The sequence below is a fragment of the Primulina tabacum genome, chromosome 8, assembly GCF_025594145.1.
Source record: "Primulina tabacum isolate GXHZ01 chromosome 8, ASM2559414v2, whole genome shotgun sequence".
NCBI classification, from domain to species: Eukaryota; Viridiplantae; Streptophyta; class Magnoliopsida; order Lamiales; family Gesneriaceae; genus Primulina; species Primulina tabacum.
The window spans coordinates 33,921,327-33,993,415 of record NC_134557.1 but is presented as its reverse complement, the minus strand read 5'-3'; the positions used below and the strand labels follow the sequence as shown (position 1 = coordinate 33,993,415).

General features: G+C 37.2%; 4 protein-coding genes and 1 long non-coding RNA gene across 8 annotated transcripts; 3 read left to right on the top strand and 2 right to left on the bottom strand.

Annotated features, from left to right (window-relative positions):
* Positions 1-28,315: 28,315 nt before the first annotated feature.
* On the bottom strand, positions 28,316-29,885 carry LOC142553935 (UDP-glycosyltransferase 91C1-like). The gene has a single exon (XM_075664494.1). It carries the CDS (start codon positions 29,791-29,793, stop codon positions 28,396-28,398), a length of 1,398 nt encoding a protein of 465 aa, XP_075520609.1. The 5' UTR covers positions 29,794-29,885; the 3' UTR covers positions 28,316-28,395.
* An 18,009-nt stretch (positions 29,886-47,894) lies between these two features.
* Positions 47,895-49,022, top strand: LOC142554689 (uncharacterized). Its single transcript, XM_075665358.1, has 2 exons — positions 47,895-48,181; positions 48,359-49,022. Exons 1-2 carry the CDS (start codon positions 47,895-47,897, stop codon positions 49,020-49,022), a joined length of 951 nt encoding a protein of 316 aa, XP_075521473.1.
* Positions 49,023-49,146: 124 nt separating this feature from the next.
* LOC142554688 (uncharacterized) lies at positions 49,147-51,778 on the top strand. The gene is made up of 6 exons (XM_075665357.1): positions 49,147-49,323; positions 49,439-49,450; positions 49,987-50,066; positions 50,148-50,253; positions 50,368-50,627; positions 51,136-51,778. The coding sequence occupies exons 1-6, from the start codon at positions 49,147-49,149 to the stop codon at positions 51,776-51,778; spliced, it is 1,278 nt and encodes a 425-aa protein (XP_075521472.1).
* An 11,210-nt stretch (positions 51,779-62,988) lies between these two features.
* LOC142552500 (uncharacterized) lies at positions 62,989-64,061 on the top strand. The gene is made up of 4 exons (XM_075662199.1): positions 62,989-63,108; positions 63,180-63,346; positions 63,438-63,702; positions 63,777-64,061. The coding sequence occupies exons 3-4, from the start codon at positions 63,475-63,477 to the stop codon at positions 63,903-63,905; spliced, it is 357 nt and encodes a 118-aa protein (XP_075518314.1). The 5' UTR covers positions 62,989-63,108; positions 63,180-63,346; positions 63,438-63,474; the 3' UTR covers positions 63,906-64,061.
* Positions 64,062-64,798: 737 nt separating this feature from the next.
* LOC142553934 (uncharacterized) lies at positions 64,799-69,995 on the bottom strand. 4 transcript variants are annotated; one of them, XR_012822060.1, is made up of 4 exons: positions 69,821-69,995; positions 68,421-69,355; positions 67,729-68,031; positions 64,800-67,659 (listed from the first exon to the last, which is right to left on the bottom strand). It is a non-coding gene; the product is annotated as an uncharacterized LOC142553934 (long non-coding RNA). The 4 variants fall into 4 exon arrangements; XR_012822058.1 differs by having other exon boundaries at positions 64,804-65,059; positions 65,365-67,659; positions 68,421-69,995; XR_012822057.1 differs by having other exon boundaries at positions 64,799-67,659; positions 68,421-69,981.
* Positions 69,996-72,089: the final 2,094 nt, after the last annotated feature.

The following is a 72,089-nucleotide window of genomic DNA, read 5'->3' as shown; positions in this document are numbered from 1 at the left end:
ATCAATGAAAGTGTATAGAGGGGAGTGAATAAACACCTCACATATCTCTTTTCAAATTTGAGTAGTGGTGATCTCAACTGTTGTTAGCAGCTGAAATAGTTTATCAACCTTCAAAGTTCAGTAGGAAATTTAATAACAATGGATAATGAGTCCAGCAGAATTTGCAAACCAGAGTGAAAACCAGTAGACTTAGAGCAGTAAAACGATAAAATAAAATTCAACAAAAAATAAATCACACGAGAGTTGTTTCTGGAAGTTCGAAGGCAGAATCATTTCATGTCTTTCTTTCTTCTGTTTCTAGAAGTTTTCCACTAAAATACTTTTGTTTTACTTTGTAAACACTCACTTGAGTAGGACTTATACACCGTCTAGTGAAATCTTATCAACAACTTCTAAAAGAACTTTACAATATTTTTTTGCAGAAAGACTCTTTCTCTCTGTTACAAAACTCACATCAATATGTAATGTAAACTTGAAATAATTTTGAGTGTATTTTCAGCACAAATGATCTCTGAAAAGATCTTATATATCTCTTAAGCGTGTGCTAGAATATTTTTAGCAAAGCTTTGAATCTCTGAAAGAATAATATATTGTGAATTGATTGAGAGTCTAGAGTTCTTGCATATTCTTGAAATGGACTTTTACATATGATTTCCAATGTTAAGATTTGAACTGTTATAATACAATCATGAAAGGACAATAAAGCAAATAATAATGGATACCACATGTAAGGTCCAAAATGCGATAATGTAATCAAACTGCATACAAATTTAGGAAAAATAAAAAATGACTAATTAAATTATTTTAATTGCATGAATTAAATGTGGTAGGAATGTTTATATGTTTAAAATATGATTTTCTTTTAGAATGCATAAAAACCTGTGTTTTAAGGGGGTATTCGAGACGCGGTCAAGAAACGAAGACCGGTTACTATAAAGGAAAAATATTTTTATTAAATGATTATTTTTAATTGTTTAAAATATGGTATATTTAATGTGGTATTTTTGAAAATGATGCTTTTTGAGGTGTTTTTACGCGTCGGGTCGTATTTTAAACCAATCATCAATTTTTGACAAAAATAAGGACTTTTTGGGAACTCGGCTAATATTTTCGAGAACTTTCCTAAATGAAATATTTTACAAACCTTATAATGGGCCTATTATACTAGGTTTTTGGGCCTAAATTTTTACCATATTATTTTATATTACAAACAAGTTTCCAAGCCCTTTATTCCACCCAAACTCACGCCTCAAGCACTAGAAGACTAGGACTCTTCCCTAGCATCCAAACACACGCGCACACACACACTCACTTTTCAAGAAAATCACGTGAATTTTGAAGGAAGAAATCGCAACGAGCTTCTCCCGTCTCTCCGCAAACATTCTTCGCGTCAAGAATAAAATTTCATGCGTGAAACACGCAAAGGCATGCCTTAATCCTCCTTCACTCATCGTTAATACTATATTATGTGTATGTATACATGTTTGCTTGAAAAATATGATGCATTTTCTTATATTTTCGTTTTTATGGCTTGTACATAATAAAACTTGAGTTTTCATGCATTTAAATTCATGCTTTCTTTGCACAAAGGGGCTGCCATGATAGGGCTATGGTAAGGGACGTTTTTCAGCATGATTAAGGGAACATAGAGGCTTGGCTAAGGACTGGATAAGAAGGGAAATATGCTGAACGAAATTTGGGTTTGTAGGGGAGCTAGGCTTTCGTTTCTTGGTCCTTGAAGGGTGCGGCTGCTGGCTGCTACTGGGTCACGTCTAGGAATCCTAAGAGGGTGGTCTTGTGGTCCTAGGTGAGGAGTTAGGCCTGGTATGGTCCAAGAAGGAGGGCCGATCGATTTTAGGGATCATAGGGCTAGGGCTTGCATTTTTAAAAAAACAAAGGGAGGGGCCGCGAAGGGGGCTGTACAGGCAAGGGGCTTGTTTTGTGAGGGTCCAAGACAGGAGTCAAGATGGCCCATACATGGTCTGATAGGTTGGGAAGCGGTAGGCGCACGGCTAGTGTCCATCCTAGTCATGCGCGTGAGATGTAGGATCGAACCATGCACATCCTCATGCATGGCTTGCTAGGTCTGGTCCAGCAGCATGTTGAGGGTTCATTCTAGACCCTAGGATGGCTGGTTTGGGGTTGGTCACGTTGGTTAAGGGCTAGGGTCAAGGGACATATCGTTTGGTTGAGGCTAGGGTTTAGTGGAATTGTGCAGAATTTTCCATCAAGGTTCTAGGTGTCTTTAAGGGTTCTAAATTGTTTTATTTGGATTGCATAGGGCATGGTTAGGTGTTAATAAGCTATGGTTCAAGTTTGGTTAAGTTTCGAGTTGATTTAGGTTAAAACCGGGACGTATGTTCAAGTTTTAAAACGAATTGCAAAATTAGTCGAGGAGCTTAAGTTTACGCCTGATAAATGTTTATGGGTGTATTTTAAGGTGTCGTGATAAGTTTGGATGGATTTGGGTCTTTGTTTTAAGGTCCAAGGGTAAATTGAGAAAGTTAGGGTTTCAGGGGTAAAACAGTCATTTTACACCTGAAATGTAGTGCCCAAACTCAGTACACGTATAACCCATGCATTTATTTAATTGTTAAATTATTTATTTAAGTTTAAAATGAGTTTTAGCCATGCATGATTTATTTAAATGCATTATTTTTAAATTATTCATGTTTATGTGATGCACGTTAAAATGTTTCTCGAGTTCATGTTTCAGGCGATTATTCGAGGCGGGATCGAGGGAAAGAGACCGGTGACGAGTTTTGGCAATATTTTAAAAGATGGTATTTTATTTTAAGTTGATATTGGGGCGTTTTAAATAATTTATCTAGTTTCAGCATTTTTTTAAAAGCCTAAATTATTTATTTAAGTGACTTCAGAATTTTAAAACTTTTAAAGTCTAGCACATGTGCATTTTTATTTTTAATTAAAGACCTTGTTAAAGTTAAGGGAGAGTTAGTATTTTAAATTAGTTGCTAATTAATAATTAAGCAAATTTTACTCTCCCTAATTTACTAATCACACGCACACACACTTTTACACACACTGAAAATCGCCTAAACACACACACTCACTTCATTATTCAGATTTTATTTTTTTGAGAGCAAAAAAAAAAAAACTAGGGTTCATATTCCCTAGAATAGCAGCCCTTCCCCCTTAGATTTCCCAGCAAATTTCGTTGGTTTTCTTCAAAGAAAATCGAGCCAAGTTCGTCCGGGATCGTCTCTCTCATCATCTCCGCTTCGTTATCGTCGTTACAGTATTTCAAATCATCCAAGGCACGTATATTCTGTTATTGCTGCATCAATCTTGTCATATTATGCGTTGTGTTGTTATTTATGTGTAAAAATACATGTATAGGAGTTTGAGCAATTATGTTTAGAACACTTTTGAAACCATTTTAGATCTAAAAGTTTCGTTTTTGCTGTATTTTTAAATACTGAGATTTTTCGGTCGAGTTTTTGAGAAAACTTTCAACACAATAATTGTAGAACTTTTTGATACCTTCGATTTGACAGTAAATTCGAAATTTTTGGATAAATATTGAGTGAGTTATGACGTTTTCCGTGAGACTGCTCAAACTTCGTTTTTCAGAAAATTATGTATTGATGTGTTCTTGAGATTTTATTGTTGCAGGCTTCGTTGGAGATCGACGGGTGATCATTTCTACGTCTAGGTATGCGTAGTATGATGTTGGGATGTCATTTGATATGTCGTTTAGTGTCGATAGGTACTTGAATGCATAGAAGTCATAGGAAACGAGTTGGTGTCAATTGCCACGTTTTTGAATTGTATGTGTAGTAGGGTGGACGTCGTGGTTTTGGGTGTCCGTACGAGTTTGGTTCAATGTTATGGCATTCTAAGATGGGTCTCGTGGTGTCGGTTCATTCGATTGGGTTTGGAGTATTAAGCAATACGTGTATTAAATTTTCGGGGGTTTCAAACTTGCGCAGGTACACGGACCCGGACACGGACCCTGGCACGGGGCCCGTGCCTTTGTTTCTTCTTGGTGACATTTTTTTCGAGCCTACACGGACCCCCACACGGACCAGGGCACAGGGTCCGTGTCTTCCCCCTTCTGCACGACAAAGTTTCCCGAGTCTACACGGACCCGGAGCCGGACCTGGGCACGGGTTCCGTGTCCCTTCTTCTTCCGAGTGTTCCTTTTTACGAGCCTACACGGACCCCTACCCAGACCCATGCACGGGGTCCGTGTGCACCATATATTTTTAGGAAATGTTATTGTGTCTTGGAGTTCATGCCTTAGGTTAGTACAATGATTTAAACGAGGTCAGGTCCCGAGTGCTATAGAATGTCTTAAGTTATTTATTGAATTCGGTGGTAAGCACGAATACCTACGTCTAAGTTATGCAAGTTAAGTATTTGAATTCAAGTTAGTAGGTGCAGCAACGGCCCCAATCGAAGTCCAACGAATCTCTCAACGCCAAGTAAGTATGTTGACGTGCAAGAAAAATATTTTGAGTTTTTGAGGTATGCTAAATGTCTTGTGACCAAATTATGTTTAGGATTGGAAAGCGTTGTATTATGAACGGGGACCAATCCGCCCGTTAAATTATGAACGGGGATCTCATGTATGTGGCAGTGGATACGTCCCTGTCATCCCAGTACTGTGGTTTAGTCTGATCAGGCGGTTATGTTATGAGTCACTTGCTTTGAAACATGCCTCTACGCAAAATAATGAAGCTATGTATGTTTATGTATGTACAAGTATGCAAGCATGTTTATGAAAGTTTTTACGTTATGGCACGTCTATGTTATGTATGAATGTTCAAGTTTACTTCAAGTTCAAGTTTCAAGTATGTATGTTCTAGTTTTAAGCTGCATGTGGTTTTATTATGTATTATTCGTTATTTCCAGTTTATACGTGTTGAGTCTTTAGACTCACTAGACTTGATCGATGCAGGTGAGGATGTTTATGAGGAGACAGGAGGTGGGGACCAAGGAGCAGGCTTGGACTGAGCGGGAGGCTAAACCCGAGGACCGCCATGTTTTTAAGTCTTTACGAAAATATTCAAATACTTTTGTCAAACTCTATTTTTGAGATTTGTTGAGACGTACAGTTTATCTTATCGGATTTTGAATGCTCACAATGTTTTTTAAGAAAATTTTTAATTCTTCCGCAAATTTTAGTAGTAAAAAGTACGGTACGTTACAGCTGGTATCAGAGCCGTGTTCTTGTAAAAGGTTACGCCTACTGCCAGTCGCAAGAAGCTCACGAAGTCACACCACAAGTCTGTAAGTTTTAAAGTTTTAAATTTATGTTATGTAGTAAGCATGAAGTTAGTATTTCAGTATGCACATGTTTTTAAGTTCAAGTACGTCCATCCTACATTAGTGATATCATGTTAATGTATGTGGGGTTTACGTGTTGGGTAAATTATTGGAACAGTATGCCTCCTAGACGTGTGATCGACCGTGAAGTAAGGGACGAGGATAGAGAGACTCGTGAGGAGAGGAGAGACGCTCCTCCTCATCCACCTCCGGACATGCAGGCACAGATGCTTGTGGGTATGACTCAATTCTTCGCACAGTTTTCGGGGAACCAAGCCGCAGTAGATGCAGGGGCGAGGCCCCGACCGGAGGCTGTGTATGAGAGATTCAGGAGGATGAATCCGAAGGACTTTTCGGGTACCACTGACCCGATGATAGCTGAGGGATGGATTAAGTTCATCGAGGTAATTTTTGATTTCATGGAACTGACTGATGCAGATAGGGTCAGGTGTGCCACGTTCCTTTTGACAGGGGACGCCAGATTATGGTGGGAGAGTGCGTCGGTGGCAGTCAACTTGCAAGTGCTGCCTTGGAATGGCTTCAAGGAGGTGTTCTACTCCAAGTACTTTACTGAGGAAGTACGGTCCAGATTGACGAGGGAGTTTATGACGCTGCGACAGGGAGACAGTAGCGTGGCGGATTTTATCAGGAAGTTTGAAAGGGGGTGTCACTTTGTGCCCTTGATACCTAATGACACCCAGAGCAAGTTGAGGCATTTTATGGATGGGTTGCGGCCAGTCTTGCGCCGTGACGTCCGAGTTGCTGGTCCTACTACCTACACGGTTGCCGTGTCATGAGCTTTGGCGGCAGAGCAAGACCAGAGAGATATCGAGGCTGACAGGCAGGGTAATTGGCCCTATCAGGCACCACCGCAGCACCAGCACCACCAGCATCATCAGCGACCCCAGCCTAAGAGGCCATACCAGGGGCCGCCAGGGAAGAAGCCGTATCAGGGACCGCCAAAGGGCAAGGGTCCAATGCAGCATCAGGTGGCGCCTCAGAAGCCCGTTAATTTTCCAGTGTGCCCTAAATGCAACCGCTAGCATCCGGGACAGTGTTTGTATGGGTCGGGCAAGTGTTTTAAATGTGGAGCAACTGATCACATGCTGAAAGAGTGCCCACAGTGGAAACAGCCAACTCAGGGCAGGGTGTTCGCCATGCATGCACAGGAGGCGAACCCAGACACTACACTGCTGACGGGTAACTTATTTAATTCCGTACAGTATTAAATTTTTGCCTTACATGTTTATTTGAATTGGGATTATTAGGATGTTAGATGGGGTTTTGGTGTCTTTTGTTGCATAAGACCACTATTATAATTTTGGGATATAAGTTTTGGTGTTGTGCTAACGTCTCTCAGGAAATATTTTCATTAAGAGAATAGCTACTCAGGCCTTGATAGATTCAGGAGCCACCCATTCATTTATTTCGGAAACGTTCGCTAACCACTTGGATATCAAGACCATTGGACTCGACGTGAATTATTCAGTGACAGTCCCATCCGGGGAAGAACTATCAGCTACTAGTGTGGTCAGAGACATTGACCTGGAATTACACGGCCACCTAGTGTATGCCGACTTGATCGTCTTGCCAATGCCAGATTTTATATCATACTGGGAATAGACTGGCTGACGAGGAACAGAGTCTTGATCGACTTTCAGAAGAGATCAGTTTTGGTTAGACCCGTGGGCATGGAGCAGTTCCTGTTTGAACCAGCTAGATGGAGGAGTTTTCCTCGCATGATTTCTTGCATGCAGGCGCGGAGACTCATTTCCAAGGGGTGTCAGGCTTTCTTGGCCAGCATCATTTCAAAACCTGACATACTCACTCCGTCACTATCAGATGTGCCAGTAGTCAGAGACTTCCCAGACGTCTTTCATGATGACGTCGCAGGCCTTCCACCAGAGAGAGAGGTGGAGTTTGCGATTGATCTCATGCCAGGCACAGTGCCAATCTCTAAGGCACCTTACCGATTAGCTCTAGCTGAGATGTTAGAACTCAAGCAACAGATTCAGGAGCTCCTCGACAAGGAATTCATCCGCCCCAGTTTCTCGCCGTGGGGCGCACCAGTGCTTTTTGTGAAAAAGAAAGATGGGAGCATGAGACTGTGCATCAATTACCGGGAGTTGAACAAGGTAACGATAAAGAACAAGTACCCACTCCCTAGGATCGAAGACTTGTTTGATAAGTTGCAGGGAGTCACGGTGTTCTCTAAGATAGATCTTCGATCAGGGTATCACCAGCTGAAGGTGAAAGACACATATGTGCATAAGACAGCTTTCAGAACCAGATATGGGCATTACGAGTTCTTAGTAATGCCGTTTGGACTGACGAATGCTCCAGCAATTTTCATGGACTTGATGAACCGAGTATTCCATCCCTACTTAGACCAATTCTTCATAGTGTTCATTGACGATATTCTTATTTACTCGAAGAGCCATGAGGAGCATAGCCAGCACTTGAAGATAGTTTTGTAGACGTTGCAGAGTCGCAAGTTATTTGCGAAGTTCAGTAAGTGTGAATTCTGGTTGGAAAAGGTAGCGTTTTTGGGTCACATAGTGTCTAGCGGTGGAATTGAGGTGGATCCAGCAAAGGTAGCAGCCGTTAAGGAATGGGTTGAACCGAAGAATGCTTCTGAGATCCGCAGTTTTTTGGGTTTAGCCGGTTACTACCGTAAGTTCATTCAGGGGTTTTCTTCGATAGCAGTGCCACTCACTTCACTGACCAAGAAGAATGCTAAGTTTGTGTGGAGTGTCGAGTGTCAGAAAAGCTTCGATACTTTGAAGCAAGCTCTTGTTTCAGCACCAGTGTTAGCCATGCCAACGGGGCAAGGTGATTTTGTGCTTTATACCGATGCATCTAAACTCGGTTTAGGCGCAGTCTTGATGCAGCAGGGTCGGGTGATAGCTTATGCTTCCAGACAGTTAAAGGTGCATGAGAAGAATTACCCAACGCATGATTTAGAATTAGCCGCCGTTGTCTTTGCATTGAAGATTTGGAGACACTACTTGTACGGCGAGAAGTGTCAGATATTCACGGATCACAAGAGTCTCAAGTATTTCTTCACACCTAAAGAACTGAATATGAGGCAGAGACGGTGGTTAGAGTTGGTGAAAGACTACGACTGTGAGATTAGCTACCATCCGGGGAAAGCAAATGTAGTGGCAGATGCCTTGAGCCGGAAAGTCGCAGTCATAGCTCAATTGTCAGCGCAGAGACCTATTCAGTCTGAGATTTAGAGGTTTGGTTTAGAATTTTATCGCAAGGGTAGAGCTCTGAGGCTGTCTAATCTGACAGTCCAATCTTCCTTGCTTGATCGTATTCGTACAGGCCAGCCTTCAGATGAGCAGCTGCAGAAATGGAGGCTGAAGGACGAAGCCAATGGCAGTGTACTCTACACAGTGTCAGATGGTATCGTGAGATACAGAGACAGAATGTGGGTGCCTAGCGTTGATTCGATCAGAGAGGATATTCTGACAGAGGCACATGCATCTTCGTATTCCATTCACCCAGGAGGCACCAAAATGTACAAGGATCTTCAGATTTTATATTGGTGGCCAGGGATGAAACGAAACATCCGCAGATTTGTGTCTGAATGCCTAACCTGTCAGCAGGTGAAGGCAGAGCACCAGAGGCCAGCAGGGATGCTTAAGCCACTCCCCATCCCAGAGTGGAAATGGGAGAATTTTACAATGGACTTTGTGGTTGGTCTGCCGAGGTCAGTCAGAAGATCGAATTCTATTTGGGTGATAGTAGACCGACTCACCAAGTCAGCACATTTCTTGCCAGTGAAGACGACTTTCTCCATGACGCAGTACGCGGAGCTTTATATGAAGGAGATAGTTCGATTGCATGGAATCCCAGTTTCTATTGTGTCCGACAGGGACCCGAGATTTACATCGTCCTTCTGGAAGAGTCTACATGCAGCCAAGGGGACGAAGTTGCTATTCAGTACAGTTTTTCACCCGCAGACAAATGGCAAGTCTGAGCGAGTGATTCAAGTTTTGGAGGATTTATTGCGAGCCTGTATGATCAATTTCAGGGGGACTTGGGAATCGAAGATACCTCTAGTGGAGTTTACATACAACAACAGTTTCCAATCATCGATAGGTATGGCTCCCTACGAGGCGTTGTATGGAAGGAAGTGCAGATCACAATTCATTGGGATGAGGTTGGTGAAAGAGCAGAACTTGGTCCAGAAATAGTTCAGCAGACTGCAGATGTGGTGGTCAAGATCCGAGACAGGATGAAGACTGCCCAGAGTCATCAGAAGAGTTATACTGATAAGAGAAGAAGAGATCTAGAGTTTGCCGTGGGTGATCACGTCTTTGTAAAGATAGCGCCCATGAAGGGTGTTATGAGGCAAGCTCAGTCCAAGGTTTATTGGACCGTTTGAAATTCTGGATATAGTTGGGACACTAGCCTATCGTGTTGCCCTTCCGCCGAATCTGGCCGGGGTACACAATGTGTTCCACGTCTCGATGCTGAAGAAATACCTAGCTAATCCTTCGCATGTGTTGAGCTATGAACCGTTACAGTTGACTCCAGACCTGTCTTATGAGGAGAGACCTGTCCAAATCCTAGACAGACAGGAGCGTAGACTTTGGAACAAGGTGACCAAGCTGGTCAAAGTTCGGTGGCTAAATCAATCAGTGGAGGAGCCACTTGGGAAGCCGAAGCAGATATGAGAATTTGCTACCCGGAGTTGTTCGGTAAGATTTAATTTCGAGGACGAAATTTATATAAGTGGGGGAGGAACTGTAGTGCCCGAACTCAGTACACGTATAACCCATGTATTTTTTTAATTGTTAAATTATTTATTTAAGTTTAAAATGAGTTTTAGCCATGCATGATTTATTTAAATGCATTATTTTTAAATTTCATGTTTATGTGATGCACGTTAAAATGTTTCTCGAGTTCATGTTTCAGGCGATTATTCGAGACGGGATCGAGGAAAAGAGACCGGTGACGATTTTTGGCAATATTTTAAAAGATGGTATTTTATTTTAAGTTGATATTGGGGCGTTTTAAATAATTTATCTAGTTTCAGCATTTTTTTAAAAGCCTAAATTATTTATTTAAGTGACTTCAGAATTTTAAAACTTTTAAAGTCTAGCACAGGTGCATTTTTATTTTTAATTAAAGACCTTGTTAAAGTTAAGGGAGAGTTAGTATTTTAAATTAGTTTCTAATTAATAATTAAGCAAATTTTACTCTCCCTAATTTACTAATCACACGCCCAAACACTTTTACACACACTGAAAATCGCCTAAACACACACACTCACTTCATTATTCAGATTTTATTTTTTTGAGAGCAAAAAAAAACTAAGGTTCATATTCCCTAGAGCAGCCGCCCTTCCCCCTTAGATTTCCCAGCAAATTTCGTTGGTTTTCTTCAAAGAAAATCGAGCCAAGTTCGTCCGAGATCGTCTCTCTCATCATCTCCGCTTCGGTATCGTCGTTACGGTATTTCAAATCATCCAAGGCACGTATATTCTGTTATTGTTGCATCGATCTCGTCATATTATGCGTTATGTTGTTATTTATGTGTAAAAATACATGTGCGATGCGTAGGAGTTTAAGCAATTATGTTTAGAACACTTTTGAAACCATTTTAGATCTAAAATTTTGGTTTTTGCTGTATTTTTAAATACTGCGATTTTTCGGTCGCGTTTTTGAGAACATTTTCAACACGAAATTGTAGAACTTTTTGATACCTTTGATTTGACAGTAAATTCGAAATTTTTAGATGAAAATTGAGTGAGTTATGATGTTTTCCGTGAGACTGCTCAAACTTCGTTTTTCAAAAAATTATGTATTGATGTGTTCTTGAGATTTTATTGTTGCAGGCTTCGTTTGAGATCGACGGGTAATCGTTGCTGCGTCTAGGTATGCGTAGTATGATGTTGGGATGTCATTTGATATGTCGTTTATTGTCGATAGGTACTTGAATGCATTAGAATTCATAGGAAACGAGTTGGTGTCAATTGCCATGTTTTTAAATTGTATGTGTAGTAGGGTGGACGCCGTGGTAATGTTATGGCATGCTAAGATGGGTCTCGGGGTGTCGGTTCATAGTCCGTACGATTGGGTTTGGAGTATTAAGCAATACGTGTATTAAATTTTCGGGGGTTTCAAACTTGCGCAGGTACACGGACCCGGACACGGACCCTGGCACGGGGTCCGTGCCTTTGTTTCTTCTTGGTGACATTTTTTTCGAGCCTACACGGACCCCCACACGAACCAGGGCACGGGGTCCATGTCTTTTTCCTTCTCCACGACAAAGATTACCGAGTCTACATGGACCCGGAGCCGGACCTGGGCACGAGGTCCGTGTTCCTTCTTCTTCCGAGTGTTCCTTTTTACGAGCTTACACGGACCCCTACCCGGACCCATGCACGGGGTCCGTGTGCACCATATATTTTTAGGAAATGTTATTGGGTCTTGGAGTTGATGCCTTGGGTTAGTACAATGATTTAAACGAGGTCAGGTCCCGAGTGCTATAGAATGTCTTAAGTTATTTATTGAATTCGGTGGTAAGCACGAAAACCTACGTCTAAGTTATGCAAGTTAAGTATTTGAATTCAAGTTAGTAGGTGGAGCAACGGCCCCAATCGAAGTCCAACGAATCCCTCAACGCCAAGTAAGTATGTTGACGTGCAAGAAAAATATTTTTGAGTTTTTGAGGTATGCTAAATGTCTTGTGACCAAATTATGTTTAGGATTGGAAAGCGTTAAATTATGAACGGGGACCAATCCGCCCGTTAAATTATGAACGGGTTTAGATCGTGATTGAGAAGCGTTAAATTATGAACGGGGACCAATCAGCCCGTTAAATTATGAACGGGGATCTCATGTATGTGGCAGTGGATACGTCCCTGTCATCCCAGTACTGTGGTTTAGTCTGATCAGACGATTATGTTATGGGTCACTTGCTTTGAAACATGCCTCTACGCAAAATAATGAAGCTATGTATGTTTATGTATGTACAAGTATGCAAGCATGTTTATGAAAGTTTTTACGTTATGGCACGTCTATGTTATGTATGAATGTTCAAGTTTACTTCAAGTTCAAGTTTCAAGTATGTATGTTCTAATTTTAAGCTGCATGTGGTTTTATTATGTATTATTCGTTATTCCCAGTTTATACGTGTTGAGTCTTTAGACTCACTAGACTTGATCGATGCAGGTGAGGATGTTTATGAGGAGACAGGAGGTGGGGACCAAGGAGCAGGCTTGGACTGAGCGGGAGGTAAACCCGAGGACCGCCATGTTTTTAAATCTTTATGAAAATGTTCAAATACTTTTGTCAAACTCTATTTTTGAGATTTGTTGAGACGTACAGTTTAACTTATCGGATTTTGAATGCTCACGATTTTATTTAAGAAAATTTTTAATTCTTTCGCAAATTTTAGTAGTAAAAAGTACGGTACGTTACATGAAAAATGTTAGACGTCCTGGCAGTGCCCTGAATATTGTAATGAATGTTAAAATTTTTATTTTAAAATATTATGGGATTTTATGATGTTAAACGATAATGCTAAAAGACGTTTTGCATGCTTGAATTAAAAGAAAAATGATATTATTGCATGTATTTTATTAAAGTGATGGAAACGAGGAAGAATGTTTAAAAGGAAGTGATTTAATTGTGACGGTAAGAAAATGGGGTTTCGTGAGAGTTGAAGCCCCAGTGGAACCCGTTTATGGGACAAATCCCCGTGGGAACCCAACGACCGAATTTCCATCGAAATGATATGATGATATGTAAGGCCAATGCTCATTTTACGGGTGAGAGTGTCACTGATGTCTCCACCGACTATAGGCCAAGACACATAATGGAAAAATGGTTAATGTTGCCTCGCCGCCTGGTATCATGGTTACAGTTGAGATTGATCAATTGACTGAATGATAAAAGGATGGTCACAATTAATGAACGAAATTCACTTAAAGGACATGTATATGTATATGTTTAAGATGAAAGGAAAATGATATGATGAAAAAAAAGGTTTAAAGTTCATGTATATTCATGAAAAGCTATTTTTATTAAAAGTAATTTCACTGTCGCATGTGAATATATATATATTACTTGCTATAACGGTTAAGGTTTGTTGAGTCATTAGACTTACTAGGTGTGAATGATGCAAGTGAGCATGATTTTGATGATGTTGGAGGACTTGATGGTTGAACTAGCTGGACTGATGGTGCACATAACCTGAAGACCTTTGCTAGTTTTTCGCATGAGTAAGATTTTAAAAATTCTGACTTTTAAGACTTTTATGTTTTCATGTGGTTTTTGAGAGTATTTAAGAGTTTATGTTATTTTGAAAAAAAAAGTCTAGTTTTAGGTTTGGCTTGACGGTTTACGATTTTATGTTTTGCATTGCGTTATTTTGGATTTTCAAATAATAGGTTGGTTGGTTTATTTTAAATGGTAAAATTATATATATGTATATGTATGATTATATTTAGGCCGAAAGGTTTAAAGAATTGAAAAAAATTCTAGTATATTTTAAAGAAAAACGAGTAGTAGACGTTTCAACACATGTCATTCATCATATAACAAAATATTATAAAACAATAAATATTTGCGATGCTGACATTCAATGGTCAGAATGTTTGTGTTTGTATTATCTAAACAAGTGGATTTGCTGATAAAATGTCTTCACATATAAGGAAAAAATCTGATTCTATTTGTTGGCCAATTATGTAATTCAGTATACTGTAGAAATATATGATCACTCAGTTGATATTGTTTTTCTCAGTTCGGTAGACCTAAATCAATTCTTCTGCAAATACGAGACAAGATCTACCGAAAGAACGTGTTTGCAGAATTTTATTACTTCTGAATTTTAGTACAATACAAAACTTATAAATACCCAACATATTCTTTTATTGTTACGATGCTGGATTGCAAGAGTTACAAGGCTTGGTCAATGAGCCAGTTATTGGCCATTCAATTTCGAAAATTGAAAGGTTTGCATGTGCCTGAAAAGGGCTTACCAAAATGTAAAATTTTGGTGCCTTTATATTTCAAAATTATGAGAATTTTCTAGTCTTCACATGACCTGCTGGAGCAAGCTGCATAACAAGTTATATGTTAGCCAACTCCACCTTCAAATAAACGAGTTGGAAAATTACAACACCTAATATTTCTAACATTTCAAACGTCCAGTGGTACATTTTGATCATTCTCCAACATGGTCAATTATTATTCACAAAAAGACAGGAAAGATCATGAGTGTGAAAAAGCGCAACGGAGATGAAAATGATGGTAAGACAATCTCCAACATTTTAGCATAACTTTAACTTCAACATAGTGTAATTTTAGCAACAACTAATTTATTCAACAAAATATTTATTCACACATTAATTAAAATATCGATACATTAATTTTATGTTTAATTAAAATATAAGATTATAAAAGAATAAGTAATTTAATTATTTATTGAATAAATAATTTTTTTATTCAGTTACAAATGTATAAATTAATATAGTGAGTGTTAGATCCCTTAGTTTTGATGGTAATAAAAAATGACTTATTGTACTAGATCAAATTGCATTTGCATGTATTATAGATATTCGACCGTTCCATTGAAGATTCAGAATAATTCGTTCAACCGATCTCAAAGTGCAAAGCTATCCAATATTTTTAGCCTGAGTAGCATATTTATCTATATGACCGCTCGAGCTTACAAGTCTATGACATAAGACCACCCAACTGTTCACTCTATCGGAACACATTTGAAAACGTTTGAGTAAGTTATCCTCTAATTCAATTCTGTGACATAAGACCACCCAACTGTTCACTCTATAGGAACACATTTGAAAACGTAGGAGTATGTTATCTTCTAATTCAAAGGGATTGGACAAATTCATTATGCATGAAATTTGCGAATACAATCAAAGGGATTCGAAAAATTTGCGAATACAATCAAAGGGATTGGACAAATTCATTATGCATGAAATGTCCCTTGAATATACCAAAGTGACTTTTGGTATGTTTGGATAAATTTATTATGAAAGAGATGACCCTTGATATACCAAAGTGACTCTTGGTGTGCTTGGATGAAAGAATGAATACAATTAATGCTTGCTTGGAATGCAAGGGGTTAGCCATGAGGAAGTTCAAAGGGCAAATCTCACCTATAAATACACCATTGTATGTTGAAGAGACCACACCCAAAATCATCACAAAAATTTGTCCCTCTTCTCTCTTCTTCTCTCCATTTCAGCGTCTAAGGCAAGAAGAAAATGGAGAAGGCTTCGTGCAGTCCGAGTGATCAGAAGATACGTCGAAGTGCTGCTAGATTTGCTTCATAAATCTAGGCAAAATACTGCAAGGTTTCGGTCACCGTCTGACCGAGATTCAACGGGAGTTATACGTCCGGACTTGGGAAATTTCGAAAACTACACCTTCGAACTCTGTAAGTGGGTTTTGCTATGTATTTCTTTGTAACTTAAAATTTGTATAAGTATGACATTCTTGTATGTGTGTCAAATCATTTTCGAAAAATGCTATATTATGTATTATAAAAATCTCGATCGATGTACGATATGTTCTTCTGGTCTCGACGTTCTTTGAATCTGCTGAGTCCTCTCATAATTCTGATAAGTACTGTTTGATGAATCTGATTTTGTAATACACTGTTATGATTCGAGTTAGATATGGAACGGCGATTGTAAATTCTGTTATGGCCCCCATCAGGGGGTATAAAACTGTGTTTTGGCCTCACCCCTTAGATGACTAACATATGGAGGACAATTTGACCATGGAGGACAAGAAGAATAACAGTGTTCCATTTGTTCTGATATGATCTGTTCTAAATTGTTCTGTTTCACCCTTCGAGTCTGATTCGGTTAATGTTTGATATGATAAGTTTTGAAAGTCTGTTAAAAGATGTTTTAAAATTATCTTTATATGTATTTGTGGTAATCGATCGGCTCCCACTTGCTGAGTGTTTTCCAAAGCATTTATCCCTTACATCTCTCCCCAGATAAGAATGAAGAACAATTGAACGAGGAAGAACATGAGACGTTCTGGGGCTGGTGATCACACCAAAAGATCTAGACTCAAGACTTTGTATTTATTTCGCTTCCGCAATTTTGATGTAATTTTCATTTTGTTGTCATTGTAAAGACAATATTTATTTATGAAAGAGACTGGTGTTTGGCTATTTGCTACGAGGCTTAATTGTTTTCATGTAAATTGATATACAATGCCGGATGTCCCCGATGCCTCAGTCTCGGGGAGTGACATTTTAGTGGTATCAGAGCCGGCAGGTTCATAATCCGGCTGGGAGTTTGATAGACAAAATTTGGCGAAGTCAAATTTTGGCAAAAAGCCCATGCCTTCCTATCCAAATCATTCTGGTACATCGCACTCACCTCCGTTTATTTAAATCTTCAAGTTCAAGCTATCTCCGTAGTTGGATGGCTTATGTTTTCACATTGAATCTCGAAACTCAATCTCGTCAACTACTTTCAATCTATGCGAAATTACCCTTCTTTCCATTTTTGGAAAATCCCATTCTGTTCGATCCAAATACCTTGCTTATCTGATATTGTAAATTTGATCTCTTTTTCATTCGATATGTATTGGAAATACCCCTTGTACTCGTGCTCAGCCGCCTTTCGCATGCATCAACATACCATTGACAACCAAACACGAGAGATTGCAACCCTAAATGAACAACTCGCTAGGGAAAAAAAAGAGAAACAAGTGAAAGGGGATCGATTATGGTGCCCGAATACGCAATGGAAGTTTCAAAATATTTTTCATACAAGAAAACCGAGCACCCTAAACTATAGTGTGTAGCAAATACATTAAAACACAAAATGACATTCATAAAGTGTTTTAGAAATTACCTATCAATCTCAAAGATTGATTATTGGCTCCAACCAAGTTGTAATCAACTTGGCTCTTGAATGGTTGACCCTCTACAAGTTTTCCTTGCTCTTGGACTCCTTCCTTCAAATTAGGTCCACCACCAACAAGTTAATCCACTCTAATTTTGCACTAGAAAAATTAGAGCATTTTTCTTTGAGAAGACTAAGCTTTCCTCGACAAATTGAAGAAGCAAAATTAAGTAGAAAACAACTTCAAATTTCGGCCATGGTAGGGAGGAGAGAAGGAGGAAACATTTTTCTAGGTTGTGTAAAAAGTTAAAGTGTGTCCCAAAGGCATGCATGCCTATTGACCCAAAAATTTGTCTCCAACCTTTCACCTCCCAACCATGCAATTTTATTTGGGCTTGTTACAATTACAAAGCCCATGGAATTTAATTTAATTGTCTCAAACAAATTTGAGACCAATTAAACCTTACTTGATTTTACTCAAGCTCACTAGTTGAATAATTATTTCTAATTAGGCTCTACAAGGCCCAATGTTGTTTAATTAATTCAACACTTGAATTAATTTAATTATTTGGACTCTACTAGGTCCACTAGTGTTTAATTAATTCAACACTTGAATTATTTTCATTTAGTCCATAATAATGTTTATGAAATTCACAATTTTCAAATATATTATTTGTTTGGTCAACTTTTAATTTAGGAACACTTCCTCAAATCAAAAGTCACATTCCCCTTATAGAAGTCATACTTCTAATTTTCCTCTGGCTTATAAACTCCTTTATAAGTCGTTCAATACATTGAACTATTTTTACTTCTCAACGGGATCTAGAAATCTATCACTTGTGTGACCCTCAATGGTTCAATGATGCAACTAGCCGTGGATTCACATCTCAATGTGATTCGGGACTAAACATGTCCTTATATTGGCATACCCCAATTGCTCCATTCTTAATTATCAACTCCTTGATAATAAGAATAATAAGAACGTCAGAACTCAAGTCTGATAGTACCCAACCAATCATATTAAACGCCTAGCAGCATCACTTACATGATTCTCTAGGTATCAAATGATAGTTCCTTCAAGAACCATTCAATTATGTTTAGCGTACAGTACGGTCCCTTCAACTCATATATCCCGACCGATTCGACAACTATTGGTATATCGAGAGCTGTCAAAGAATCGACGCTATGTGTCATGTCATAGTTGCATCGATGGTGTAATCTAAGAAACCTTTTTCTTAATTACCATCATACTCTGCTCAGAGATTTCAAACTACATACACATAGAATATCCATACCCGAAGGTAAGCGGTGAATTCCCGACTACAATGCATCGACTCCTATATGTTTCGAAAAAACACCCAACCTTGCCACCTGATGACCCCATATGAGTCGGTAAACAAGTCAAGGTGCAATGGTAGCATATAGAGTCTCTGTAGAGGCCCGAAATTCGTATTTGAAAATTTGCGGAAAAATTTAAAATTTTCTCTTTAAATAAATAAAATGTCTCATTCATGAAATAAACTGATAAAAGTTTAATGTTCAAAATAGCAGCGGAAGTAATTATTGTTTGCAAAATAACAATTTAAAATAATCCAACAAAAGATAAAATGTTTGGGCATAAAAATGGTAAATGCTGAAAATGAGGTCCTCGGGTTCCACTACTGCCGACCCAAGATGGCTCACTGGTCCCCGCCCTCGATCCCGACCTCATCAGTACCTACAACAATCAAGTCTAGTGAGTCTAAAGACTCAGCATGCATATATCGTAAATAACGAGTAATAATAATAAAATCGCATGCAAAGTGAAAATATCATGTCATGGGTAATTATAATACGTACATAACTGAACTGAAAATCATAAGTGAAATGTTTGCTCAATCGAGCCCTGTCATAAAATAACATGTCATAAATTTTCTGTTGAGATTATGTTCTACGCTAGTGGCCCCTGAACTGAACTGAACTGAATCGCCTGATCAGACTAAACCACAGTATACTGGGCGGTAAAGATCATCACAGCCCTTGGACTGGATATCCGTACAAATAACTGAGCATGAACCGGTAAGTGACCACCGGGTGAAGTAATAATCCCATGATAAGCTGCCATCCCATGATAGTGAAGTGGCCACAAGCAATATCGCATAAATCTCAAAACTGAACATTTTATATTTTTATGCACGTAATATAATTAAGTAACATAATTAAATATCCTATATTAATTTTACCGAATGGGTTGGATCGTTCCCAAGCTCACTGCGACCTAAATTAAATATGCAATGGTTTAACTTGACCAAAACTTTGTAATTGAACCCAAAAACGAGACAATTACGCCCAACAACTTATTATTTAATCATGACTCCGTGCCAACCCGAACCAACACCGAACCATCATTTATTCATGATTAAAATACACCTAAAATGATGAAATAATGCCCCTAAAATTACAGTACTCGAAATTTTGGTGAATGGAGGCCAAAACATGAAACGCTCTTTCGAGAGTCACTTTGGCACATTGCACCGTAAATTCTTGTATGACCTCTAAACTTAACCGAATCACAAACGGCCAAAGACATGACCTTCCTAACTTGATGAGGCACTGTCCAGTCCGAGGCCATAGGCTAAATGCCAACCAAGAACTCAAACGAACCTCTGAACCGTGCGGCGGAGAACCATGGCTAAGGGAACGCAAATAGGCCAAAAACATGACCTTCCTACGACCTCTAAACATTTCATGTTGCATTCCCAACATCTTAAGGTGTGGCGTGAACCATGGATAAGGGCCCTGGGCCAGCCACAATCCAAGCAACACCATGGATCACCCGAAACTCCCACCCGAGAGGCGAACCTGCGCGCGTGGGGAGAGTTGCTTCGTTTGCTGTCATGGACCATTCCAGTGGCCATTTGATTGACCATGGCATGATCTAGACATCAAGGGGTATGGTATGAACCGTGGCTAAGGGCTAAAAAGCCAACCAAGATCCATTCCATCCTCAAAACCGAAAACCAACTTGTGCAGAAAAATTCAGAAATTGAAAACCGATGGGGCGCTGTTCTTGTTTGTTTTAAAAACTGATAGGAACCATGAACCAAGCCATGAAAGGCCGACTTGGACATGTCCTAGACATGTCAAGGAAGTGCTAATACCATGGTTACAGGCCCAAAGGCCAACCAAGATCCGAACCACAACCTGGACAACCCAAAAACCAGAAATCGCGACTCAAAAATTCACCATGGACGAGTTGCTGTCCCAATTCGGTTTTGATGGGGTGAATGGCATGCAACCAATGAACTAAACCCTTCCTAGCACACCATAAATCATGTCTAAAAGCAGCCTTGAGCCCCTGGAAATCGAACCAACCCTGAAACAACAAAACAAGCCAAAACCGTGAAGGCATAGGAAAAACCAAAAAATTCTGCACATAAATTTTCGAAAGTTCTTGACATGATTTCGGTTTTTTCCTTTTCAATCATGCACATGAAATGTTTTAAAATATTAATATGACTTGACTGAAGAGTAAAAAAATGATAGAAACATGCCTTGGATTTGTTTGAAAAGAAAACAAACGAATACGACGACGCGGCGCGGCGGAGACGGAGTTGCTTTGCTTTTCTACTTTTCTCTCTTATTTCTTCCTTGCTTCTCACGGTTTTTGCTACTGAATTCTCTCTAAATTTCGAGAATATGGAGTGGGAGGGAGTCTAGGAAGTGAATGAGAAGTTTACTAATTAAATTGGAATTTGAAAGGCAATGTGCAAACCTTTCTATTCTAGAGTTTGAGGGATAAGGAAATGATTTGATATCATTTGATTTGAGGGAGATATTGGAGGTGCATGGCCGATTTTTTTATCATTCAAAGTAGGGTGGAAAATTGCTTAATTAATAAATTTCTTGGTGATTAAAAGGTGGGGGAATTATCTCCCAAGAAAAGAATAAGGAATGATATCAAATGTTGAGTTGTCAAAACAAATCTTTGAATTGTTTAAGGGGACCGAATTCTAGCTTTTTAAAATGGGTAGAATATTGCCTAATTATTTAATTATTGAAGATTAAATAGTTAGGGAATTATCTCCAAAGAAAAGATAAGGAAATGAATTAAAGATGGAGAGTTGCCAAATGTTTTTAAATCTTACCAATGGAGTGGCCGATTTCTACAAAAAAAAAAAAAATGAAGGGAAATTATTGCTCAAATTATTAATTATTTTTGATTAAAAATGAAGGGATTATCTACCAAGGATGGATAAGGAAAGAATCAAAGTTTGTGAGTTGTCAACTAAATTCAAATCTTCTACAAAGGGGTGACTGAAAATCTTTTAAATAAATGAGGTGAAATATTACTTAAATCTTGTATTTTAAATCTTTAAAGTTTTGTCTACCCATTAGGTATTTTAGTGAATTAATAAATTAGTTTAGGATGGTAATTATCTTGCATGCATGACTAATTCTTTAAGTTAAATTACTAACATGTTAAGTTGAAATTTCTTAATTAAAATAAGCCTAGATTAACTTATCTCAATTGGTCACATATTTTAATTTAGGCTTTTAAATTAAATTATAGGACATAAAGGAACTTATTTACTACTTATCTCAAGTTAATTAAATAAATCCTTAAACATTTTTTTATTTTAAAATGACTTATTATTTATCTTAAATAAATTCTAGGAATGTTTTCTTAATATTAAATTTTATATCAATACTCCAACTTCAGTCCGGCCTCGCTTATTTAACTGAAAAGATAAAACTAAACTTATGCGATTTAAAATAAATAATCATGACTAACTTTAAAAATGCTTTAAATAATAAAGAAATCATTTTTAATTTAAATATTAGAAATTATGCATGGCTTATATGTAATCTGATTTAACGGGTTCTACAGTCTCAATGTTGTCTCGGGTCATAAGGACTAATGGTGTACAACCATAAACTAGGACGTTTCCACTCGATAAGTGAGAACCACTTGGAAAGTCCTTTACGGAGGGTTGTTCAGTGCACTCTACAAGGAGCACCTATCTGCGTGTTAGGACATCACAATGTCCCCTACCAATGAAACATGGTACTACATCGCAGATACTAGTCTCGAACTCGAGCGGCCTATATCCTTCTTAGCGGCGGCTGAATCGACTAGGAACTGTTTAGAATATACAATATTCCAAATATGAGTTTCATGATATTCATCATATGAGCATCTCATATTTTTTCTACTATTTGTATATTCAAGGACTTTATCTATGCAACTAGCATGGGTATTCAGATAAAGATTTGACAAAACAAAAATTTCAAATATTATTAAAATAAAGATTGTTTATACATAGAGTTTCATTGTGAACACTCGGTCAACACTTGGCTCGACGGACACCTACTCAACAACAAAAACTATTGGAGAATAGGAACCTGCTTCAAACTGATGAACAATGTCTCACCCATTATCTTGATCGAGCAGAGAGCCAGCTCGCCCTAACCCTACGTAATCCATCTCACGTGGTACGACTAGTTTCCCCTAATCGAAAGTTAATAATAAGGATTGAAACTGATAAGGATCTTGCTAACCGCTCTCGTCATCAACATGAAGACCTTGATAGCAAGCAAGAACATTATATCGTCAAGTTTCATGGCGCTATGGATAGATTGCAAGAATAAAATAACTATATGCACCTTGTCGTGGAAAATGTGAAAGAAGAAGTACCTATGGATGTAGTGGAAAAAGAGCAGTAGGCTAGACTAGTATTATGGTTATATGATATGAAAAGAAAGAAGTGTAACATTTCTTTGGGAATGTACAGAGATAAGTTGAATTATATTTTGGGAATATACTTATCAGAGATAAGTTGAATTGTAATTTTGGGAATACACCTATCTGATATAAGTTGACTTGCATTTTTGGGAATTTACCTATCGAAGATAAGCTTTCGACTTAAGACGAAATGTTTGACTCGGGGATAATAAATTGTTTATGGAAATATGATATAAGAATTATATAAGCTTTAATATTCAGATGTATAATTAACGGTATGAACATTAAATTTGGGATGCTAAGCGATAAATTTAAATATGTAGGATTTTGGAATATTTAATGAATGTAAGAAACAATAACTTAAGTTAAAAAATTAAGGTCATTACCTTGGGTAAATAAAGAGAGTTATGAGATATTGACGGACATCGAGGAAAGTGTGACATGCATAATAAGTTTTGACTCTCATTATAGTATGAAAAAAAATAGGGAGAAGATTTGAGGAGAAAGACATCCAACGAAACTTGTTTGTGTTAAAGCATGCTAGGCTCATAGTCTTGGAAAAAAACAAAGATTTAGTAATAGAAGAATTGTTTGAGGAACTAGTTTCTTCCGCACAAGGTTGAAAGAAATTTTAATTAGGTTATAATTATTGGGACTTGGGTGAATAGGCTGATAAAGATTTATGTTCTAAGATTCTATATTGGTTTTAAGTTTTGGGATAGTAATCGTGATAAAATAAATATGTATACGCATATAATCAGTGCCGATTTTATTCAGTGTACTATGTTAATTGATTTGTTGGACAAGAATCATGCAATGGTAGATTGTCAGGGTAAGAATTCCAAACTCCAATCCAAGAATAATCGTATTTCATGGCAAGGATAAGGAACATAAATCCTTCCTTTCTGCTTCTCAAACCTAGAATGCCATGGAGTATGACTTAGAAGTCTAACTAGCAATAATGAGAGAAGCAAAAGAAGGAATTGAGCTCAAGATATAAAATATTCATGTGGTACAAGAGCTCCGGAAGCGTTACTTTGAATTATCTAAGACCGTGAAGTAGAATTCGAAAGTAACTTGATAGCTCGTGTTGCACCAATATCTAAGGAACCCTTGCGAATGACTTATTCAATTGAACTCAACGAGCTAAAAGATCAATTCCAAGATTTGTTAGACAAAAACGAATCAGACCAAGTGCCTCTCCTTAGGTAGCTTCAGTCTAATTGGTACAGAAGAATGGTGAAGGTACAAAATAGTGTCCGATCTACAAAGAACTCAATAAGATCAAGAAAAAATGTCATCTTTCAAGAATAGATGACCTTTTCAATCAGTTAAAAGGAGCTAAGATATTTTCGAAGCTCAATCTAAGGTCAGGCTACGACAACTAAAGGTGAAGGCAGATGATATTCCTAAAACAGCTTTCAAAACACGGTATGGACACTATGAGTTCATGATATTACCTTTTGGTCTGACCAATGCTCCAACAGCATTCATAGATCTCGTGAATAAAGTGTTAAGAAATTCCTCGACAAGTTTGTGGTAATGACATTCTTACACATTCAACAGGTGAGGAAGACCGCAAGGAAGATCTTCGTCTTACTCTGCAGATGCTCAGAGAAAAATAACTATATACTAAATGTAAGAAATGTGAATTTTTGACTAAAAAACGTCACATTCCTGGGTCATATAATCTCCGAAATGGGCATATTAGTGGGTCACAAGAAGGTGGAGACAATCATGGACTGGCCTTGACCGAAAAATGGAATAGAAATTCGAAGCTTTCTGGGATTAGTTGGCTATTAAGAAACTGTGTTGAAGAATTTTCTTCCGCTCACCAAGCTCACTCAGAAGAACTCTAAATTCAATTACATTGAAGAATGTGAGAAGAGTTTTAGATCTTGAAAAATAAACTCGCTTCTACGCCATTATTAGTACTTCCCGAATAAGGCATGAATTTCACAATTTACAATGATGCATTAAAAGAGGATTGTGATGTGTTCTCATTCAAGAAGGGACAAGTAATTGCCTATGCATCAAGAAAATTAAAAAAATGTGAGCAAAATTATCCAACACATGATATTGAATTAGCCACAACTGTATTGGTGCCAAAGATCCATTGAATCAAATTCATTGGTACCAAATGTAAGATATTTGTCGATCATCAAAGCCTCAAATACCGTTCACACAAAAGGAATTAAACATGAGGAAAAGACGATGGATCAAACTATTGAAAGATTTTGATATAAGGCTAACAAGATAGCTGATGCGCTAAGCCAAAAGGACTACATAGTGTTACGGCAAGAATTTTGTCCAATAGAAACCCAAAGTTCTTCCCGATTTTGGAAATTGTTTTCAGGAAGCCATGTGTACCAAGATCACTCTCAGCACGGATAATCAATCCCAAAGTGATGGACAAATTGAGAATAAAAATACATGCTCTTGAAGATATTCTTAGGGCATGTGTCATAGACTTCGGAGGAAATTGAAGTAAACACCCCCCTTTGATTGAATTTGCCGATAACAATAATTATCGTGGAAGCATTGAAATCGGAGAGAAAGATATCATGGTAACTGAACAGTTCAAGTAATTGTTGATAAAGTAACTATTATCAAGGAAAAACTCAAGGCAGCTCAATATCGACAAATGAGCTGGGCTGATTTAAAGCGAAGACCTTCGGTGAGAAATATTATGTTAATGTTTTCCCTATGAAAGGAGTGATTCGATTCAACAAATATAGAAAGCTAAATCCAAGGTATGTCAGACCCTTCGAAATACTGGCAAAGTGGGAAACCTAGCCTATCGTTGGCTTTACCACCAAGCATGCCAATGATTCACAACGTCTTCCACATCTCATAGCTAAGGAAGTATGTCTCAGATCCAAGTCACATTCTTAAAGTTGCACCGCTACTAATCGAAGGAAATCTGAATGAGGAGCTGAAGTATGAAGAAGTCCCTATTCGAATAGTGGACACAAAAGATCAAGTGTTGAGACACCGGACCATTCCATGTGTCAAAATACAGTGGTCGAATCATACTGAACGGGAAGCAACCTGGGAACTAGAAGAGAAGATGCGCACACAATATCCTCATCTCTTCAAACGGTCGAGCTGAACCAAGTTTCGATGACGAAACTTTCAATAAGGAGGGTGTGATGTGAAAACCCGAAATTTGCGAATACAATCAAAGGGATTTGACAAATTCATTATGCATGAAATGTCCCTTGAATATACCAAAGTGACTTTTTGTATGTTTGGATAAATTTATTATGAAAGAGATGACCCTTGATATACCAAAGTGACTCTTGGTGTGCTTGGATGAAAGAATGAATACAATTAATGTTTGCTTGGATTGCAAGGGGTTGGCCATGAGGAAGTTCAAAGGGCAAAATCTCACCTATAAATATACCATTGTATGTTGAAGAGCCCACACCCAAAATCATCACAAAAATTTGTCCCTCTTCTCTCTTCTCCTCTCCATTTCGGCGTCTAAGGCAAGAAGAAAAGGGAGAAAGCTTCGTTCAGTCCGAGTGATCAGAAGATATGTCGAAGTGCTGCTTGATTTGCTTCATAAATCTAGGCAAAATACTGCAAGGTTTCGGTCACCGTCAGACCGAGATTCAACGGGAGTTATACGTCCGGACTTGGAAATTTCGAAAACTACACCTTCGAACTCTGTAAGTGGGTTTTGGCTATGTATTTCTTTGTAACTTAAAATTTGTATAAGTATGACATGCTTGGATGTGTGTCAAATCATTTTCGAAAAATGCTATATTATGTATTATAAAAATCTCGATCGATGTACGATATGTTCTTCTGGTCTCGACGTTCTTTGAATCTGCTGAATCTTCTCATAATTCTGATAAGTACTGTTTGATGAATCTGATTTTGTAATACACTGTTATGATTCGAGTTGGATATGGAACGACGATTGTAAATTCTGTTATGGCCCCCATCAGTGGGTATAAAACTGTGTTATGGCCCCCATCAGTTGGTATAAAACTGTGTTTTGGCCTCACCCCTTAGAGGACTAACATATGGGGGATAATTTGACCATGGAGGACAAGATGAATAACAGTGTTCCGTTTGTTCTGATCTGATCTGTTCTGAATTGTGCTGATAAGTTCTGTTTCACCCTTAGAGTCTGATTCGATTAATGTTTGATATGATAAATTGTGAAAGTCTATTAAAAGATGTTTTAAAATTATCTTTATATGTATTTGTGGTAATCGATCGGCCCCCACTTGCTGAGTGTTTCCCAAAGAACTTACCCCTTACATCCCTCCCCAGATAAGAATGAAGAACAATTGAACGAGGAAGAACATGAGACATTCTGGGGCTGATGATCACACCGAAAGATCTGGACTCAAGACTTTGTATTTATTTCTCTTCCGCAATTCTGATGTAATTTTCATTTTGTTGTCATTGTAAAGACAATATTTATTTATGAAAAAGACTGGTGTTTGGCTATTTGCTACGAGGCTTAATTGTTTTCATGTAAATTGATAAACAATGTCGGATGTCACCGACGCCTCGGTCTCGGGGTGTGGCATTTTGCATTAATGAGCTACAATCGAACATTGAACGGGAAGATGCAAAGAGCATTATAAATAGAGGATTCCAAGAAAAGCTTCACGCGACACAAAAAATTTGACAGACATTCGAAGCAATATTTCAAGCTTGCATTCTCTGAAAAATTTATGTGCATTCTTCATACTCATATCAGCTACTGCTCAGTAGCCCTCGTTTCAAAGAACATATATCAGATCATAAAGGATCATCTAGGACTTCTGTCAATTACTCAATTGTTTTTGTCAAAACCGTTTGAGGGGTTGCTCGACAATTTGAATTTGATGATTCATTTTTTCTATATATTTATGTTGTAATGGTTGTGAGAATTGTTGTCTCAACCGTTGGTGAATGTTAAACTATGATTTTCAACTAAGATTGTTGATAAGTCGTAAAGTTGAATTAGATTGCTATAAACAGTTATAAAACTAAAATCTATTTGTAAAATTCTTCCTAAGTGGAAGAACGAATGATATAGGAGCTTGAATCTCCTAACATCCATAAAAATCCTCGTTCCATTTCATTTATTTTACTTATTCATTTGCTGATTTCTTGGTTTAAATCGTTTTTTTCTTTTTTTTGTGTGTTATTGCTGGTAGCAAGTTCCCTCCACATTTATCTAGGACATTGAAAGGAACCACTCGCAAAATAAATGTTTGTAGAAATGTCATACTTAAATCCTAAAAAAAAGAATTAGAATGCTATACTTTAAGATTGATTTCTTCTTCCACAAATTCGTTGCCTTTACTGAAGAAATAAAATCGAAAACCCGAAGTTTCTCATCCATGGGATTTTAATTCATACATCCATCAATTTAGATTTCTTATTTTTATGGTTTATATTTCATTATTTGAACGATCTTAAATTTATAAAAATTAACACACAATAAATACTTATTTATTTCATTTCATACGACTAGTTTTTAGAAAGACTACAACACATGCAACAAAGTATTTCAACTTTTATGCCTGAGAAGATACTCCATGAATTTGTCTAGGTATCCATCATGTATCTCTCGCTCACCAAGAACAGCACTTGCTTCCTTAGCTTTGTCCCTAAATTTCTGCCCAACATCTTCAACCATCACCATTCTTATACACTGCGCTACCGAATCTCTCGTGAACGATCCGTCTTCGTCGTTACGTTGTATTTCCATACCTATCTGCTTTTCCTCTAAAATCCTAGCGTTCATCCACAGATCCCCCAACAATGGTAGCATAACCAGGGGTATGCCGTACATGAGCGCCTCGAAAGTCGAAGTGGTTCCACAGTGAGTCAAGAATGCACCAACCGAATCATGCTTAAGTATCTTCACCTGTGGTGCCCAATCTATCCAAACAACCCCTCGTCCCTTTACTCTCTCCTCGAATCCCTCGGGTAGGTGTATCTTGTCCCTCCTTGAAAACGCCGGCCTTCGGAAAACCCAAAGGAAAGGAACTTGAGATAGTTCGAGCCCGTGTGCTAGTTCGTCGAGTTGATCTTGATTCGGCGTTACTTCTGTTCCAAATGCAATGTACAGAACAGAGCCTTTGGTTTGTTTATCGAGCCACTCCTTGATTGAAATCCACGACGTTTCGGAATCATCTTCCTTGGTTTCTTGTACATGGGGTGGCAAGAATCCGATTGGGATCACTTCTTGTGGATAAAGATTAGGCAGCAGATTGAACCACTCGGTGTCAAACTCATTGCAGTGTCGCATTATTATTGCATCAGATTTCAACAACGCAACGCCCGCCCGATACCCATCGGCGAAGCCCGAACCGTTGGGTTCGCTTAAACTAAGGATTTCTTTGGCTTCGTGGTATTTCCAGGCCACTTTGGTATGAAATGTGACCCATTCTGGAGCAAACATGAAGTCTTCTGGCCTCCTTCTGCCCTCGAACCCATTTATAAAACCCTCGGCTTTCCCCAACCAAGCCAAAACCCAAGCTTGGAAAATCCAAAACATGACTCGCGAAATACCAAGATCGATCGCAATCGGAGGCAGCCAATGAGCAGAAAAATCGTAAACAACGGCGTCCGCCAGGGAATTCGTCAGAAACCGAGCCACAGCAGGCTCCATCAAGTCGTAAGCTTTTTTCAGAAAGTCAACCTCTTCATTTCCGATATCCATGGTGGCCTCTGCGTTCTCCGGGAGTCCTTCAACTAGGGGTAATGGGATTTTGACAAAAGTTATGGAAGACGCTACGTTCGGACGGAGTTTCGGGAGGCGATCGATATTTCGTGGGGTAGAAATGAAGGAGATTTTGTGACCCTTTCCAGCGATCGCTTCGGAGAGCTCCAAGAACGGAATGATGTGCCCAAAAGCCAGCCATGGGAACATCACGATGTGTAGCTTCCGATCATCAGCCATTGTTGATCGCTAGCTCGTGGATGCAGCTCCACTCCAACAAGCTCCGTCCCGGTGAGATAATCACGCGGTTTAAAATGACATTATGTTTTTTTTTTTAAGGATCGTCCATTAATAAAGTAATTATTAATCATTCAGCGTATAAAAAAATCAAGAAAATCTTCGGGTAAAACAAAAAAAAGATCCGATGATGTATAATAAACAATATAATAATGATAAAGAATATAGCATATAATTATATTTACAATATAAAAATTTTGTTATTAACTCGTGATATTTTATCTTAATCATAAATTTTTTATATTATAAAAATTATTGTATAATTTTAGTTATACTTATAAAAGTATTCCAAACATTAATTTTGTATACTCACGGTATATATATATATATATATATTAATTGGAGGTAAAACATTTTTTTAGCAATTTAAGACACTGGCATTTATATATAGTGTCCTCAATTTTTCTTTGAGCTATATTTGACTTGCCGATGAAACCGAAGTTATGTAGGATGTTTTCTTGGACGGATATGACACAATTGTGTGAGAATGCATGGCCTGCACGTTGATGGTGATTTGTTTTCCTTGAAGAGTAGTTGCGAATTGTTTTAGGAGAAAATTATAGAACAACATTTACCAGATCAATTTCAAATAATTTTGTGACATGAAATATTTACCCATAAATGTAATACATAATTTTTTTTCCTGTTCGATTGATAGGAAAATTAGTGATGGACACTATAAATGTCAGTGTCGTGAATCAATAAGGAGAGAGAAACACGCATTATCCGGGAGAAAGCACGTAGAACACGGTTTGTTTCAACCTACCCGTGCAGGCAGTACAACACGGTTTGTTTCAACCTACCCTTGCAGGCACTGCCTGCACGGGTAATGAACGGCCCGGATCACTCCACATGAGTGATCCGGGCCCACCTCCCTGTAAAAAAAAAAAAAAAATTGGCTCGAAAAAATCTGAGCCGTTGGATCGATCCTTGCAGGCAGTGCCCGCAGGGGTAGGGTCGACCAAACCGTACAACACCCAATTATTGAGGACATCCACTTTGATATAATATATTTGTAAGTATTACGAACAATAATAGTAATTTTCTTGGTTTCTTGTCTTCGATATTTCAATCAATGACGTCATGAAGAATGCCTCGTAATTCACTAGAAAGTCATGTCTTTTGTTCCATCTTCTATTGAAATCGGAACCATCGATGCTGGTACACGAACGAAAATTGTATCCAAATAATTGAGCTTTGGTTTTATTTTTCATTCTAATCGGAAATGTGGCTTGTCGTGTGGCATTATTCGTTGGACAAATATTTAAGGATTCGTCAGCTAAGATATAATTATTTGAGTATCGTTTTCTCGTGCCCAAACCGTAGAATAAATTTAAAATTTTAGTTTTGATGCTCGAAACTTTCCTTGGGTGTTGTCTGAACTTAAACTTCCATATGATGTTTATAATTATTATTTTCACGTATATAATGCTGAACATCAAACTATTCCGGATTTTAAATGGAGATAATTTTTCTTGTATATCACTTCAAACGGATCTCCCTCATTTTATCGTCAAATTAAGTCCACGATCAGAGACTATGTTTTTTGTTTGGATTGCATTAGAAAACACAAAAAATTTCTGCATTGGGAATAGGACACCCGAATTTCAAAAATCCGAAGTCAGTGCGACATCAACTGAGCTCGGCTTAAGAAAGAACACGACCGAAATTTTTGGTGAGAAACTTGAGGTGGCCGAGAGTTGTATTGAGAGAGGAAGAGAGATTTTGTTGTGTATTTTGTGTTATATTATGTATTAATTTTTACAACATTTGATAACATATTTATTAAAATACACAAGTTCTATGTTATTAAGATTCTTAATCCTACAATCATTAGGACTCTTGGATTTCATTAATTAAAATTCTCATATTATCATTATATCATGTATTAATTAACTTTAGATAATCCATCTTATATTTATCTTATACACATCTTTATATCTTCATATAAATTATATGTATACATATATCAATACATCTACATATAAACAATTAATATATGCATCGACATATTAATCAAAATTAAATAAATGTTATTAGTTTCTTTAATTAACTTATTAGTTAATTAATTATAGACCCATATAGAATATTTAATGAGAATTTTGTACATATGAGCACTCACTATTACTAAGACTATTATTTAATTAATAAATTTCAAATTAACTAAATAAATAATTGTGAACTCATTATAACTCTGATCGACGATCTAACATTGTCGATGTATCAAGGATATAAATCTTGTTTATATAATGAAAATTGAAAATTTCGAAAATCAAAATTTTCCCTAATCCATTTTTGACAGCTCTTAGTTTTGTGAACTTATTCACCAAAATAGGTTGTTCCGCTCTTCTTACTCAATTAAAATTTAAGATAACTTTTATTTCTTTGATCCTATATAATCAACTTATAAACTCTTTTAGAAATGCTAGCAAGAAGTACGTGCGATGCACGTAAATATTAAATATTTAATAAAAATTAAAATTTGATTTTAAAAAAAAATGATACAATTTTTTATTTATATTGGTTTAGTCTTTTGTCATACTAGACGAATAAATTAATTAAGAACTTATATACCTTACTTTCAAAATTGTTTCTCAAATTAAAATTCAAGTCGTTGATTTTATGTTATATAATAAATTATAATTAGCATAATATATAGAACAAATTGAACTGAAACAAATTTTGAAAAAATATATATCTAAACACCACGTATAATGTATAATAACCTAAAAATCAATCAAATTATAGATTTTATAAATGCATAAATCATAATTTATATAATGAAGTACACTAAGGACAAATAATTATCAATGTAAAATATTTGTGACCAACTCATCAAAATATTATCAAAACTAATGAAATATTAATATTGATAATAAAATATAACATATAATATTCAATTTAAATATTATTTAATCTCCTACAGAACTTTTTTACATTTTGCTTTAGAATTATATATCATAGATAAATTAATTTTCATATACATTAGTTAATGAATACTTTTTTAAAAAGAATATAATTAATATTTTTCATTAAGCCATCAATTACGAATTTTATATATATACATATATATATATATATATATACACACACATATATTTGTATGTGTTTAGTGATTGTATATTGTTGGGATCAGGAAAGAGTTTAGATCAGGATGAATAAACTCTTTAAAAAATATTTGCTTTTAAAATTTGTTTTCAATCATTTTTAGGTGGTTGAAAGATTTTCTCAAACGGTTAGAAATATGAACCACGTGAAAAGTGTGGAAGACAGTTCAATATTTCTAATGATATTTTCAACCGGTTGGCAATCTAAACAACAAAATATAATTTGAAATGTAAAAACTTCTGAAAAGTAAAAACACAAGAATTTTATGGATGTTCGGAGAAAAACACTCATACGTCACTATTTTTCTTAAAAAAAGTGCTACTAAAATATTTATGTTTCTTATTATAACTAACTCTCTTAATTTTTCTATCAGATTAATAATTATTGATATAAATTCTACTCAATAATTTATTAAATTGTTTACTTTAAATTCTTAGTTAAAAAATCATAAAATATATTAGTATTAAATTTCATATTATTATATATTTATCATGTTATTGTACTATTGCATATATAATTATTTTTTTCTTTTATCTTCTTGTGATACTATAATTTATTACTTAGTTAGAAACTACACTAAAATATAATTACAAAATTGCATTAAAATCATAAAATAACATGTAGAAAGAAAATTAAAAGGATGAAATATTTAAAGTTAGTATAAATATGGATTATTTGAGAAAATTAATATAGGAGTTACATTTTATTCTTGAAGTTATATAAATTATTACAATCAATGTAATTGTAGTGATAATTCATTAGCATTTGTTAGAATATTAATTATATATTATGTGGAATAATTAGGCTACTAATGAATTCTATATTAGGTGGAATAAATAAAAAATTTTGATATTTCATTTTTACACTTACAACAATTAAAAATTTACAAATATATCTTTATTGAATCTTTGGATTTGTATTGATGACGAAGTCATTTTTATCTTCTGATAATTGGAAAACATGGCCAATGATCTATACTTTTGTAGGTATATAGATAAAAAAATATTTTTATTATCAAACATATATTCATTTTTAATGCATAGATTTCTCATAAATTGTGTGGAAAATTTCCATGCAATTAATCTAACAACACATAATTTAAGGGGATAGTAGAAAATTTACAATGAAAAAATTTGTTATTCTTTTTACATTTTATAAGTATAATATTTAAATATATATTCTTTTAATATTCTTAAGGATTTTTTTTTAATTTAAAAAAATCTATTCTCTTAATATTTTTTCTAAGAATTATGTATCAAGAAAATGTTATTTCTCTAATGTATTTTTATTATCAAATATCTATTCAATTTTTATGTAACATTATTTTCAAAGTTTCTTATGTTGAAATTTTCTATTAAAAAATAAAAACACTATTATGATCATCATGTATTTAATGATTGTTTAGAAAATTTTCATGCAATTATTCTAACAACATACAATTTATGGGAATAATAGAAAATTTGCAATGAAAATCTTGTTATTCTTTTTACACTTTTATAAGTATAATAGTTAAATATATTTTTTTAAATATTTTTAATGAAAAATCAATTTTTTTTAAAAATCTATTCTTTTAATATTTTTTGTAAGAATTATGTATGAATAAAATATTGTTTCTCTAATATATTTTTTATTGTCGAATCCCAAATTTGTCCCTAAATTTTATATATTTTTCCACCAATGCCCATGCAATTAATAGAAATAATGCATAGTTTTTGGGCCATGTAGTAAAATCACAATGCAAAAACTTTGCACATCATCCATATTTTTATAGGTATATAAATATAGATAGATATAGATTTATAGGTATATACATACATTACAATAAGACTCTAAATTTCAATTAATTATTAGTAATGATGAAGCATTTATATCCTATTATTTTTATCTTTACATTACAATAATAATAAGTTTTATTTTGTTCAAGTTTGCACGAAAGGTATTTTTATCAATGCACAATCGAAAAAAAATGTCAATTATACATACTTTTATAGGTATATAGATTCTGTTAGATCTCCATCAAAATACAAGTGCCAGTTAAACTTTTTGAAATTTGATTATCTCAATGGAAACCTAGAATCCGATACTTGTAATGACCATTAATAGTTCAGGGATACAGCTAGCTGTGAGTTTACATATTCATGTGTTTCAAAATAATATTTATTTTTATTCGGACTTAGCCTAATTGACCCCATTCTTTTCATCAATATCTTGATTTAAAATGTCAGAAATTATTTTTGATTGCATCCATCGGATAATGGTAAGAGCATCTAGTTGCATCGCCCCATGATCCCTTAGGTATCGTTTACAGTGCCTGCAAGAATCTTAAGTTATGGTTAGCATACAGTACGGTCCCTTCAACTCATATATCCCAATCGAATCTGCAACCATTGGCATATAGAGAGTTGCATATGAATTCGATAATGATGCGATGTATCTTTGAGTAATAATAGTGACATGGTATGTGCATCTGAGGAAACACTTTTTCAAAATGCACATGTCTTACTCTGGCTAAAGATTCCTTGCACCAGTAACTCACAGATCATATATGATATCTTTACCCTGCAGGCAAAGAGTGAATCACTGACTATAACTCATTTTCTCCTATGTGTTTTGAAATTGCACCCAACCTCGCCACCTGATAACCCTCAATGGAGTTGGCAAATGGATCACAGTGCACGCTATTACGTAAAGCCTCTACGTTATCTTGGGTCAAATGACTAATGATATACAGCCATAAATGCGGATTAATACACTCGATAAGTGATAATCACTTGGACAGTTTAGTGCATCATCAGATGATCACTCATCTGTATAAATAGACATCTCTGTACCCTTACCAATGAAACATGGCGTTTACATCATAGATGTTAGTCTCAAGTTTAAGCGACGTTTATCCTTGTTTTAGGTGGCTGATTTGACTTGAAACATGTTTAAAATATATTGTACACTGAAAAATTCATCCACGTAGACCACATGTATGAAAAACTTTAAATTTGCTAATTTATTTTCTTTAGATGATTTTTAAAGGTTTACATGTTTATTTTAAGCAATTTAAAACGTTTTCATAAGTTTTAACTTTTCATGCGAATATTCGATGTCAGACCAGGGAAAGAGGATCGAGACGACTAAGGTGCTAAGATTAAAAGTTATATTAAGCCAAGAAATTATTTATTTTAAATTATTAATGAACTTTAGCATTTTAAAAGTTGAATTTAATTATTAGACGATTTAAAATATTTTAAGCGTTTAAAAGGTAAATTTTGGACAATTAAGGATTTAATCCTTGAAATTGTTGTGAAATATTTTATAATGATTTTTATTTCTTAATTTATTTATTTATTTAGTATTTAAAAGAAATTTAATATTTTTTTAGAAAATGACATTTTTGAAAATAGAAATATTAATCTTTTAAATTGGAGTTATCTTGATCATGATGTGGGTTAATTCAATTACCTAACTCATGCTTAAACTATTTATAAAAGATTATTTAACCCTAAAATAACCTAAGCTAATCAAAAAAAAAAAGACTCACACACACAATTCACGTAACGCACACACACATAGTAAACACAACAGCCGTGAGTCTTCAAGCTTTGGAGTTTGGATTTTGCACTTTTCCTTGACTCCACCCATCATCGATCCTCCCCACCTTAAAGAGCTATTGTCTCACACAATTTTACGCAAGAAAAATAGCCGCAAACGTCGCTCCGATCGCCCACCGACTTCCCCACGACGATTATCGACGATTCGAGCGTTTTTAACGTAAATGCACGTTTTCAACCATTCTTTTTGCACTATTAAAATCCATATTATTGTGATTGTCGAATTATGCATGAAATTATTGGTTACATGCAAAAATTAAGATCAAACAATTGGGAAAAGTTTTATGAAATTTGTGTGCATGAACTGTCGGGTTTCTTGGCTTTCAAGATTTGAACCTTCGGCGGATCCCTCTAGCTTATTGCTGCGGTGTATGGTTAGATTAGGGAGTGGGTCTAGATGGTGGTAGAAGGTCTGGTAAGGACTGGAACCGAATCTGGAACACCGAGAAGTCGTGGGAAGTCATCCACACGTGAGTTGGGGTTTGAGGCGCTGTGATGGTTGTGAGGCGCGGTCTGGTGTATGGGTCGGCTGGGGCCTGGGGCTAGGGTCTGGTGCGCGTCTAAGGGTCCTAGGATGAGTCTCTTTACGGTGGTTAATGTTAAAGGTTGAATTTAAATTTTGATAATTAATGATGTAGGGATTTTTTTTATACACTTGAGATTTAAATTGTTAAATTAGGTGATTTATGGAAATGTTAAGTTATTTTGATTAATAAGAATGTTAATTTAGTCGAATGGTGATTTTCGAAGTTTATGTTTAAGAAAAATGTAGTAGAATTTTAAAGTTAAAAGCGAGGGATGTTTCAGTTGGTATCAGAGCGAAGGATCCCCAAAGAGTGTGTACTTTCACTCCGAGAAGTTCAAGAAGTCAAGCCTCAAGTTTGTGAGTTTTTAGTGCTTTATATTTTATTTTTTAAAATTCTTTAAATGTTTTTATGATACATGTTATAGGAGATTAGATGCATGTTAATTTTTAAAATGTTAAATACATGTGGGTTACATGATTTGGGCGTTGGGTACAGAGATGCCTCATAGACGAGTTCTTCGTAGAAGTAATGAGGATGTCCTAGGAGGAACGAGAAATAAGGCTAGTAGAAATTTTGATGAGAAAGTAAAATTCGTCGAATTAATAATTTGTGGTTATCATATTGGAGCATAGAGAATTACAATTGTATTATATGTATTATAAATATATGTCCCGGAGAACAAAGGATATAAATATTGAAAATAAGATTTGATCAACAATATTAATATTTTTGCTTTATTTGTAAGATACAAATATCTTTGGGTTCAATAATTGTTATCAAATTGGAAAGTTTAGGGAGTCTGCATTTTGGGTTTTAGAATTTTAGAAAGATTATTTTGGGTCAATGATTTACCTTGGGGATACTAAGTTTGGATTTTAGGAATGCTAAACACTCAAATGGGGATATGTACGACCTTGAATGATCCTAACTTCAGTAAGTCAAGGAATGACATTTATGGAATAAGGAAGTTACTCTACCTTTTGGGGATAACACTTAGACAACTACCTTACGCGAAATAAGTCACCAAAACATAGACTAGCATTGAAGAAAAAGTAGCACAATAAGTTCTGCATTTGTACGGTACTAAGACTAAAAATTATATTGGAAGGTGGATAAAAGTTTTCTTCACTAAGGTATAAAGATTTTGTTGGTGTGAAGACATTGGACATAAGCTTGAGTTCCGAGGTTACATATAAGTGTTCGATGTTACGGTGGGATTTAGAACTGAATCATAATGTGAAGTGGTGACTCGGTAGGCTTGAATTGTTTAAGCACTTGGTTTACTTGGGATCTAAGAAAACAAATATATATTAATGATGGTGGTAAGGATAATATCTTTGGGCAGATGCACGATTGAGGTTTTAGCAAGTACTAGTCATTAAGGTGCTTTACAATTATGGATACTATATGATGATTAAGAATCAAAATTTGGGTTTGACAATAGGATTATATTTTTGGAGAAATTACATCATACGATCAGGATTACTTAAGGTAACCTAGGATTTTTAATTGGTAAAGGATGTAGATCTAGCTAAATTTTTGAGTTCCCTAAGGTCAAAAAAATTGGGTATAAATACACAAAATGAGAGATGTTATATCGGAGCACGTAGCGAAAGTGTGATAGAGTGCAAAATTTAAGACGATTAGAATTAAGTATGAAGTGAATGAGGGAGCCTAAGCTTTTCGACAGTCACGACTAGACAAATTTCGAGGACGAAATTCTATTTAACGGGGGAGGAGTTGTCACGTCCGAAAAATTCATCCACGTAGACCGCATGCATGAAAAACTTTAAATTTTCTAATTTATTTTATTTAGATGATTTTTAAAGGTTTACATGTTTATTTTAAGCAATTTAAAATGTTTTCGCAAGTTTTAGCTTTTCAGGTGAATATTCGATGTCATACCAGGGAAAGAAGATCAGAGATGACTAAGGTGCTAAGATTAAAAGTTATATTATGCCAAGAAAATATTTATTTTAAATGATTATGAACTTTAGTATTTTAGAAGTAGAATTTAGTTATTAGACGATTTAAAATATTTTAACTGTTTAAAATGTAAATTTTGGAAAATTAAGGATTTAATCCTTGAAATTGTTGTGAAATATTTTATAATGATTTGTATGCCTTAATTAATTTATTTAATTAGTACTTAAATGGAATTTAAGATTTTTTTAAAAAAATGCTATTTTTGAAAATAGAAATATTAATCTTTTGAATTGGAGTTATCTTGATCATTAAATTTTTAAATTTTAAATAAAAGTTGTGGGTTAATTCAATTACCTAACTCATGCTTAAACTATTTATTAGAGATTATTTAACCCTAAACTAACATAAGCTAATCACAAAAAAAAAAAAAAAAAAACTCACGCACACAATTCACGTAACACACACACAGAGTAAACACAACAACCGTTAGTCTTCAAGCTTTGGAGTTTGGATTTTTGCACTTTTCCTTGACTCTACCCATCACTGATCCTCCCTACCTTAAAGCACTATTGTCTCACGCAATTTTTACGCAAGAAAAATAGCCGAAAACGTCGCTCTGATCGCCCACCGACTTCCCCGCGACAATTATCAACGATTCGAACGTTTTTAACGCAAATGCATTTTTTCAACCATTTTTTTCCACCATTCAAATCCATATTATTGTGATTGTCGAATTATGCATGAAATAATTGGTTATATGCAAAAATTAAGATCAAAACAAGTGGGAAAGGTTTTCTAAAATTTATGTGCATGAACTGTCGGATTTCTTGGCTTTCTTAATTTGAACCTTCGGCGGATCCCTCTGGCTTATTACTGCGGTGTATGGTTAGATTAGGGAGTGGGTCTAGATGGTGGTAGAGGGTCTGGTAAGGATTGGAGCCGAATCTGGAACACCAAGAAGTCGTGGGAAGTCATCCACGCGTGAGTTGGGGTTTGAGGCGCTGTGATGGTTGTGGGGCTCGGTCTGGTGTATGGGTCTGCTGGGGGCCTGGGCTAGGGTCTGGTCAAGTCTAAGGGTCCTAGGGTGAGTCTCGTTATGGTGGTTCATGTTAAAGGTTGAATTTGAATTTTGATAATTAATGATGTAGGGATTTTTTTATGCGCTTGAGATTTAAATTGTTAAATTAGGTGATTTATGGAAATATTAAGTTATTTTGATTAATGAAAATGTTATGTCGAATGGTGATTTTCGAAGTTTATGTTTTAAAAAAAATGTAGTAGAATTTTAAAGTTAAAGGCGAGGGACGCTTCACCTAATGAGTTTCATGTTCTTATGTTGAGAGGTAGACCTCATGGTACCTATTATATACTCAATGTGTTTATCTATGAAGCTTGCATAAGTATATAGATAAAATAAATGTAATAGTTGTATAAAAACATAAAATTATATTAAAATAAAGATCATTTTTATATTACTGTCAATAAAGAATAAGCCAAAAGTTGGATCGCTGAGCACCTACTTTAACAATCTTCCATTTGTTCTATAGCCAACTATTTATAAATATTCGACCCATTGCTTCTCAAACAATGGTGCTAGCAGGGGCTTCGCCAATGGATCAACAACATTATCTGCAGAGGAGACTCTCTCTATTTATATGTCTCATCTTCTCACATTCTCCTGGACTATGTGAAACTTTCTCAGTATATATTTGGATCGCTGTTAAAACCTCGGTTCCTTTGCTTGCGCATCTGAACCGATGTTGTTGTAGTAGACCGGAACTGGATCAAATGTTTAAGGAATGACATCCAACTCTTGAACAAAATTCATAATCCAAACCCCCTCCTTTACTACAGTCGATGCAGCTATGTATTCGGTCTGAGTGGTTGAATCCATTGTGGTGTCTTGCTTGGAACTCTTCCAAGAGACAGCACCACCATTGAGTTTGAATACAAATCCAGATGTTGATTTCGAATCATCCACATATGATTAGAAGCTAGAATCAGTATAGCTTCTAATTTTAATTCTCCAATCCTATAAACCAAGAACAAATTCTTAGTTCTTCTCAATTACTTAAGAATATCCTTTACGGCTTTTTAATGCAATGTACCGAGATTCAATTGATATCTTCTTGCAACACTCAAGGCAAATGCAATATCAGGTCGAGTAGATATCATATCATATATTATACTGTCTATAGCAGACGCATATGGAATGCGGCTCATAGTTTCTATCTCTTCATCAGTCTTGAGGCATATATATTTGGATACAGTCACACCATGACACATTAAGAGATATTCTCTCTTAGACTTTGACAAAGAGAATCTCTTTAGTATGATATCGATATATGTGGATTGGGTGAGTCCTAGCATCCTCTTCGATCTATCCTTATAGATTTGTATTCCTAATACATAGGATGCTTCCCGTATCCTTTATGAAAAATTTACTATGGTTAATTTCAATATCCCTATATAATTCACAATGAATAGTTTGTCATCAACATAAAGTACTAAAAATGTCACTCACTGCACTCTCACTAACCTTCTTGTATACAAAAGGTTCCTCGGGAGTCTTGGCAAAATCAAACTTTTCGATAGTGTTGTCAAATCTAAGGTTCCAACTGCAAATTCCTGTTTGACTCCATAGATAGATAATTGAAGTTTGCATACTTTATGCTTACTTCCTACTGATCTGAATCCTTCGGTTTGAGACGTGTAAATCTTATCTTTAATGTCACTATTAAGAAACACTGTATTAACATCCATCTGATATATTTAGTCATATCATGCTACTATGGCCAACAATATCCTAATGGACTTGAACATTGCGACTGGAGAAAAGGTTTCCTCATAGTCAACACTTTGCCTTTGAGTATATCCTTTTGCTACCAATCTTGCTTTGAAGGTCACTACGTTCCCATCTAATCCAAGTTTTCTTTTGTAAATTCATCTACATCTTATGGGAACAATTCTCTCATGTGGGTCTACTAAGGACCATACTTGATTCGAGTACATGGAGTCCATCTCAGGCTGCATGGCTTCCAGCCATTTAGATGAATCAACATCAAACGATGCTTCTTCGAAGTTTTTTGGATCACATCCAGGAATAGGCTCATCTTGGCCTTCTTCAAAAAACAGGCTCAACCTCTTAGGTGGCCTTGGGACCCTTTCGGATTTCCTAGGAGCTTGTGTTTCTTCAACTGGCTATTGGAATGTGGGCACTACTGTTTCAGAAGTGGGTGGTTCCCGAATATCTTCTAGTTCTATCATCCCGCCTTTTTATCCAATAGAAAATCTTTCTCTAAGAAGGTGAAATTTCTTGAAACAAACACCTTTGTTTCATTGAGATAATAGAAATAACAACTGAGTTCTTTAGATATCCCACAAAGTAGCACAAATTGGCTCTACTATACAATTTTTTTTCTCATTGCCTACTTTACATAAGTAGGACACCCCCATATTCTTAAGAAAGAATATTTGGGTGGATTTCTCATACATATCTCATATAGAATTTTATTCACTGCTTTTGTATAGATTTGGTTAAACAACTTTTCCCCCGTTTCAAGCGCAAATCACCAAAGGGATGGCAACAATTCAGTGAATCCAATCGTAGATTGAATCATGTCAACAATGTTCGATTACGACATTCTGACATATCATTAAACTGGAGTGTGGCGGGATGAGTCCACTGTGAGATAATCTCATTCTCTTTAAGGTAGTCTTCAAACTCGGTACTTAGTACTATCCACCTCAATATGATCGAAGTATTTTCCTAATTGTTTCTCTATTTCAGCTCTCAGTTATTTGAACTTTTCAAAAGCTTCAGAATTGTATTTCATTAAATACACATACTCATAACTCGAGTAATCAACAGTAAAGATAATGAAGTATGATTGGTCATATCTCCTACTAACACTTAGCAGGTCACACACATCTATATGGATCGAATCGAACAGATTATGCGCACGTTCCACCTTCCCAAAGAAAGGGGTTTTGGTCATCTTTTCTTTCAGACATGACTCACATCTCTCTAGAGAATTTATGTCTGACGAGTCAAACATGCCATCTCTCACTAGCTTGTGCTTCATTCCTTATGAAATATGTCCTAATCTAGCGTGCCACAAGTGTGCTTGATTTAAACTATTTTGTTTTCTTTTGTTTGTTGTTGTTGATATCATCTTTACTTGGACATGGTTGTTCGAAATAATTTTTATTTTTAAGTTATATAGATTGTTTTATATTTTTCTTGTTCCAATTAAACATTAACTCTTGTAAATATTGTAAACATCTTTAGCAAATAAACAAGAAACCCATGTTTATGAAGCATTGAAATGGAAAAAATGTTTTTAACCAAACCTGGAATATATAAATCATCTCTAAAAAGAAATTTAAAATTATTTTTTAATATTAAATAAATATCTCTTATTTCCTTTGCAACAACTCTTGCTCCATTGTCCATCCTCAAGAAGATCTCATCTTCCCTTAGCCTTCTACTTCTTGTCATCGCCTGCAAATCATTGCATAGATGATATTCACATCCAGTATCTAATGCCCAACAAGTTTAATTAATTGAGACATTTATTTCAATAAAAACCATACCATTGCCAGAACCCTTCTGAGCTAAATATTCCTTGCAATAGCGCTTCCAATGTCCATGATTCTTGAAGTGGAAGCAAACATCTTCTACTTTATCAGGCTTTATGGGCCGTTTAGAAGTGATTGGAGCCTACTTCTTACTTGGTTTGCTTTTTTCAAAGGAACATAACATTTCTTCCCCTTCCCTTTCGGCCCTTTCTTTGTCCGAGAAGAAGAGCCCACTAGGAAAACAAGTTTTTCCTTCTTGATGACGGCTTCAAAAATTTCAAGCATGTCGACCAACTCTTCAAGGATGGCCACCAAATTTTTCATATTGAAGTTCATCAAAAACCCATCAAACGATGATGAAAGCGACAATGGTAGTGTAAGGTCAAAAATGCGATAACGTAATCCAACTGCATGAAAATCTAGAAAAAATAAAAAATGACTAATTAAATTGTTTTAATTGCATTAATTAAATGTGATATGCATGTTTACATGTTTAAAATATGATTTTCTATTAAAATTCATAAAACAATGTTTTATAGGTTATTCGAGACGCGATCGAGGAACGGAGATCGGAGACCGTAAAAGGAAATTTTTTATTAAATGATGAGCAGAATGTGGATGATCCTGCTTCCTCTCTCAAGTGTTCTATTTAATATATGATATATTTTATATTGTTCGAAAATGGTACTTTTTGAGATGTTTTTACGCGTCGAGTTGTATTTTAAACCGGTAATTAATTTTTGACGAAAATAAGGACTTTTTGAGAACTCGATTAATATTTTAGAAAACTTTCCTAAAAAAAATATTTTACCTACACTCTAATGGGCCTAACGGGCTTATTATAATAAGGTTATTGGGCCTAGCTTTCTACCTAATTACTTATATCAAAAGATAAATTTTCCTAAACCCCAAACACTTCAAACCACATGTTTAAAACACTAGAAACCAAGGGCTTTATCCACCATCAGCACACAAACACACACCACACATTTTTTTAAAGCTATTCACGTGGATTTAAAGGAATTTCAGCAAGCTTCCTCCCCCGTTTCTTCGCTAATGTTCTTCACGTCATGGATTGTTTTTCGTGTGTATTTCCACGCCTTAATCTTCCTTCAACCATCGTTCATACCATATTACATGTATTGATACATCTTTGTATGAAAAATATGATACACTATCTTATATTTGCAAAACTTGAGTTTCTATTTCTAAATTCATGAGTATGATGCACAAAGGGGCTACCATTATAGGGCTATGGGAAGAGACATTTTTTAACATTTTAAGGGTCCATAGATGCACAAACTTTTCATTGATGATATTAGAATGTAAAGATATTGAAAGGAATCGTTGATAAGTGCAAGAATTACACTTAATTTATATGTTAATCCTTTTTATCTATGCTGGTTTCGAACAGAATTATGCGTGATTTTTGTTGTTTTTGTGTCGTACAGGGGATATACAACTAGTTGATGGTTTGGAGCAATTATAGATGCGTTTTAGCGTGAAACTGCGATAGACAAGAGCTGCAGCGCCAAAACTAGCGCCACAGCACTCATTTGTGCGAAACACAAGTGCCTAGGCGCTGCCCAAGAGGCGCCGCGATGCATCAGTGCCGAAGTATAAGCGCCGAGGCGCTACCTACACAGCGCCGCAGCGCTAAAAGCCGAGAGTCAAGCGCTTAGGCGCTAAGGAACAAGCTCCGCGGTGCTAACCTTCATAATTGACGGGCGCCTAGACGCCACTTACTCAGTGCCGCGGTGCTAATGGCGGCGAGACAAGATTAAATGGGCTTCAACTTACGGCCCAGAGTGTGGAATAAAGAGGAAACCGAGGGTTCAGAATAAAAGGATGCCGTTTTTTTGGAGAAATACAGAGAGAAGAGCAGGAGCAAACACGATAATACGATCACGAGCGCGAAAATCGATTGCAAATACGAAGAACGACGAATCTGGGGACAGAGACGACACTTCGGATTTGTTATTCTGTTCTTTCATTTTTATATTTTCTCGTATTTCGATGTCTAAAACTTTGAACATGCGTTGTTTTTATTTAGATTTCGTCATGAACTAATTTTCTATTCTAGAGGATGATGTAGCTTTGTGGATAAGACAATTTGGCTCAGTTTTTTTATGACTGAATTCTTTCTCGTTTAATTGTGTTTCTTTGTGTTTATTCTACTGCAATTTACTGGCCATAAATTGTGTGTTGTTTGATTAATTCTACAACTCGGGAGAGGGGCTAGAATTATAGATCATTAGAGTCACATCGTTGAATGTTTATATCGTTCGGAAGGGGCATAACTTTAGCGAGGCTTAGATAAGAACATTGTTTGCCTTTATCAATTAAACTTAGATATTATTAGGAATAATTGAATCAAAGTTTGATTGATGCATTTTATTCGTCACTTGGGAAAGGGGGAATAAAATAATTAAGTGTTCTTAGTCATTAAATAATTAGAATTCATGAATATAAATTAAATTGGGAATAATTATCGTGGAAACTTGGTGAAATCATTTCTCTAGATATTTTCTCTCATTGTTATTTCTCAACTCGGTGATTTGATTATTTATTTGTTTTTCAATTAATTCGTTTAAGTAAACCAAATCTCTTTTAATTTTTCTAAATAAAGTTGAGACTATTTTAATTATAAGCATTGATATAATTTTAGTTCACACTCCTCGTGGGATCAACACTTTTATTCAAAAATACATTTTACTATAACTTGACGTCGTGCGCTTGCGAGCAATTAAGAAAACACGCAACAAATTTTTGGCGCCATTGCCGGGGAGTGTCAAAATTTAAATTTATATCAGTATTGTTACCAATTAGTTTAGATTTTAATTTAGAGCTTTATTTTATTTTTATTTTTATATTTATTGGGTTATTCATTTTTCCTGCTTGACAGTGTATGCTAAGATTGCAAAACTCAGACTTGCTGATTTTTGACCCGGAGATCGAAAGAACTTCGAGAAGATTAAGAAAATCAAGAAGAGAAGAGATTCAAACAATGGTTGAACACAGAGAAAATGAAAAACAAAATCCGTCAGAGGCTATACCTATCAGAGATCACTTCAGACCAGTGATCAACAATCACAACTCTGGTATTGCGAGAGGGACCATCAATGCCAATAATTTTGAGTTGAAGCCAGCTCTGATCAATATGGTTCAGCAAAACCAGTTTGCTGGAACTGCCACTTCTGATCCTCACGTTCATTTGAGGACATTCCTGGAGATAACGGATACGGTAAAAATTAATAATGTTCTTGATGATATTATTAAACTGCGTTTGTTTCCGTTTTCTCTCAGGGATCAAGCAAGAGGATGGCTCCAATCACTTCCCTTGGGGAGTATCACGACATGGCAGGAGTTAGCGACTAAATTTCTGGCAAAATACTTTCCCCCTGCAAAGTCTGCACAGTTGAAGATTGAGATTAGCACTTTCAGGCAAACTGATTTTGAGCAATTGTACGAGGCATGGGAAAGATACAAGGAGTTGTTGAGAAAGTGCCCGAACCATGGCTTCAAAGACTGGGTGCAGATTGAATTATTCTACAACGGTCTAAATGGGCAAACAAGAGGAACAGTGGATGCTGCAGCTAGTGGCACGATCTTTGCTAAATCTCCCGAGAAAGCTTATGACTTGCTTGAACAGATGACGATAAATAGCTACCAGTGGCCGTCTGAAAGAGCAGGAGTAAAAAGAACAGCTGGAGTTTTTGCTATGGATCCTATTACGTCACTAACTGCTCAGGTATCCGCATTGACCACTCAAATTGCAGCTATGAATAAGGTGAGCACATCAGAGACTGAGAATCTATCGATTGTTGTTGAAGAACAATCTCTTCTTGAAGAAGCTCAGTATATCAACAACAGAAATTTTGGAGGATTCGGCGGATATCGAGGTAACCCTCGCCCTAACACTTATCATCCTGGTTTGAGAAACCATGAAAATTTTTCATATGCGAATAATAAAAATGTGTTGAATCCTCCACCGGGGTTCAATACATCAAAGGGGGAAGGAAAGCATTCATTTGAAGATTTAGTGGGAACGTTTGTTGCTGAATCTGGAAAAAGAATGGCAAGGACTGAGTCTCGTCTTGATAATATGGAGACTCACATGGGAAATATGGGTGCCACAGTGAAATCTTTGGATACGCAAATTGGGCAGTTGGCCAACGCCTTGAGAGATCAGAACAGGGGTCAATTTCCTAGTAACACAGAAGTTAATCCAAAATAGCAGTGCAAGGCAGTTACTTTGAGGAGTGGAAAAGAATTGGAGTTGCAGAAGTCCACGGAGCAAATGGACAAGAAGAAGACTGTTGAAGAGAGTGAATTTGAGGATAGAAAAGAAAATAAAACTGAGGAGTCCAAGACTGAAGTTGAAGTTGAACAACCTCCAGTATTTAAGCCGGCCCTTCCATACCCTCAGAGGTTCAAAAAGAAGAATTTGGATGATCAGTTTGCAAAATTCTTAGAGATTTTTAAGAAGATACACATCAACATACCATTTGCTGATGCTTTGGAGCAAATGCCGAATTATGCAAAATTTATTAAAGATGTGATGTCCAAGAAGAGGAATCTGCAGAAGTTTGAGACTGTGAAACTGACTGAAGAATGTAGCGCCATACTGCAAAAGAAGCTACCACAAAAATTAAAAGATCCAGGGAGTTTTACTATTCCTTGATTTATTGGTGGTTCTAAATGTAGTAAAGCTTTATGTGATTTGGGAGCAAGTATTAATTTGATTTCATTTTCTATTTATAGGGAACTGGAGCTCGGAGAAGTCAAACCTACCACTATCACCTTACAGCTTGCAGAAAGAAGTCTCACGTATCCACGTGGGATCGTTGAAGATGTACTGGTAAAAGTGGATAAATTTATTTTTCCTGCTGACTTTGTGATTTTAGATATGGAAGAGGATCATGATGCTCCATTAATCTTTGGGAGACCGTTTCTGGCAACTGGAAGGGCATTGATAGATGTGCACAAGAGTGAACTCACCCTGAGAGTTGGTGGAGAAGCAGTCATTTTTAATATCTATCACGCCATGAAGGGATCAAATGAGGTAAGCACTTGTAAAAGCATTGATATTATAGACTCATGTATGTCTCTTGAATGTGCAGGAACTAGGGATCCTTTGGAGAGATGTTTGATAGGTGCTGCAGGAACTGTTGATGAAGATAATTGGGAAGTAAAAGAGCAACTGGTGGCTCTTGAAGCACTGCAAAAAGAAAGGAGAAAAGATGCACCGCTTGAAGAGTTGAATGAGAAAATTGAGGTAAAACCATCTTCCCCTGACTTGAAGGAACTGCCAAGCCACATGTGCTATGCATTTTTAGGTGAGAAGTCGACATATCCGGTAATCATCTCTTCTTCTCTTACATGTGCAGAAAAAAGAGAAACTGTTGAGGGTGTTGAGGAAATATAAAAATGCGTTAGGATGGTCGATTTCTGATATTAGGGGAATTAGCCCTACTATATGCATGCATAAAATTTTAATGGAGTAATCGTATACCCCTTATGTGGATCATCAGAGGAGATTGAATCCAGCGATGAAGGAAGTTGTAAAAGGTGAGGTGCTAAAATTGTTAAATGCTGGTGTAATTTATGCCATTTCTGATAGTAGTTGGGTGTCTCCTGTTCAAGTTGTGCCTAAAAAAGGTGGAATAACTGTGGTTAGAAATGAAAATGATGAACTGATATCTACTCGTACTGTAACTGGCTGGCGCGTATGTACTGATTATAGAAAGTTAAATAATGCCACATGTAAAGATCATTTTCCACTGCCCTTTATTGATCAAATGTTTGATTGATTTGCTGGTTATTGTCATTATTGCTTTTTAGATGGCTATTCAGGTAATAACCAAATTGCTATAGCTCCAAAAGATCAGGAGAAGACTACGTTCACATGTCCCTATGGCACGTTTGCTTTTAGAAGAATGCCGTTTGGGCTATGCAATGCACCTGCCACTTTCCAGAGGTGCATGATGGACATATTTGCAGATATGGTTGAGGAAATAATGGAAGTCTTCATGGATGACTTTTCGGTATTTGGTTCTTTATTTGATCATTGTTTACATAACCTATCCCTTGTTTTGCAGAGATGCCAGGATAAGAACTTAGTACTTAATTGGGAGAAGTGTCACTTTATGGTCCAAGAGGGTATTGTTCTTGGACATAAAGTGTCTTCCAAGGGATTAGAGGTGGACCGAGCTAAAGTCGTTGCAATTGAAAAAGTTCCTCCACCAAGGAACATCAAGGGGATAAGGAGTTTTCTAGGACATACGGGGTTTTATCGTAGATTTATTAAGGATTTCTCTAAGATCACTAAACCCCTCTGTAATTTACTAGAAAAAGATTCTGCTTTTATATTTGATGATGATTGTTTGCAGGCGTTTGAGAAAATCAAGAAGGCATTAGTGACTGCACCAATTATGATAGTACCAGACTGGAAGGAGCCCTTTGAGCTAATGTGTGATGCTAGTGATTATGCAGTGGGCGCGGTCTTAGGCCAAAGACGGGAAAAGATGTTTAGGGCAATTCACTACGCAAGCCGCACAATGGATGCCGCACAGCAAAATTACACTACGACTGAGAAGGAGATGCTTGCAGTAGTTTTTGCTTTTGACAAATTCAGGCCCTATTTGATCGGCACAGAGGTAGTTGTTTTTACTGACCATGCAGCTATTCGCTACCTATTCGCCAAGAAGGATGCAAAACCACGCTTGATAAGGTGGATTTTGCTACTACAAGAATTTGACTTCGAGGTCAAGGATAAGAAAGGAACTGAAAATCAAGTGGCTGACCACTTGTCAAGACTGGAGCTGGAGGAGAAGAAAGAAGAGAGAGTTATACAGGAAACCTTTCCGGATGAGCAGCTCTTCGAGGTAAGCTCTGTACTTCCTTGGTTTGCTGATATTGCTAATTTTTTGTCTTGCGGCACACTTTCTCCAGATCTGAGCTATCATCAAAAGAAGAAGTTCGTCCATGATATCAATTTCTTTTATTGGGATGATCCATTTGTGTATAAGAGGTGTGCTGACCAAGTGATTAGGAGATGCGTGGAGGGTATCGAAACACATCAAATTCTGGAGAAATGCCATTCTTCACCATATGGTGGAGATTTTGGAGCGTCACGAACAGCAGCTAAGGTATTGCAATCTGGTTTTTATTGGCCTAGTTTGTTTAAAGATAGTTATACCTTAGTAAAATCAGGTGATAGATGCCAGAGGTTAGGAAACATCTCCAGGCGTCACGAATTACCACAGACTAATGTTTTGGAAGTGGAACTTTGATGTTTGGGGCATTGATTTCATGTGACCCTTTTCTCCTTCTTTTGGTAATTCTTATATTTTATTAGCTGTGGATTATGTTTCGAAATGGGTGGAAGCAATCGCCACCAATACTAATGACGCTCGTGTTGTAGCTAAATTCGTGCATAAGAACATCTTCACAAGGTTTGGAACACCGAGAGCCATCATAAGTGACGAAGTTACGCATTTTTGCAATAGGATTTTCAAATCACTTTTGGCTAAATACAGTATGAAGCACAAAGTTGCACTAGCATATCATCCTCAGACGAATGGACAAGCTGAAATATCCAACCAGGAAATTAAACAAATACTAGAAAACACTGTCAACACCAACCGGCGGGATTGGGCCATTAATTTGGATGATGCATTATGGGCTTATCGTACTGCATTCAAGACGCCTATTGGGATGTCTCCCTATAGGCTAGTATTTGGGAAAGCATGCCACTTGCCGCTAGAATTGGAGCACCGATCATTTTGGGCAGTAAAGAAATTAAACTTTGATTTAAAAGCTTATGGAGATGTCCGAAAACTGCAGTTAAATGAGATGGATAAATTTCGAAATGAAGCATATGAGAATGCCAAGATCTACAAAGAGCAAACCAAGAAGTGGCATGAAAAGATCATTGTGCAAAGAAAATTTGAACCGGGACAACATGTGTTGCTTTATAATTCTCGTCTCAGACTATTTCCAGGAAAGTTAAAATCAAGGTGGTCAGGACCGTTTATAGTGGAGGCAGTGCAACCATACGGAGCAATGGAACTCAAATGCAATGATGGTAGAACGTTTAAGGTGAATGGTCAGCGAGTGAAACACTATTTTGGAGACGAAGTGCGAAACATGGACAATATCTCACTGGACAAATCTACTTGAGGCAGAACTGAGTCGAGCAGACGAAGTTAAACCAAGCGCTAGTTGGGAGGCAACCCAACCGGTATCACTTATTGCTTTCGTTTTCTTTATTTGCTTTTATTTTATTTTCAGTAGTATAATTTCTTTTACGTTTTCTTTTTATCTAATTTGGCATGTGAAGATTAGATACTGATTTATGCGTTTTTATGTAGGTACAAGTTGAAATAGGGCAAGGAAAGAACTCGTTTTGGCAAGAGTTGCACCTGAATAGCGCCTAGGCGCTATACAAAAAGCGCCGCAGCGCTAAAAGCCGAGCCAAGTGAGCGCCGCTGCGCTAAAATGCGAAGACTAAGCGCCGCAGCGCTAGATATTCAGCGCCTAGGCGCTGAAAGCCAAAGGTTAAGCGCCGCGGCGCTACTTACTCAGCGCCGCGGCGCTAGTTCGTGTTTTATAAAAAAAAGGGGTAGGCCGAGACTTCAATTTCTTCAAAACCTAAGCAAGAGGCGTCGCAGCTTTCCTCCACTACTCCACCAAAATCGACTCCCACCATAAATATCCACAAATTCACCTTCCAAATACCACAACACACCACCCAAATCACCCTCAATCCAAATTCACCTAAATTTCGTACCCCTACACCTTCTTGTGGATCAAAAATTTCTGAAAAAAATCTTCAACGAGCTAACACCGGAGGAACTACAAGCCTATCATGGGTACTCTATCAAAAGATAATCGTTCTTGGCATTGTAGAGTTTCAAGATTCTGTTAGAATTTAAAGGAATAAGTTTTTGGATTTGGTGCAAACAAAGTGTTCGATAAATGTTCTAAGTGAGATTGTTGTTGTGTGTTGTGGATTGGGAATATTGCATGTTAGAAAGGAGCATTGTTTGATTATTGTGTTAATATTGTGGGCGCTATATCGTGGGAACTTTCATTGCTGGATTGATTGTTGTTGGGGACAAGTGCTCTAAATTATAGGGATTGTTTGAATTGAAAAAAAAAATATGCCGCCGAGGAAGAAGACCAAGCAGATTCAATCTGAGGAGGGCGAGTCGTCTACCGTGACTTTTGATAGATGACGATTCTGAAATGCTGCTGCGGCCGAAAACTATTCCAAATTACAAGATAAAAGCATGTAGCAAGAAAGAGGGATGGATCAGAGCATCCCGGATTGTACGACATTAATTGTTGCTCGGAATATGCATTGGGCTGAGTTTTTGAAACCGTCGACAGACGCCGTGATCGCCCTTGTGCAGGAATTATATGCTAATCTAAAGGTCAAACACGAGAGTTATCAAGTGAAGGTGCGGGGGCGAATGGTTGCCTTCGATAGCACAACAATTAATTAGCTGTATTCGATGCTAGACTACGAAACAGATGGGTACACACTATTCATGCGGGAAGCCTACCCTTACAAGACGGTCATTACCACACTATGTGAGTCGGGCACGGTTTGGAAACTGAATAATCAACGAGCCCCAGTCACATTCCCTGTGACGTCCATGAAGAGGGAGGCATACAACTGGTACCACTTCGTCGCCTCGCGATTAATGCCATCTGGTCACGTATTTAATGTGACAAAATCGAAGGCAACCTTGGTTTACTGTATCATCACCGGCAGGACAGTTGATGCGGGCCGCGTGATTATGACTTCGAACTTGCACGCTTCTCGGGGCACTTCCACTGTGAGTATGCCACACTCCTCTACCATTACTGATCTATGTCGGCTAGCAGGGGTTGTGTGGGATGATAGCGAGGCCTTATTGCATACAAAAGGCGACATCTCACTGGTTGCTAGACTCCCGCGGGATCGGAGACAGAGACAGATTATGAGTGCTCCGGGAGAGGCTTCAGGGAGTTAAGCGCAGCCACCTCCCGTCCCACAGGCACGTGCAGGGAGGGGACAGACAGCGCACGAGTGTCTCGATGACATCGAGCGTGCTACGAGGCGACAGTGGCGGATGACACAAGAGCACATGGACTATGTGCACGATTTTAATCAGGTTCTTGCACAGCAATATCCTGCAGCCGCATTTCCTCAGCCACCGGCATTTTCACATATACCTATCGAGGATGATGAGGAGTATTATGATGACGAGGTTACTGAGATGTCAGGCGAGGACACCGATTCCTGAAAAGCGCTGTATGAGGTACTTGTTCCCATAATTTTCTTATCTTATTACTGTACATTGGGGACAATGCATGTACTTAAGTTTGGGGGGGGGGGGGGTGTCGTACACTATCGTTCACTCCGTCCACTATCGTTCACTCTGTTTTACTTTCTATGAATTGCTTGATCAGTTATTCCTTGCACTTCTTTAAAAAAAAAATAAATAAAAATAATAAAAAAAAATTTTATTGCATGATGGATAAGTTATCGTGAGGCCAATGATGAGAATAAAATCGTGAGTCTGAAGCATGAATGTATTCGTGATTACGTGGGAGTCACATTTTATTGCACTGTCATGTTTGTTGATATTATCGGTGCTTAGAAACAATTTGCGTGCCTGCGATGCTCAGTAAACGAGAGAAGTCTGATTTTTAGTAATTCTCGCACGACAATGACTGACACTTTTGCGAACACAGAGATGATCTAGGCAATTTTTCTCAATGTCTTTGGGCCTTCCTTCTTTATTCATTATCAATTGTTAGCCCATTGAGCCTCGAGTAGATTGAGATACTTGTCTTTTCTTCGTGCACCTATTTCATATATCATTTTGATTGAAAATTGCATGTGACTGGTTTGTATGAGTTGACTAATGGATTGACGGAGATCTAGAACTTTCTTGAACACTTTTCGAGGCGAAATACGGATAATATGTGACATAGGAATGATTTAGGCAATCTTTGAAGCTGTTTTGAGCCTTCGAGCCTACCAAATGAACATGAAATATCCCTAGTGTCCCATTTTGAGCTTATTTAAAAATCAAGTGATGTGTGTCAATGAAACACAATAGCCCTCACTTGTATCTATTCTACATCCCACAACAACTACCTAATGAAGCGTATACACTTATTATCCGACCCAATTTTGAGAGAAATAAGTTCATTAGTACTGTAATGATTCAAGTACTCCTTGAAAGGAAAGAAAAAAAAATTTAACGTGGAAAAAAGAGTGAAAGAAAAAAAAATGTGTGAATCAATAGTGGTGAAAAGGAAAATATACGGGGAATGAGGATATGAATGAGAAGAAAACAATAAGTGGATGGTCAATGAAAAGAGATTGAAAATGAGTGAAATTGATGAAGTTCAAGTATTTCTCTCAAATTTTGATCTCCATACCTTTGTTGTAGCCATGAGCCGTAGCCTAACGATACAAGCCTACAAGACCAATTAACCTTGTCACATTTATCCAATATACCAGTGGATAAAAGTTGTTCAAGTCAAGCTTATAGATACCTGATAAACATGGTTAACGAGTATAGACTTTAATCATTTGCATGCAAGCATCTCATTGTGTGACTTCATCTTTGGTATACTTGTTGACTATCTTTTGAGCCAAATAATCACCAATATAGTCCTTTTGATATGTGTAAGTAAATGTGTATGTTAATGAAGTGTGAGTTGCACCGAGTTGAGGACTTCTTAGGTTTATAAGGCGATTAGGCATTGTGAATCTATTTGCGTATTCGATGAGGTAAATAAACATTGACACATCACATACGTACGTGACTCTCGAGTAAATACGAAACACATGAAAATAAATACATCTGATGCCACTGTCACATTTTGCATATCCATGACTATAGTTGTCAGCATTACTTTCTTGCTTAAATCTGAATTCCTATTTTTACTTTTATTTTGCTCGGGACTAGCAAAAGTTCAAGTTTGGAGGGTTTGATAAGTGCAAGAATTGCACTTAATTTATATGTTAATCCTTTTTATCTATGCTGGTTTCGAACAGAATTACGCGTGGTTTTTGTTTTTTTTTGTGTCGTGCACGGGATATACAACTAGTTGATGGTTTGGAGCAATTATAGATGTTTTTTAGCGTGAAACTGCGATAGACAAGAGCTGCAGCGCCAAAACTAGCACCACAGCACTCATTTTTGCGAAACACAAGCGCCTAGGCGCTGCCTTAGAGGCGCCGTGGCGCATCAGTGCCGAATTATAAGCGCCGAGGCGCTACCTACACACGCCGCGGCGCTAAAAGCCGAGAGTCAAGCGCTTAGGCGCTAAGGAACAAGCGCCGCGGCGCCAACCTTCATAATTGACGGGCGCCACTTACTCAGCACCGCGGCGCTAATGGCGGCGAGACAAGATTAAATGGGCTTCGACTTACGGCCCAGAGTGTAGAATAAAGAGGAAACCGAGGGTTCAGAATAAAAGGACGCCATTTTTTGGAGAAATACAGAGAGAAGAGCAGGAGCAAACACGATAATACGATCACGAGCGCGAAAATCGATTGCAAATACGAAGAACGACGAATCTGGGGACAGAGACGACACTTCGGATTTGCTATTCTGTTCTTCCATTTTTATATTTTCTCGTATTTCGATGTCTAAAACTTTGAACATGCGTTGTTTTTATTTAGATTTCGTCATGAACTAATTTTCTATTTTAGAGGATGATGTAGCTTTGTGGATACGATAATTTGGCTCGGTTTTTATATGACTGAATTCTTTCTCGTTTAATTGTGTTTCTTTGTGTTTATTCTACTGCAATTTACTGGCCATAAATTGTGTGTTGTTTGATTAATTCTACAACTCGGGAGAGGGGCTAGAATTATTGATCATTAGTGTCACATCGTTGAATGTTTATATCGTTCGGAAGGCGTATAACTTTAGCGAGGCTTAGGTAAGAACATAGTTTGCCTTTATCAATTAAACTTAGATTTTATTAGGAATAATTGAATCAAAGTTTGATTGATACATTTTATTCGTCACTTGGGAAAAGGGGAATAAAATAATTAAGTGTTCTTAGTCATTAAATAATTGGAATTCATGAATATAAATTAAATTGGGAATAATTATCGTGGAAACTTGGTGAAATCATTTCTCTAGATATTTTCTCTCATTGTTATTTCTCAACTCAGTGATTTGATTATTTATTTGTTTTTCAATTAATTCGTTTAAGTAAACCAAATCTCTTTTAATTTTTCTAAATAAAGTTGAGACTATTTTAATTACAAGCATTGATATAATTTTAGTTCACACTCCTCGTGGGATCGACACTTTTATTCAAAAATACATTTTACTATAACTTGACGTTGTGCGCTTGCGAGCAATTAAGAAAACACGCAACAATCGTATTCCATTAATTGAATTATACACGAATATATATACCTGTAGAATTCAAAAATAGTTAACTACTTAATTAGAAGATTATAAGAATATACAGTAAATATTTTAATTGTTCTAACTATCCTAAATGAGAAGATTACAAGGAAATGGCAAGATTGAACAAATATTGAGTAAGATATGTTAGCCTAATAGGCCCCCTCAAGTTGGTGCTCCAACGGTGACACCAATCTTGACAGAAAGGTCCCTGAGCCAATAGCGAGAGAGTGGTTTGGTGAGTGCATCGGCCAGCTGGTCGGCAGACGAGACATGAGATACTCAGAGATTTCCACTTTGCAAGAGTTCTCGAACGAAATGATAGTCCAAATAAATGTGCCTCATGCGAGAATGAAATACCGGGTTTGAACATAAGTACGTAGCACCAATGTTGTCGCTATAAAGAGTCGGTGGGGAGCTGACAGAGACACCAAGTTCATCAAGAAGAGAACGAATCCATTGAATTTCTGCAGCAGCAGAGGCAATGGCCCTATATTCAGCCTCCGTGGAAGATCGAGCAATTGATCGTTGTTTCTTTGAACTCCAAGAGATGGGGTTAGGACCAAGAAAGACAACATAGGCACCTGTAGACGTCCGATCATCTGGATTACCTACCCAGTCGACATCACAGAAAGGGTGAAGGGACAATGAGTCATGTCGCTGCAATCGAATGCCATAGGTTCTTGTACCATTTAGATATAGAAGAAGGCACTTAACGGCACCCCAGTGAGTGGTTATGGGAGCATGCATAAACTAGGACAAATTGTTTACGTCAAAGACAATGTTAGGACGACTGATGAGCAAGTATTGTAAACTACCGACTGCTTGACGATAGAGTGTGGCATCAGCGAGCGGTGATCCGTCATGAAGGCACAAGGAGGAAGAGTTGGCCAGAGGCGTTTGGACGGGATTGGAAGTGTCCATTTCCAAGAATATCTAGTAGACATTTCTGCTAAGGAAGGCGGAGGTCCCCATGACAACAAGCAACCTCGACACCAAGGAAATAGGATAGGTGGCCCAGATCCTTGATGGAAAAGCAAGAACCCAACTTATTAACAAAATTTTGAATGACCAAATCATCGTTTCCTGTTAGGATCAAATCATCAACATACACAAGGAGTTACATAGTGGTGGTTGAGCGATGATAGATGAAAATTGAGGTGTCAGATTTGGAATTTGTAAATCCAACATCAAGAAAAAAGCGACAAAGTTTATTGTACCAAGCCCAAGGTGTCTGTATAAAGCCATATATGGCTCGACGGAGCCTGCACACGTGGGAGGGCAAATCGGGAGCAAAAAAACCAGGAGACTGAGCCATGTAAACCACCTCATCCAAATGTCCATGAAGGAATGCATTATTAACGTCCATTTGACGAAGAGACCAACCACGAGAGACAGCTAAAGATAGAAGGACACAAACCATTGTTGGTTTAGCCACTGGGCTAAAGGTTTCATGATAGTCAATCCAGGGCGTTGGTGGAAACCCTTGGCAACAAGTCGAGCCTTGTAGCGATCAACTGATCCATCAGGTTTTCGTTTAATACGAAAAACCCATTTGCAACCAACCAGATTCTGAGATGGATCGGGAGAAACCAAGTCCCATGTGCCATTGCGAAGAAGAACATCAAATTCTTCGGACATAGCAGCAAACCATGATGGGTCTTTGAAGGCTTAGGTGTGAGAGGTAGGTTCAGAGCCAGTAGGGAGGGTAGTAGTGGTGAGACTATAATTTGGGTTTGGTTTAAAGATGTTGTGTTGTGACCAGGGGGGGTGGTCGAACATGTGGTTCGCTGAGATGAGAATTAGGTTGGGTGGTGACACGTGAGGAGTTTGTAGAAGCTTTATCAGGTGAGGGTGGGTGAGAGGACGGAGGTGCGAGCAAGCTAGTGGGATTCGGAGATGGGTTGGGTGGTGAAGGGCTACCAGGCACGATAGCCTCCGGAACCACCACAAATGGTGGCATATCTTGTGCTCCACCTTGGGAAGAAGCACTAGCCAGAGAGGAAGAGTGAAACGGAAACTCTGACTCGACAAAATCAACATGACGAGAGACATAGATTTTATGGGAGGACATCTCATAACGCAAGTATGCACTTTGAGTGAGGGAGTAACCAAGAAAGACACATGGAAGTGATCGAGACTCCAATTTGTGGGACGTCTATGGGCGTAGCCAGGGATAACAAAGACACTCAAGTACATGGAGTCGAGAGAGGTTAGGAAGAGTGCGATAGAGACACTCAAAGGATGACTTCATGGAGAGATTGTGTTTGGTCATACGGTTAATAAGGTAAACGGCAGCGGCAAAGGCAAATGGCGAAAATGAGGAAGAAAGGAAAGCTTGATGGAGTAAGTTGGAACCTGTTTCTACAATGTGGCGGTGTCGGCGTTCTGAAAAACCGTTATGTTCTGGTGTGTGTGTGTGTGTGTGTGTGTGTGTGTGTGTGTGGTGGGGGGGGGGGGGGGGGGTGGTCAGGTGTGATATACCATGAGTCTGAAGGAAAGCTTTGAGGGCAATGTATTCTCCACCATTGTCTGTATAGAGAGTGATGAGTGGTTTGTTGAATCGTTTTTCGACAAGTGATTTGAAGCATTTAAATACGGGGAGGACATCAGATTTACGTTTGAGAGGATAAAGTCAAATATATTTGGTGTAATTATCAATAAAAATGACATATTGTTTTTAACCATCATAAGATACAATCGGAGAGGTCCATACATCCGAAAAAACCAATTCAAGTGGAGAGTCAGAGGTAAGAGATGAATCATGAAAAGGTAATTTATGACTTTTATTGCAGTGACAAGAATTACAATTGAAATTGATTGACTGCCTAGGGGAGAAAGACACTGACTTAGACGATAACAAATGACACATGATTTTATTTGAAGGATGATCTAGACGATTATGCCATAGAGAAAAATGCAAACGAGACAGCGGAAAGGCTAGTGGTGATGTTGACGCTCCCGAAGACGGAGACCAACAGTAGATGATTTCTTTAAGTGGTCCTTGATGGAGGATGGCCCTCGTACGGGAATCCTTCACCTGAAAGTGGGTCGGGGTAAAAACAACAATGACATTATTAGTGGTACATAGTTGGGAAACATATAACATGTTTTTGTGCATTGATGGGACACAAAGAGCATTAGGAAAGTTAAAGGATGAAGAATTGTATGGTGGAGAAAGAGAACGCGTGTGTGTTATTTTCAAACCTGCTCCATCACCAACTACTACATCATCAGACCCTGTATAAGGAGAGTGAAGAGAAAGGTTAGCAAGATCTGTGGTCGTGATGTGTTGCGCCTGAGTCTAGAATCCAGTCAGATTAAGCTGAGGGGTGGGCGGCAGCATTGGCTTGAGGACGAGCATGTGACATCTTGGATGGAGGCTGCAATTGTGTAGAATTTTGCCACGGAAGGTATTTTAGATTGGGACATCTCTTGGCAGAGCGTCCTTGCTCATCACACAATTGACAGCGCCCGAGGTAAGGGCGAGGAGGATGTTGAGTTGGCAGTTGCGATGGGTGAGGAGTCCATGCACCCGGAGATCGAAAGTAAGTCGTGTGAGACTGGCTGGAAGCGCGGTAGTTAGGCTTGTGCGATGTGGCAGCCTTTGCGACAGTGTTGGCAGCGGCCGGAAGATGGATGTGTGTGTCCTTTTTTGCAGCGAGAAAAGCTTCAAGATTGAGAAGTTTTTCATGCATTTCTTCAAAAGAAATGGCTGTCTCTCGTGCTTGTATGGCTCTGGCTAGTTCTCTGTATTCATCGTCAAGGCCCTCGAGAATTTTAATAGTAAGATCTTCAATATCACGAGAGCATTCATCAAGGCAAGTTCAACTGCTTTTGTTTTGACATTTTGCAAAAATTCAGTGATTGTCTGGGATCCCGTCATCGGGTGACTGATTTGTGTTTTCAGTTGAGTTACGCGACCACGAGTTGGTTTGCCATAGGTGTGAGCAAAAGTGGACCAAGCATCTGAAGATGTCCGGGCAGTCACGATGAACAGTTTAATGAAGGAGATAACGAATCCATAATATCATTCAAAAATGAGTTGATCTTGACATATCCATGCATGATGTGCTGGGTTGGCAGTGGAAACACCATTGACCGTGACAATCTGCTCAGGATACGGGTGAGTGCCATCAACTAATTCGAGCAGATCGTACCTGGTGAGAAGAGTAGTAAGCTGTAGGCGCCATGAGAGGTAATTTGAGGCTGTCAAATTCAATGGAGCTTGTGCAGCAACATTAAATGATATGATTGGACGTGATGTTGTAATATTAGCATTTGTACTGATAGTGTGAGTGACTTCAGAAAAAGAGTCATGAGGCGGTGAAGACATCGTATGAGCTGTTGGGCTGTAGAAGAAAGCAAAAGAGAGGCTATGGGTTTTGTGTGTGGTGCAACGGTGACAAGCTGTGGTTGTTAAAATTTAATTGGAGCTTGAGCTTGATGCTCTGATACCATAAAGATATTGAAAGGAATCGTATTCCATTAATTGAATGATACACGAATATATACACCTATAGAATTCTAAAATAGTTAACTATACCTAATTAGAATATTACAAGAATATACAGTAAATATTCTAATTGTTCTAACTATCCTAAACGAGAAGATTACAATGAAATGGCAAGATTGAACAAATATTGAGTAAGATATGTTAGCCTAATAGAACGATCCTGGCTATCGAGGGATAAACCCTAGATTACCTCTCCTTTTTTTTTTTCTCAATTTCTTTTTCTTCACGTGAACTATGGGATTGGGGAAGCGTTTTTCTTCTTTTTTATTCGGATTTTAAAAGTGCTAATTTAAGACTTATAAATGTTACTTCAACTTTGAAGCGTGCATAAAACATATCTAAATGTGTATTTTAAATTAAATAAATAAAGTACAACAACTTATATCTAAACTTATATATATATATATAAAGGAGGGTCATTCCTCTCTTTATAATTTAATTATCTAACTATAATAAATAAAAATATATAACGATACTTATATAGAATTTAATTATATATATCAACTTTAATAAATAATAATTTACAGAATTTTTGTGTATAAATATTAATGAATTATTACTAATATCTATTATCATGTTCACTATAGTTACTTTAATTATATTTGTGTTGCCTTGATATAAAAGACAAAATATTAATGTGAGATAAATAATTGCTTTAGGAATTAAATAAATTGGAAAAGTAAAAAAAAAAAATTAACATTTACACGAAAGACTCAATTACGATTTATTTGGCATCAAACTAATCTTAAGTACTAAGTTGTGAGAAATGATTGGATTCAAAAATCTGTAATTCGAGTTTTATTGAGGATAATATTAATATTATGAATTTTTTGTTAATAATTGATTCGGCAATGCACACAAATTAATAATAAATAATAATATTTCAGTTTAGTTGGGGTATTGAATAAATTTTATGAATTTGGGTCTCAAACGAAGGGTAAAAAAAAAAAAAAGTAGAAACCCTAGGAGTTCTCTACCGAATTCCCCCACTTAGCCGGAAATCGATCGGTTTCATAGATTTACGATGAATAAATTTTATTTTTTGGAAGATTTTAAGGGCAAGGTGTTTTGGAAAGCAATGGATCATGGCCGCAGCAGCTTCTTGTGTGAGGTACTCGAAAGAAGGAAACCGAAAGACATCCGGATGATCTTTTCAGAGGTGAAAGATCAGGTATGTATGTTGATGTTCGATGGGTACGGTAGCCGTGTCATTGTAAAGCTCGCCAAAGTCTGCGACGAACAACAGATGAACAAGTTGGTTTCTTCGGTAACTGCTAATGTCAATTTACTCAAGGCTCTCTGTCTCGACCCTCGAGGGTATGTTTACTTACAACTGCTCCTAATTTATATGCACTGTAATAATTCGATTTCTGGATTTTCGTGTTTCTTTTCAGATCTGAGTCCATGAAGAAATTTCTCCCGTGTCTCAGGACACCTGAGCAAATATCTCGTATGATATCCGTCTTCGGTTCCCCCTCACTCTCCCACTCCTGAAGGATGGTTTCGGTTCTGGCGTTATCGGCTATTGCTTCCATGTCTTCCCTACAGAAGAAACTCAAGTGACCATTACTGAATTTCATTCTATTTTTTCGAATTTACCATATCTGTAACAGTACTTGTGTTTGCGCAGCCAATAGACGATGTGATCACTGATAATTTTCTCGAAATCGCCACCAATGAAAACGGATCCTTCCTACTCAAAGTCTTCTGTTCAAAAGGGTTTCTACTGGAATGCCGACCACGGATTCTGTCAGAAATAATATCAAATGCACATCATCTGTCTCATGATCGATTTGGGTATGCATACGGCATACACCATTCCTTTTCTTATCCCTCTTGCAAGTTTGCGTATAAAATCCAGAAGAACCCAACATTTTTCTGGTTCCAGGTCTCGTGTGTTGGTCTTCGTAATAGCATCATCTGAGATGCGGGATGTGGTTGGAGCTAGGATAGTAGCTCGACTGACGGGTGCTTTCGCTTCGCTGTCGATCAACAGATATGCATCCGCGGTAGTATTGGAATTGATGAAGCAATACAAAGAAGAATACATACCTCAAATCGCCAATGAGATAATAAGCAGTCCTGATTTCTCCAGAGTCCTACGAGATCCATATGGCAAATGTGTTCTGGAATACGCCAAGCAATACTCTACGGTACCTCATCTTTATTTCTCTATCTGCGAAATAAACTAAGTTTAGCTTTAATACAACCTTATACAATATCGCAGGAAACCATTTGCGAGATTTTGAATCACCAGATCTCCCTACACTCTGATCACACGCATAGTCGTCATCGCCACGGAAAGAAGGTGCTTCCTAAAAGGAAAAGGCAGAGGAATGATCATCGAGAAATATGACCTCCTTTCTGCTCGGAAACCCCACCCCGTTATTCTCATATGACCTTGTTTATTTGTTTTGTGGTGTCCTCTGGTATTTTTTTCTCTCGTATGAATTTACGCATTAGTCAAAAAAATTTAAATTATATTAAAACATAAATCGATTTTCTATGCTTACATTTTGACAAGGTGCTAATATAAATCGATTTTCTATGCTAATATAAATTTTACAACTAAATAAATTGAAGGTAGGATTGAGCTTGGGATACAATCAAATTTCAAACGAGTGATCGAGACATACGACGAGAGCAAACTATTCCATTATTTCTGATTAAATTTAATAAATAAAAACACATTAAACAATTGTGGAATTCCATCTTCATCTAAAATTATATACTGAAACTAAATATTATTTCAAGCTTTATCTTTACTTGTTGAAGCTAAAAAAAAAAGAAAACAAATCTTGTAATTTGTGAAGGTTTGAGAGTATATAAAGGTTTGCGGAGAAGGGAAAAAAAACTCAACTCTTGATTAATAGTATCTACTATTCGACCGGTAAAGATCGACAAAGAACAAAAATAACTTGGAATCAATGATTAACAGCGTGAAAGGATTAGAAAAATCAACATTGACTGCTTTTTTATTCTGAAAAAAATGACTTCCTCACATTAATTAAGTGATATTCCTATAATTAACTTTACTGAAAAAATAGTAGGTGGTTAACTTCCTGAATTAAACAAATGCGTGCAAATAATTGAGTAAAAATGAACAAACAAAAAAGGAAACATGATACCATGGTAGCCATATCACTGAAGTATTCAGCAACGGTAATTTCTTGGGCATTCAAAAGAAGATAAGAATTGTATAGACAAGAGGTAGATAGATCAACGCATAGAATAAACAATGAAAATTTATGTAAAAATATGAAGTATGGCATGGCAAGTGTCGGTCCCTATAGCAGTTTGAAGGGCTTCAGAAGATCGACATTCATAGCTGTGTACATGCATATGATTTCCAATCATTACGAACCCTAATCCATCAAATGACTTGTATTGATGACTGTATATCAAGTGACCAACGAAGAACATCTAAATCAACAATACTAGAAATGGAAATGAAGTGACACTTAGCATCATCATACGTACATGATCCACCCAGATGAAACTCTACTCCAGCTGAAAGCAACAAATTGGTGAAGCTTGAGCAGAAGAAATGATTTTGAGGCAGTAATAGCAGAGGATACTTCATGTATTGGAAATTGAATAACAACACTTCTATGAACAGTTGACCAACGATAAAAAGAAGAAATCTTTCTCATCAACAGCATGCACGATCAATTTGTGTGTGTGTGTGTGTGTCTGTTTTTCCACGACAAAATTCACAGCTACCACCAAGCACAGTGGGGGATAGAGTGTCAAGAACACGCTGAGTGGCAAAAAGTATGTGCAACAAATCACAAAAATTGGAAAAGGTATATTACTAGAAATATTGGTCATCTGTCCGTCCATTCAAGAGATGAGTATCAGCAGAGCAATCTTTGAAGCCACAGGCCTAGGAGTTCGCAGTGGCCAAGTTTGCAATAAGTATGCTTATTATATTGAACCTGCCACGTAACCCATGTTAAAAAATAATCCTCAACTGAAAAGGGTTGCCTACAGCATGGCAAATTTCTTGTTTATGCCTTGAAACTCAAGCTCAGTGACAATGTCTTGCAGAAGAAAAACACTCAATGCATTAGTGATGTGATCCTAATCTATCAAGATAAGAGTTCAAATCAATTAGACTTTGAGTATTTCTTCTGCAATGAAAAAGACAACAGGATATTCATATGCGCCTACCGTGCAGTTTGGCAAGGGACCAAACCTTCAATGAACACTGACCAGCAAGCGCAGTGTAGGTTATCTTCCCCATAGCATCAGGTGGAAGTGCAACATGATGTTGCATCAAACTTTTCTCAAATGCAGTTTGCAAAGACATTACTGCCAAAGTATATTAAAAAAAAGGCTAATTAACTTATCAATAGAATTTCGTCGGGATAATATTCAGTTTCTACAGACAATATTTCAGTCAAATTCACCGCATACAAGTCACCACATGTCAAAAGATCTCACTCTCCTGCAGTCAAGTGTACCAGACTAGATTATCGAGGGTGCATCAAGAAACAAAAATTTTACTTGTGCATCAAAACAATTTTGAATCTAAAATAAAATAATAAAAGTCACATAAATAACAAAGCCCTATTTTCTCAGGCTGAGATTCCCAAAGAGTATCTTTGTCAAGTGCGGGGACAAATACACCACGAGGAATATAAACATCACAAGATTTTAGAGCGATTGTTTTTATAGGCCTCTGCATTGAGTGTTTGACCCCAAGAAATGAAAGAGACACCATGACGTGACATTCACAGACAGAACGATAAAGAAAGAACAACTGCTCTTTAAGAGAGCCACATTTTGTAATTAGAAAAGGTTCACAAACCTAGATACCATCAACTATATTTCCAAAAATTTCTAGGCCATAGTTGTTAGGTGCGCACACCAAGGTGCAAAGAGCTCTTGGAACCTTAGGCGCAAGGCGAGGTGTGCCTTATTGAAGAAAGGCGCGTGATTAATTTTAAAAAACATATTTATACACTATATCATTATATGACAAAAATATTACTTTTGAAATAATTAAGCTTACCAGAGAGAAAATTCATCAACAAAAATGATTCTTTGTTTGTTTGATGATTTGGAGACCCTTCGTTGTCGTTGTTGCGCTTCTTCTTCTTATTTTTTACGCTTATGCTCGGGGCTTTTTTTTCTAAATCAACATTCAGCTCTAGGATTTACAGCCCATTTTTGTTTAAAAATAGAGAGGTTGGGCCAGCCTTCACTCAAAATACAGAAGGGTGGTTACCAAGGCGGGTAGGCGCATGTTTTCTACAACTATGTTCTAGACCCAATTCCATAGATTAAGGCTGTGTAAAGTTTATGGGTGAAGCTTTGGCAAGTTGACAAAAAAACAAACAAACATCTTAAAATCTAGGAGTTAGTCACTTGACATTATTCAAAGAACATGATCATTCACCATTAGTCCAGCTGTTTCCTCATATACTGAAATATGATGACAACACCAAGCAATAATAATCACACCACAAAAAATTAATTTGTATTTGGTAACCTTGATAATGAGAAAATGGAGAAGATGCACTTTCCCTTATCCTCATTTGACTTGATGAGTTGTTAGGGGGTTAGCATAGTGTGGCCTATCAGTTAACAAACGAAGGGTGCTGTATGGCAAATTAATGCAACAAAGGGAAAACAGAAAAAGCCAAGTGGAAGAAGAGAATATATATCTAAAAACATACAAGCCTTGAATAGTGGTAGAATCTCCTTCCAACTGATTGATTTCCTCTATAAGGTTGTCATGTCCTATATGAATTAGTTCATACATAGCAGCTCCTCTATTTTCCCATTCCATCAAGAAAAACCACAGGGAAAAAAATAAAATGTAACCTTACAACACCAATTTCAAAAATAAAATTAACATCGTATGGGAATCTCTCCTCTTAATAAGCTATTTAAACCCCATGTAGTTGATATGATCGGTGGATTATCGAGACGATTATTTTCTCGGCACGCTATCATAACTTTGTACTTCTCCTTGTACAGTGTCTTCAGTACATGCATGAAATCACTGTCTCCTGACATGAGTAGGTAAGTCGCGGGAGTAGGATTTTCAAGTGCCCAAAATATCATATCAATCATCATACGTTTGACGGCAGCATCTTCCCCTATGTTAAATTAAAGAATAAATAAACAACAATATCACCAATAAATCCACTTTAAAAAAATACCCATACCAGGAGTCACATGAATAAGTTGCACCCCATTGGAGGTCATCGCCCTTTCAAATTTGGGGAACAACTTAGCACAATTTCCATACAAGTATATGGAGATTTCTCCCTGATGACCCAACTTCTTAGGGCTAGTATGATATTACAAGTAATAGTATATAGACCGGAGGCTTTTAGGTCTTTGGGACATGACAATTTTCAATATCCCACCAGACGGATAGTTTGCCCAACTAATAATCCTCTTCCGGTATAATCGACGACACTTCACGGGCTTGGGTACGACGGACTCTTGTGCGACGACGAGTTCCTCTGCGAGCCATTTTTCAAATCTGCAAAATTAGAAAATTAGGGATTTTCTAGTGGTTTTAGCTTTAAATTAGTCTATTAAGATTCAATCTTACTGCATTATAATAAATCAAAAAATTGATTAAAAGAAAATAAACAAACCTAAAAGTGTCTGATACAACTACTATGCGTAAATGTGGGTGAAATTACTTGCTTACAAAAAGAAAACATAAGTTGGAGCACCTTAATTCAATTCACTACATGAATTACTCGACGAAACTGCATAAATCAAAGTCATATATTGAAAAAATGGCAGAACACTGTGTGAATTTACAGTACAACAAAAATTTTGCTCACCAGATGGGCAAGATGAGAGATTTGGCCAAAGAACTAAAAAGGAAAAAATTACTCACCAGAATCGTTATGTCCACCTCGATCACCGCAGAGACTTCCCTTCACGTTTCTAGGTTTTGGCAATTTCTATTTCAATATAAATTATATGATTATAAAAAGATAGAATAAAATTAAAAAACTTCGTTTCAACTCATTAAAATAATAAAAACGACAAAAATACTGAAACATCTACTACTAAAATACTAATGAATTTTTTTAAAACAATGACTAATGCTGACCGAAAATACATACACATATATATACAATTCGAACCATACACTAACATAAAACCAACACCTGTATATAATTGACTGCGGTTCAAATTTACAGTACAATGAAAATTTTGCTCACCAGATGGGCAAGACAAGAGATTTGGCCAAAGAACTAAAAAGGAAAAATTTATTCACCAGAATCGTTATGTCCTCCTCGATCACCGCATAGACTTCCCTTCAAGTTTCTAGGTTTTGGCAATTTCTATTTCGATATAAATTATATGATTATAACAGGATAAAATAAAATTAAAAAACTTTGTTTAAACTCATTAAAATAATAAAAATGACAAAAATACTGAAACATCTACTACTGAAATACTAATGAATTTTTTTTAACAATTACTAATGCTGACCGAAAATACATACACACACATATATATACAATTCGAACCATACACTAACATAAAACCCCTTGCAAGCTGCTGGAAATTCTGCACCAAAAACCAAAAACCCTAACTACATGTTCAAGCCAAAAACTCGACCCTACACCGAATCAGCCCAGACCAGACCCAAACCAGACCTTCCTAGACCACGACTAAACCCTCCTGGACTGATCTAACTGTGGTCCTCAGCCCCATGAACACGGGCGTGCATGATTCACCCGAAACAACCAAAACCGAGCCACGACCACCCCTAGTTCATTTGATCTGCCCGTGGACCACGACCATCCGTGCACGAGCAACCTTAGGCCACGTCTCACAAAGGCACAATATAAGATAAGATACAGCACTAAAAAAATTGTCCATGGACAAAAAAACATTTCCAAGTAGAGAGATGCTAAAGAGCAGCTTGGGTTTAAATTAAATCAACCATATCCAAAAACAAGTCGGTTCCATCGATTTATTTTCTGACAGACTCCGAAAATTCATTTTTACGGAATACAAATGAAAAAAATTCGTCATCATATATAAACAAAACCAGCTGCCAAAGTGTACTATTTAACTCGTTATAATCCCTCATCACAAAAAAATAAAAGATTTCACTTCCGAGAACGGAGAGCGAACAAATCAACAAAAATGACATAATCAGGATAGTTAATTACAATAAAAATAAATGAATGAATTCAAATGTGTACTTTTATCTTGAAAAATGCAGAATAACACCGACCAGAAGAATTCGTATAATGAAAACAAGGCTTTGATTCGAACCTGGTGGCGACGCAGAGGCTCGACTCTTGCGAGGTATGAAGAAGAAAGCTAGGGTTTGAAGGATTTATACTGGATCGATTTTTTATTTATAAAATTTTCACTATTGGGCCAGACTATTTAGTTAGGCCCCGTTAAACTACGAGAAATGGTTTGAATGATGGACACACGGAGGCTCAATTCACCATGATAGGTTGAGGCCCATTTCTGGATTTGATTTATTTCTTCTATTCAATACTGGCCCAACGGTAATATTTTAAAAAACTGGCCAACACGAAATATTTTTCGAGATTGTGTTTGGACTTAATATGCTTACTTTTAAGTTTAATGGGCTCCCCATCCATTTTCTACCTTTTTATTTTATACTAGGGCCCATTAACCTTTTAATTAAACTTAAACCTAGCATCTAATTAATATTTAACCTAAACCTAAGCTCCCATTCAGCCGACACCCTCCCCCTCCACTCTTATTCTCTCGGTTTCAGCACCTCTCACAGCTGAGAACCCTCTGCCAATCACCTTGCTTGAAAGAAAATTCTCCGGCTTAATTCCCGACACTCGTTCTTCGGTTTTCTTGCAAAATATATACCAAGCACGCATGTATTCTTGTTGTTTTGTATCATTCACGCTGTAATTATGAGGAATGTATGTTATTGCATGCAAATGTTTCGATCCAGCCGGTGCAAGCCTTCGGGTGTGGTTTTTTGGCATGGTTTTTGTATTGCTTTAACGGTTTCAGGTTTCTAAGAGGATGATAATGGTGTCAAGATGTGGTGTTTGGGTTAGCACTGGTTGTCGTTGCTGTAGGAGGATGGATCGAGAGTTTTTTTTCCGGTGGGTGATGGATCGAGGTAGGGGGGGTGCCGGTGGTGCAAGGACTGAACTGGGGCTCGGACCAGACCCTGGTGGGTTTGAGTCACGGGCCAGGGTGGCCCAACCACAGCTGGAACCATCTATTTTAGCAGGCCGCACGCGTTGAGGAGAGGGGATCGGGTGTGGTGATTTCGGGTTCTAGCGCTCGTTTCCGTCATGTAGGCTTCATGGGGTTAGTTCCGTGGGTCTCGTAGGTCCCTTAGGGTCTGGTCTAGGTCCTAGATGGCTTGGTTCGTGGCTGGTGCGAGCCGAGGGGTGCTAGTGGTCGGGTGAGGCCTTGAGGGTTTGAGAAAGGAAAATAGCAGAATTTTCCAGATATTGTGAGGGCTGGTTTCCGTAAGTTTAGGGGCTGGATTTTTGGATTTTAGGACCTTAGGTGTTGTTAAGGCCTGGTAAAAAGTTGAGAAAAAATTTGGTTGAGTTTCGGTTCGATTCGGGTTAAAACCGGGACCCCGATCCAAGTTTTAAAATGAATCAGTTAAGTTTGGTCTGTGGCTCGAGTTTACGTCTAAGAATGCTCATAAGTATGTTTTGGGATGTCTTAAGGCGTTTGGGAAGCTTCGGATCAAATTTTAGAGGTCCGGGGTAAAACGGTAATTTTGGGTTCTCAGGGGCAAAATGGTCATTTTGCACCCGGGGTGAGATTTTGGTCATGGCAACGCCCTGAGCACATTTTTCATCAATTTTAAATGTTTATGCATCATGATCATGATTTTTAAGAATTTATAAAAATATACGTTGCATGCTTGGTTTTAAGGAAAATTGCATATGTGCATGATTTTTTTTATAAGTGATGAAAATGATGATGTTTGGAATGATGAAAATTAGTTGTGGCTATCGAAGTATATGTAAATGTATAATAAGTATATGTAAATGCTGATGATGAGGCCTAGACACAGTGGATGAGTAATCATGTCACTGATGTCCGATAGCCGCCGGGTAAGGTGGTTCTATGTATGATGGATCCATCGTAAATGATGTACGATAGTCACCTCTATTGAACTGAATTCACCAAAGGAATGATGAACGATGAATGATGATTAACGATGAGCTGTTTTGACACATCACGGTTTCACATGACACGATTACATTACGCTTTTAAAGTTCATGAAAGATATGTTGAGTATGATATTTTTCACTGCTGTGTGCGATGTATATATACTTGTTACTTCTGGTACAGGTGTGTTAAGTCTTTAGACTCACTAGGCGTGTGTGATGTAGGTGAGCTCGATCTCGAGGGGACTGGAGGTGCTGGACTCTGAGCAGGCAGACCTGGTGGGACGACACGACCCGAGGACCTCATGTTTTCCGCACCCTTATGATTTTTCGATGTTGAGAGGATTTGAGTATTTTTATACGCTATTTTATTTCACTAGTTGGTGTTAGGAATTTTTAGCCGC

Excerpts from the sequence above, each read along its gene's own strand:
- LOC142553935 (XM_075664494.1), bottom strand. The coding sequence starts at position 29,793 with ATGGCTGATGATCGGAAGCTACACATCGTGATGTTCCCATGGCTGGCT.
- LOC142554689 (XM_075665358.1), top strand. The coding sequence starts at position 47,895 with ATGGACAAGAAGAAGACTGTTGAAGAGAGTGAATTTGAGGATAGAAAA. Across the intron at positions 48,182-48,358 it reads AAGAAGAGGAATCTGCAGAA|GGAACTGGAGCTCGGAGAAG; the intron begins GTTTGAGACTGT and ends TTCTATTTATAG.
- LOC142554688 (XM_075665357.1), top strand. The coding sequence starts at position 49,147 with ATGAAGGAAGTTGTAAAAGGTGAGGTGCTAAAATTGTTAAATGCTGGT. Across the intron at positions 50,254-50,367 it reads CCTATTTGATCGGCACAGAG|GATAAGAAAGGAACTGAAAA; the intron begins GTAGTTGTTTTT and ends TTCGAGGTCAAG. Across the intron at positions 50,628-51,135 it reads GATCCATTTGTGTATAAGAG|TATGAAGCACAAAGTTGCAC; the intron begins GTGTGCTGACCA and ends GGCTAAATACAG.
- LOC142552500 (XM_075662199.1), top strand. The coding sequence starts at position 63,475 with ATGCGGGATGTGGTTGGAGCTAGGATAGTAGCTCGACTGACGGGTGCT. Across the intron at positions 63,703-63,776 it reads ACGCCAAGCAATACTCTACG|GAAACCATTTGCGAGATTTT; the intron begins GTACCTCATCTT and ends ACAATATCGCAG.